The 72,089-nt window shown below is 32.7% G+C and overlaps 1 protein-coding gene and 2 long non-coding RNA genes across 9 annotated transcripts; 2 read left to right on the top strand and 1 right to left on the bottom strand.

The window, feature by feature from the left end:
- Positions 1-2,641: 2,641 nt before the first annotated feature.
- Positions 2,642-6,589, top strand: LOC128211151 (uncharacterized). Of its 2 annotated transcripts, none has more exons than XR_008257220.1 (7): positions 2,642-2,832; positions 2,951-3,101; positions 3,221-3,387; positions 3,552-3,728; positions 4,004-4,093; positions 4,823-4,865; positions 5,489-6,589. It is a non-coding gene; the product is annotated as an uncharacterized LOC128211151 (long non-coding RNA). The 2 variants fall into 2 exon arrangements; XR_008257221.1 differs by having other exon boundaries at positions 5,577-6,589.
- A 6,975-nt stretch (positions 6,590-13,564) lies between these two features.
- On the top strand, positions 13,565-44,809 carry LOC128211775 (scavenger receptor cysteine-rich domain superfamily protein-like). 4 transcript variants are annotated; one of them, XM_052916825.1, is made up of 15 exons: positions 13,565-14,254; positions 15,841-15,985; positions 16,178-16,374; positions 16,699-16,873; positions 18,148-18,338; positions 19,317-19,452; positions 19,583-19,752; positions 20,534-20,675; positions 21,737-21,927; positions 22,047-22,197; positions 22,317-22,483; positions 23,473-23,778; positions 24,339-24,458; positions 24,599-24,641; positions 43,994-44,809. In XM_052916825.1, the coding sequence occupies exons 1-15, from the start codon at positions 14,152-14,154 to the stop codon at positions 44,172-44,174; spliced, it is 2,418 nt and encodes an 805-aa protein (XP_052772785.1). In that variant the 5' UTR covers positions 13,565-14,151; the 3' UTR covers positions 44,175-44,809. The 4 variants fall into 4 exon arrangements, 3 of the variants coding, with proteins under 3 accessions (XP_052772785.1, XP_052772786.1, XP_052772787.1); XR_008257342.1 differs by lacking the exons at positions 24,599-24,641; positions 43,994-44,809 and adding an exon at positions 24,151-24,203 and having other exon boundaries at positions 23,473-23,826; positions 24,339-24,457; XM_052916826.1 differs by lacking the exon at positions 23,473-23,778.
- Positions 33,706-37,394, bottom strand: LOC128211776 (uncharacterized). Of its 3 annotated transcripts, XR_008257345.1 has the most exons (5): positions 36,321-37,394; positions 35,662-35,720; positions 35,242-35,393; positions 34,907-35,008; positions 33,706-34,664 (listed from the first exon to the last, which is right to left on the bottom strand). It is a non-coding gene; the product is annotated as an uncharacterized LOC128211776 (long non-coding RNA). The 3 variants fall into 3 exon arrangements; XR_008257343.1 differs by having other exon boundaries at positions 34,907-35,393; XR_008257344.1 differs by lacking the exon at positions 36,321-37,394 and adding an exon at positions 35,916-36,310 and having other exon boundaries at positions 34,907-35,393.
- Positions 44,810-72,089: the final 27,280 nt, after the last annotated feature.

The following is a 72,089-nucleotide window of genomic DNA, read 5'->3' on the forward strand; positions in this document are numbered from 1 at the left end:
AAAGTCTTTGTTGTTTGAATGTGTGTTTTTTCAATTTCCTTTACTTTCTTAACACAATATCGAATTGTTAACGTCTAATATTTTGATTCACGAGATTGAATTTTAAACATAGAAAATTTAAATAACAAATAACATTATAACGTGTTTTACATAAAAAGCCTTTAGTATGTTAGAATGAAAAACATTTCCACACCTTTTATAAAACATTACTAATCATTATTAATGTTAGGGCTGTTTTGGTATTGATTTAGTACTAAAGAATAAAAGAAATTATATTAGTTCTTTCTTCAGAGCATTTCAGTGGAAAGAAAATAAGAAATTTTTTGACGTTGCTATGGCAATTTTGGCTTCATAAGGGTACATGAAAAATAACATGAAATTGCTTGCAAAATTAAGGTTTAAACAAATTATCAATGATGTTTCGCATTTTATAGTCACTTATTTAAAAGCACATATACAATTTTGAAAGAAAAATATATTAAAGCAGTCAAGACAACAACAAAAAAAACATTCATCAATGAAAAAATGTTGCTGTGGCAACTGATTTATATAAACAACTAAACGTGTTTTGATTACAAAACTAGTGCATCAAAAACAGTGTTATTTTAGCGTATCATATAATCTAATGGTAAGACTGCGTCTACGACATAGTTTACGAAAAACTGTATCAAAAATGGTTTTTTACTACCTTGACTTACAACTTTTACAGCAAGATTCTTTTACAAAATCGAAAGAATTCTTATCAGAAATACAAAACTTGGAAATATGAAATTATATAATCATATGCAGCATAAATAAGAACAGTTGTTCGTTAAAAAATATTTAAATTTAAATAATTTATTGTGTGGTTCATTCTCAAATTAATTCAAAATATTAAAAATATTAAAAAAGGGTTAATACTTGTAAGTTAATGTGGTGTTACGCATTGTTTTGATGTTCTAGCATTCAGATACTATTTAAAAATAGAGCCTACTTTTTGAATTTATGTTTCAGTAGCTATATGTGTTAAAAAACACTTTTTTATCAAAAGGTTGTTAGGGGAAAAAGGGAAAATGTATCGGGCTATGAAAAACTTTAACATTTTGAATATAACAAGATATGTTATACCAAGAAATGGTGTTTAATTAATGGTGTGTGTGTCAAAACAATCAAGATACACTGATGCGGTCGCTAATTTATCAGATTTAGTATAACCATAAAATAGGATATTATTTTTTAACTGCATTGAAATGAAGAAACTTGCTTGATTGCACCTTCACATAATTACTCTCACCACAAATATAAAATCTCAGCAAAACAGAATAACTGATTGACGATTAAACTGTTTTTGATCGCGTTTAAATTGTTTTAAGTATTTAAACATGTATTTGTTAATTAGTAAACTTATTCCTGTGCCGTTCATCAAAGTAGTTAAATAGTAAAAAAGAAACATTAAATTTGCATGTCTTGACTTGTGACCTTTGACTGAAAATTACATGTAAACAAGGTAAGTATCTGTGAATTCTCAAACCATTGTTGTCCGGCACATTACGGAAATCAGAAAAACATGTAAAAAAAATTAAAATTGATATTAAACGGGTTCGTTCTTGACACCAACATCAAATTTTATTTAATTGATTAGAGGTACTTTATGTGCTTAGTTGTAAAGAGAAATTAGATGAAGCAACTTGATTGGCGCTTAGCTATTTTACACCAATGCAGGTGCTCGCTGCATACTATACATGTAATATGTTGTAATTCAATTTGGTCCGATCAGCGAGACACAATAGTCATGTCTCTCGGTTTATAGTCTTTTCATGTGACAAGAATAAAATTTAGCGAAAGATCATCTACATAGGTGAGCAGTTACTTTTCAGGTTATCAATAAAGTTTGTTTTCCAGGAGGTCCGATGAAAATAGAGCCTTTTGCAAATAAGCCATATGAAGGTGTTTTCACAACTTCACACAACGGTAAATGGTATCACTTCACCGGAAACATCAGTGATATAACAGCGAAGACACTCTGTAATTTGACTGGCTTTGGGCAAGTATTAAACTATGATGAATGTTATCACTTGGATATAACAGTATTATAACAGCGAAGACACCTGCAATATGACTTGCTTTGGACATGTATTTTAATACGTTATATGGTACCGGTAGTATCTTTGATAGTACAGCTAAGACGCTCTGCAATATGACTGGCTATAGACATGCATCTGACTGAGATAATCAGCATAACTTCGCTGTTAGCCTTAGTGATATAACAACTAAGATACTCTGTAATTCAACTGACGTCGGGATATAACTTACTCTGATATATAGTAACTTCAGTGTAATAACAGCAAATTACAGTAAGACTATCTTTAGCCCATAAATGCTTTCGATATATGGTATCACTTCACCGGTAGCATCAGTGATACAACAGCAAAGACACCCTGGACATTGGCAAGTATCTTACAACGATAAATGGTATCACAGGTAACATCAGTTATATAACAGCTAGGACACCTGCAATATGGCTAGTTTTGTGCAAGTTTGTTTTCGGTGCTTGAATCAGTGTTCATGTTAAATCGTGGAAATAAACTAGTGTATGTCCAATGCAGTTACTCAAAGTTTTGCTACTCAAAATAAAAAGACATGTCATAATTTTTTACTTCAGCTTCAAAGGATATGGAGTTAGTCTTCCTGAGGGATCTTCGGCTATACAAAGACAATCACTTCAATGCTTTGGAAACGAAACTAATGTTTCGGAATGCACATCGGAACCATTCGAATGTATACATCACGACTACAGTACACATGGGGGATGTGCGTACAATAAACATGGCGTTCTGGGCCTCTACTGTAATGGTAAATTACAATATACATTTGTCCAATAATACCAGAACATTCTGTCAAATGACTGGTTACATTATAGCATTAGTTCTTATTTCCAGGTATAGTTAACCATAATAATTATGCATTTCAGATTATCATATTGAGGATGTACGACTGAAAATATAATGGGCAACGTTTCATCAAATAGTATTTGAGGTGTTTGTCGACGGTGAATGGGGGATAACTTCTGCAAGACTTGGAACGATTGAAGCTCAAATCATTTGCAAACACTTCGGATATTTGTAAGTGAAAATTGTGAAGGAAGAACTGTTTATGTATTTAACCGTGATGAGAAACATCACATCAACTGTGTTTGAAACATGTTTTCAGAACAAGACAATGACGTTTTCTCCTTTTTCAGAAATGGTGAAAACACGTTTGAAGGATCATTCAAAAATTACAAATTCAAAGTAATTGGAGATCTGAAATGCACAGGAAATGAATCCTCTCCGTTTGAATGTGCGTTTAGGCACCGTGGTTACCTGGATGTGCCTGTATATACCTTTACTATGGTTAATTGTTCCAGAGGTAAGTTGGAAGGTTATTTTTTCTCAGATTGTATTTATTATAGTTTTACAGCTGGATTTACGGCAGAATGCATTTTATTTGTGTTTTTAAATCAATAATATGATCCTTTACAAGTACAATTATATCAACTCGAATATGTTGTCTTATATCATTATATGCATTAGAATGCCACAAAGACAGAAATGGACTTGGATGTGACCAATTCTGCACGTGCATATGGGCGAATACAGAACACTGTGATGTTAAGTGGGGTGGTAAATGTACATGTCTCTCAGGATGGACAGGGAGACACTGCGAAACAGATATCAACGAATGTCTTACTCAAAACATCTGTCCTGATGGTATGGATTGCGTTAATCAAAGTGGTTCCTTGTGCATTGATCATGGTTATCATTGGCGTATTAAAAAGTTTGTTAATTCTTCAAATGTATACTTGTTTTAGGCTAGTTATCGCAAAAGTATTTTGTATACATGTTTGATTATTCATGTTCAACGTATATGTATTTATCAAATATAACTGCTGCATATATATTTATAATGTTCATTGAATATTGGAAAATGTGTATTTTGGGCTTGAGGCCTTGTATAACGAAATAAATTATTCGTATTCGTATAGCTAACACGGAGTGCAGAAACATCGACGGAGGGTTTACGTGTGACTGCTTAGAAGGATATTCTCGAGGCACCAATCATACATGTTTTGCTTGTAAGCCATTCCAAAATTTTCAAACAAGTTTTTCTCATATTTAACAGAGGCAGGTTCTACACGCTAATTTTGTTTTTGGTATACTTTGTGTAATATTCTCAATTTGAAGAGTTCTAAGACTTTAAAAGGAATTTTTTTTTATAAAAATCACAATAAATAATTTATAATTTTTTAAATTGTGTTGAAGTAAGTATTTTGGCTAAATGCAATATAAATTAAGATTGATATATGCAGTAGATTGATCGAGAAATTACGGTCTCTACTTCATTTTAACATCAATTTACATTCTAAAAACCAATTAGTGGTGCGCAAATCACAAAGCTGTTTTTTGTATCATTTATATAGTTGTGAATTGATATATCATTTATAACAGCAGAGTTATAAAATATAATCAGTGTATTGTTATTATCCGATCATGGGAAGTACACTACTGCTGACATTAATATGTTTATACGTCTATTTGGTATTAAGTTCCATCCAGAAGTTTTGTTGTCTGGTTTACAAGTGCAATTTTATTCTATGAAGTTTCTGTTTGACGTTTAAGCCTATAAGTTCTTTATGACCATTTGAATAGATGTTTGAGGAGAAACCGACAGAATGGTGGAATACTCTTACAGTTGCGCAAATGTCTTAAGGTGTTATTGTTTTTGATAAAATGTTTTTAGAAACATAACCTTATATCAATGCTGGAAACGAATGTATCTAAATATTCCTCAATATTTTTTACAGGAAGGCCAAGTTCGTCGGCTTCGGAATAACCAACGGCTCAACGGTATGATAATTATACCATTTAACGTTATGTACGTTAAAGTAACTCATGTCCATACTGATAGAGTATCTTTCATTTCTTCCCAAATCAATATTTATCTACAAAGCAGATATTGCTTTCGGTAAGATTTAGTTCCAAGTTTTTTTAAGTATAATATAAAGGCGCATATATTATTGTTGTGAATGGGCATCTCTGCCAATCATGGGTATTAACCCCTTTAGAAATATTGTGTACAATCATATGAATTAGAATCTTTCCGGCTGTAACTTTTATTTAAATCACCATAGGGGTCAGGGTTAAGCAAAAAACGTTGTCAATCTTTTATCCAAGAATACTAGTCGAAATAAGTTATGAGTTTAAGGTACTGATTTGTATTTGTAGATACAATTATGTAAAATGATAAAGTATGTGATGGTAAATAATACTGAAACTGTAAACCTCTCTTTATTCCCATGTGACTATGTTGGCACTAGGAACACAATTAGTCTTACGAGGTTTTATCGGAATTTGCCTAATTCATTAATTTCTTTCAAAATAAAGACATTTCTATAAATGAATTTACATTGGTTAAAATATGTAACAAGTTCATCATTGTTTAATCTGTTCTTATTGTGTTTTTGTTTCAGTATGAAAGATTTGTACGAGTACAAAGTTAATCTAGATTGACAAATCGCTTAAAACGTTACTCATCTTATTATCCAATATTTGACACAGGAAATTACTAGTTGTTGCAGAAGACGTCAACATCCGGAAGAAAACTCTACACGGTAACACTGTGGAGACTGGCGGATATCTTAAGCCAAAGCTGGAAATCGTTCTGTATAAAAACATTATGACGAGTGGCGACTTTACTTATGATTGATATACCCAGCAAAATTCAAATTTAGTTTACGACTTGATTTTGTGAATAGTTGTATTACTTCATGCCGTTTAAGTTATTTTTTATTTGATATATATCTTTAAAGGGTATTTTCTATATTATTCTAATATTTGCTTTTGGATTTGACCAACAGGAAAAAAAAACCATGTTGCTCATGTTAGTTCGAAATTGACAGTGTGTTATTTTTTAATTCTGTGCCGTAAAACCCATGCTTATTTGCGTTTTGTGTTTTAAATTTGGCATAGAAATTAAATGCTTTATGTAGTTACATTGTTTGATACATCGTGTTTGAATATTATTCGTCGTAAGGTATGTTTATGTTTTGGCGAAACCTTTTAGCACATTATGTTTTGTATATACTTAATAATGTCCTCAAACGCATCCGCTTATGTTGTCGTCATTTAATAATTCATGTAATTCATATAATTCATTTCCAGTTCGTGGTAAAAGTATATACTTTTTATACGTGCAAACACATTTTACTGTAGTTTCCAGTTTTGCACTTCATCTGGTCTTCATTCAGACATATACCTTTGGTTTAAAAGAGTCGTTTATTTAAGCTCATTTATGTACTTGGTCACCCTCATAATTTGCTAAAGCTATTTCTGTGTTTGGGTGGTTTGTGCTATGTGGTTGATAATTAATCAAGTGTGAGGATGGGTGCTTCCCGGGTTTAAACCAAAGTTGACTCTTGATAAATGACCGTGCCAAGGTGGGACCCTTTTGTCAAAACAATATTTATTTGTGAAGTATATCCTTTCATTGTTATCTACTGTTTGGTAACGTCATATAATCCTTGTAAACCTGTGCCTAGACTTTATAACGTATATCATATCATGGTTATTTACGTTTTGTGTACGTGACTTACTCCTTGTAAACATGTGCCTAAACACAGAGAGAGTGAGAGATTTGCATGGTTTAATTTAAAAGTTTGAGTTTTTTTTCGAATTTCTTCATATACTTTATACGAAATAGTTTATATTCTTCACTGAACGTGTCTACTAATTATGTAGTTAACGAGTCTTTCGATGTTAATTTAATAGCCAATATACATCAAGTGTTAAATAACCGATGGTGCTTGTATAACGTCTATGTTCATAATAATTGGAATTACTACGAAGAACTTCCTTTCTATTGCAAACCGACAGGCTATTAAATTTGCGCAATATATCATACCTAAACATTCCAATTGAATTTGGTCAAGATGGGGTAATAATTGATTACGTTAAAGTAGCATAAATGATACGTTATAACTAAATGTCAAGTGCTCGTATGATGTCCAGACTAAGAATGTTCTTTTTTCAGACTGATATTTAATTCAGACTCATTTACAAACTGTACAGTTATTATACGTTGAATTCAGTTCAAAACCTGCAATCAGAGAGAAATATTGCTGCGTTCACAAAACAGCAACAGACGGGCATTGAAGCTCACTTTGTTGTTGCATTTACTTTTGTATAACAAGTTTCATGTTCTTGTCTTTACATGCTCAAAAACAAAGTAAGACTGGTTATAGTACATTAATCACGGATGGCCTCGATTGCTCAGTTGTAGAACGTCCGCTTTGAGTGCGGAAGGCCAAGAGTTCAATCCCCGACCGCATCATACCAAAATACGTTAACAGTAGCACCATAGCATGTCATTTGTCATTCGTGGGTAGTATAGGGAAATTGAAAGTACTCAGTACTGGTTTTCTCCCAGTAAAATTCTGGTTTGCAATAACGTATAGGGATCTTCTTGTATCTCACTCCCTTTCCGTCAATTGCATGCACTTCTATTTAATGGTACATATGGCAGTACGGCGTAGTGAAGCAACAATGCAGCAAATCGGCGAAGGAAGACCTTCATAAACATAACACGATTTCTCGCAGGTAACATCCATATTTTGTTACTTCCATAATTGCGATTATAGTAATACTCATTGCATACTTCAAAAAATCGATGAATATCAAGCAACGCTGTGAACGCTTTATGTTGAGATAATGTGCTCATCAGCAACGGCAAGTTATTCTCCTCGTTGTAGGAATAGAAAGAATCTCGGTTAATTATGCTACTTCTGACCCCATTTATTCAAAAGTGAATGAATAGTTAAAGAATTGCAGTTTGCGATTACACTTTCAATTAACAAGTTAGCTCCGTTAAAAGCGAACCTAGCTTATTAAACTGGTGTCAATGGCAACTTCCTTTCGTGATGTAGTGACTATCTTAGCAAACGTAGACAACGTGTAGTTCTTCCTGGCTCCAAGTCTGGTTGGGTCTTTCTTGAAGCTGGTGTACCGCAAGGCTCTATTCTAGGTCCCCTTTTTATATTTATAAATGGCATTGTTGTCAACATTGGAAGTAATGTTAGGCTATTTGCAGACGATACTAGTCTTTATATTCTCGTTGACGAGCCCTTTAGGGCCACTGAAATAATCCAGAGAGTCATTGATAGCATCAGTACAACGGCTGATAAATGGCTAGCCATCTATAAGCTATGCTTTCGTTCCAATCAATTTCAATATTATAGACAGCTTGTGGGTGTGCATATTCTGTGTAGTTTGTTTGTTTATGTTGAATAAAATATGTTTAAATCAAGTGAACTCATTATATTTTGAAGTCTGACAGCGCTATTATCACTATGCTGCATGCATAGTTTTAAGCAACTTATGGGATCTAGTTTCTAACATGTGTCATGGAGTGTAATAACATCAACTTATTTAAGTGAACATGACCCCATCGTATTTGTGACATATTTTTTCTGCTAACATTTATTTGCAACAGGTTACCAAATGCCTCTATGGAATAAACTGGATAATAATATTAATCAAATTTATTCCGAGATATATCAACATTCATGACAGGCAAAGTTTGTTCCAAGCGGTATTAAGTTGGCATTTTTTCACTTCATTGCTACATATGAATTAAAGGCAAACGATGTCAAGACAAACATCTTCATCAAAATTCATAATGTTGTTTTTTTTCAGTTTGTCTCAATCATATGATCATATCTCACATATTTTTGTCATTTACTATTCAATTAGAATTTTTTAACTGTTATACCATCCTTTTAAATACATTCCGAACATTGCTTATAATGAACACTTGAACACAATATGGACTAAATTAATTTTGTCAAAATAGCATTCATTTAAACTCTCATAACTCTCAATCTCTACGTATAAGTCATGTACATAATTAAAACGTGAATCAATGCCTTAAAGAATTTGAGGTTATTTTCTTAAATATTCAAACGAATCAAAATGTTTAAACATTTAGAAATCAGACTGTCTGTTGTGTAAACATATGCATCACATGTGGCAAATTAAATGATTCCATTCAATAATCAAGAACTTTGGACTGTGTAAATGCTGCATATTTTAAAAATAGAAACGATATGATAGTTATATTCATTCTTAATGTAAATATTTATTTCTGTCAGTTTCAGTGCTATGTCCATGGGATCCATATACAAACAGTCTGGTATTCAAAAATCTTATTTTTCTTTTGTCTTAAAAAGATCGTAATGGTTGTAACATGTGATAAAGCTGATAAGCTGTCTACGCAAATAAGTTGCATTAAATGGAAATGGAATTCATGACTATATTTCACGGAGCTAAGCGGAAAATAATTTTACGTATCTTTTTTTCTGATAAACATCTAACTAATCTAAAGTGTAATTGTGTTTGATATTTTTTTTAATTAATCCATTTTATAATCTTTCTTTTTCTGTGCCTAAAATAAAGTAACTAAGTTCTTTATAATCAGTTTTTGTTTAATTGGCTTGCATCCTGGTAAAATGCCGAAAATAAATATTGCCTTGTGTAAGATACAATTCCAGCAACGTAATATCTGCTAGTTTCCAGTGTTTAACATTTCATATTTCTTGCACGCCAAATGCATGAATTTGTATTGCATTACAACAATTGAATATGTAAGCGCTCGAATAATTCCATTTTGTTTTTGATTAAAATATACTCACGTCTTTATCTGTTCGAATTGGATTACTGATGTGTTTAATACAATTAAGACATATACATTGCTTTAATTTTTGATATTTCTATAAGTCACAGTTGAATGCAAGCTATGATCATACCGTTTCATTTTCTTAGGAAGACTGTGTTGGCTTTTTATAGTTTCAAACAGTAACTGCATCATAAGTTTTATTCCTAAGATTACTCAATTTAATGCACACTTTAATAAGATTTACCATTTAAGTTTTTGCTTAATTCGGGATTGTTGGGATACAAGTAATGTTGTGCACACACACTAGTTTAAATCCCCAGTAAATTTACATTTTACTGACCGTTCCAATGCGGTACTTAACAATCCCTGATAAACACTATATGTAGTGTGTTGTCTGTGGAGTTTTGTGATTTTGTTCAATGTTTTTGGTTTAAACATATTTTAATGAGCAAAATTTATCATCATTTCAATACAAATACATGATCAAATATCAGGACAGGAACGGTAGAAATAAGCTAAAAGAGTTCCTTTCCCTGTTATGATAAATTACAATTGGCATTTGAGGCGGATACTGGTGATGGAGTTATAATCATATTAATATACAAGCTCATATTATATAATGTTTAAAATTTAGGCAATTGAATTATAGACGTTAAATACAAAAACTTTTATTGTAGAAAAAACAAACTTTATTCTAAATTAATCAACTGTATTGAGGTAGAAAAAAAATATAGTATGAGAAAGAACGAAGAAGAAAAAAAGGAGAGGCAAAGATGTGTGAGTGTTGGTGGTTTGAGTCGATCACTGGCTTTCAAATTTATTTGACAAATAAATAAAACGATGAACTGCATCAAACAGAGTACTGTTTTGCTCTTCAGTCAGTGTGTCATCACCATATAGTAAGCAACTGAGGGTAACCTCAGTTAGAGATTGAACAGTATTAAACATATTTTGCCTTTGTTCAGTAAAGAGAGGACAAATAAAGAGATAGTGGTGTGTAGTCTCCTGTCTTCCACACATGCAAAATGGTAAGGGAACAATTTTTTTAACATAGAGATGGTGATTCAGGGAACTACAATCGTTGCGTAGGCGAGTGTGCAAGCCAGCGTTTCCCGTAATAAAATATTCTAAGTGTTTTGGGCTTATCAGAATAGAGGTATGATTTAAAACCAACGATATTGTTTATAGCCTTTGCGTCAGCTGGAAAAGAATTCCATGCAGATATTGTAGAAGGAAGGAATGAATTCATATACAAAGATGTGCGGGCTCGGAAACTTCAATGTTTTTGGTTTGTTCAATGTTTTTGGTTTGTGTTTTATGTCATTGGCGTGGTACCTGTGCCATTAATCGGGGGTTGTGTTTAAACGTTCGACTTTTGGACTTGTTTCTGTATTTTCATAAAGATATTAAACACATATCTGGCAGTGTGATCGTGTACGTACATGTCTCACACGTAGGAACAACACTGCTTCACTGTCGCTAGATGTTCTTTTAAAATTGATCGCAATTCTCTTAGGGTTAAAACTGCCACTGCAACAGTCATGCCGTAGGTGCTACCAGTGTATTTGCGCTTTATCAGAACAATTGCTTGATTTCTGTTGTTTAATACGTAGTTCATGAAGTGGTAAATAAAAAAGAAGGCGAACGGAGAGCGTTTTCATATAAACCTACTTAAGAAATATGAGAAAAAATGCCAGGAGAAAAGTAGGCAACTAATTATAGCAAGCATGGCTGTAATTGACCCTGCACTTCAAAATGAGGGACGTGTGGACTCAGACATGTTGAAGTCGATCGGCTGATGGATCACGTTCGAAACATTATTTTGGAAACAGGTTTGTCGAAGTGTTTGAGGGAACTTAAATTGTGAAGACAAGTATAGTGATTTTCATCTTTACGCTAAGCCTAATATTGACTACCGACGTAGCATTTATGACGTATTTTATCACGTTGTAACCACTCACTGCTACGGGCTTGAACCAACATCATTTTTGGGGAGAGGCGGAAACCTTAACCACCATACCACAAGTCCACTCTCACTGGCAAGCTAGTTATGATTTAAAGCCAATACACTTGTAAATAAATCAACGTAAAACTAGCAACTTTAATCGGAATAATAATATATGCCTTAATAGCAAAGGTAAAGTATCGTTAGGTACTTTAAAGGTTTGTATTAAATGTTATTACAAGCGTGTTAATTTCGAATTAATAAACAGTTGATGAAAGAAAGATTAGGAAAGTATGGTTAATGTGAAAGAAAGATTAGGACAATGGATATATTAAAATAGCTTAATATTATATGAAATGTTTTATTAAATAATAGTCAATCACAAAAGTTTGAGGGAGAGTTAATCATAGAACAGCAAAAGTTTCAGCATGTATGGAATTAAGACTATTAAAATAAATTTCAATGCATCATAAATAGTGTACCTACCCAAGAACGTAATCAACCCGAGCTCGTACAGTAAAGGGGGTTGAAAGATCCAACCAGCCGCGAAATTAGACCTTTAAACATACATATGTACATGTTCAACGCTGAACATTTTTTTTCAATACTTAAAAAAAATGATTTTGAAGATGAATGAAATAACTTTTTTAGCTGTTTTGGTAACAAATCGAAGCAAATAAGATAAGGTAAACAAGTTTAACAAACTTTTATTACTTTATTCGCAAACGTACAATTTCAAATAAATACTAATACGTATTTGGTTAACGTAGAGCTAAACTCAAAAACACATAATAAAGTGACAATGTTTAAAATTGCATTTTCTTATCTTTTGATCTCAAAATGGTCATGAACTTGATAACTCACATTACTTAAATCATTGAATAATTTCCCCCAGCATATTATATTTAAACTGTAAGGAAGAAATATGAACAGCAATACAGCAATATGAATCAATGATTTTCTGAAATGAAAGCCATATTGAATGATATCTTTATATATAATCTACAAACCTTGTGTTACATAAAACATGATTTGTATATCACAGGGATGCACAAAAAATATTTATATTTTTTCCCTGGTTATATCCTTATAAAACACAATATAAAGCAGTAAATATCTTGGCAGTTAATAAGAGTCAGAAAACACTACATTAACTTACATGAAAATGCATATTTGGGATGTTGATGAAATCCCATATACGCCAAAATATCTTGGGCTGACTACGAAAGAATTAAGCCTAGCGAAAGTGATGCTGAATGATGCCTTTAAGAATAAGAAAACATGTAACGGTGAAGACGTTGATAAAAACATGAAGTTACGAATTTCTTCTATCTGGATTAGCCATTTCAAATCGCTGTGAAGCAGTTTTTATCAGATTTTACAGCTGAATGAAATGATTCTGTAGTCTGTCTCACTTTTACGTATCTCTTGATCTCAAAAATGCACATTACATGTACATTACATGTATACCAGTGGTCGAAAGCAAAGAAAATGATACCGAATGAAAGCAAATAGCATTCACAACCATAACACAGACTATGACATGCTGTTCAAATCTTGATTTCCCATATACATAACACTCAAGAAACGAACACATAATCACGGAATGATTTCTTATTGTCTTTCAGGATCATTACATGCAGCTTTTGCTCACTTGAAAGAGTAGGTGATATGGGTCGTTGGTAAAAATGTAAATTCTGTAATTGAAATTTAGAATAAATAATTTAAAGAAAGGCCGATTTAAATAATAAATATATATATAACATAAATATAATGTTAGCTCTTGTATGTATACAAATGATATCAAACAACCTAAACACAATTTTACGCGGCCTAAAACCAATACAATTATTCTTCCTGATAGGTTATGACCGCCAATGAACACCCGGCTTTAATACTTCCTGAAACTTATCGTAATAAACATCGTAAAATAATAATAATTCGCAATTTACTTTTGCTGGTTGAGTTGTTATATAAAGGAATCATTTCGAGTAGAACATAATATGGATTTGTGAAGCAAAACAAACATAACTTGGTTACATTACAGTTAAGTGTGAATTGAACTTGTAAGCTAATGTAGTGCTTGTTATTTGAATTAAGCAGTTATTTGTAAATCACTGTATGATGAATATTGGTGTAACATCATTGTACACATGATCTATGTTTTTAAATAGTCTTACAACCGGTTGAACGAATGCTTTTGCAATACAAATATTGTAGTACTACATAATATGTAATATAAATGGACGTGTTCGTCTGAATTCCAGTTTGAAAACAAAACGATGTTTTCAACACAACCATGTTTTCTGTGCCGCTTAACACACCAAAAGCGTACCATCTGTACCCATTGAGTACGAACGAAGAATAAGGAAGTTTGTTTGTATTCATTGGTGCGTTTAACCGTACATTAACATTTTATATTATGCTTGACAAGAGGCGCGTTTAAACTATTAAAGCAGTTGATATTTTTCAACAAACTGTAACACATATATAAAGCGGTGTCGCACACATGGTATTATATGATTTACTGTTTAAAACAGGACATAATGTACAGTATGGCAATTAAAAATGTGGGATGTATCATCATTATGGCACTGTGTACCTTCAAATTGTGTTTAATGGGTAAGTAATATAAAATTACCATACTGACTTCAATTATATAATTGCTACATTGACCTTAATGCAAAATACTAACGACAAGTGACCAATCCATATACAATTTGAATCATTTAAAAGGATTTTCTTGTTGGTTGCTAACGAGTAAACAAGATAACACAAAGTACGTTTAACATTAAGTTTATGTAGTTGCTCTTTATTTCTACTGAAATCTGATGAAAATGACAAATGTTGCAATCCTCGAGAGCCAACTGGCCCAAGATTCTCGAAACAAAGAAAGACACTTATAGCAGGAAAAAGGTAATGTCACTATTTCTTCTTTATCTTTAATTCACGTAACATAAACTTCTTCAAGCGTTATAAGACCATGAAATAGGAATTACCTTCATGATTATCTCAATATACCAAATTTTATTTACCAAAATCACATATAAGTATGTGTTTTGACTAATTTAAATAAGTAAAATAAGCATGTTAAGATTTACACGTTTCAGGAAATTGGGGCCAGATGTATTTGTTGATATTTGTTTACCTTTTTGTGCACACACGAATGTTTAATTCACGTATAATACTTTTATTCATGAGACGTACTTTTAAACATAGAACATAACGCTATAAAGAACATAAAAAACTCATGAAAGAGTGTTTTACATCGAAACTCCTTCATTGTGTTTAACTCAAAAACATTAGATCACATAAATACCAACGGCATATTAACATTTCCGAAATATAAAAGTGCGTTATAAGTGATATTTTGACATCAAAATTCAACATTAGTCACTTTTTCAACTTGAGAATGTTCTCTCGAAAAACTGGTACGAAATTTTAAAATTTCCAAATGTTCCATCTTCAACCATTGTTTTCATGAAAAAATTGTGGTGTAGGTACATTTACTAACCTTAAAAGATGAAGGTTTCGAAAGCATTAATACTCAATAAAGTATATTTACTATGATACAATGATAACTGCAAGGACTTGCCCAATAGTCGAATTATCAAAAATAAAGCATGGCGAGGGCCGAATTACCAGTACTCTAGAAAACGTTTACAAGTACACCAACACAAACAGATTTAAAAGGCATAAAATAGGTAAACCGATAAAGGATGAAGTAAACGCGTTGGAATGTTCAGGTAAACACGAGTTCACTGGAACACGAGTCAACTACGAGCCCAAATTAGTTTATAAATTGACCTTAAACTTAAGAAAGTTAACAATTCCGTTCATAAATATGATGGCGTTTTCATATTTCATATCGCAACGAATATACGAAATAGTACTTAATTAATAGTATTATTGCTTTTAGCCACTAGAGAAATACTTACTTTTGGCATTCGCGATATTGTGTTCGTATATTTGAATATTAAAAAATAAAAATTTGTTTATTATCTGCCTTAAAAATATTTTTTGAAAAATGAATTGTATTTTTGCGAAAAAACGCGCTTAAAAGTATGCGACGTTTAATTCGTATTTAGAACACAGTGAACATTATCAAATTGCTATTTTATTGTTTCAGTTAAGTTTCGTTTTTCATTTCACTGATAAATCTCTATCACCGGACAGCATACAACAAAATTAGAAATTTACCTATTCAGATCCAGAATTACGTTTACATTCAATCAATGACCTGGAAACCGACAATATTCTTGAGATTTATTTGAACGGCATATGGCGTGCACTTGGAGGAAACCCATTTTCAGAAGTGACAGCACAAGTCATCTGCAACTATTTTGGATATGGGTATCGTATTGTTACCATTTTTCAACGTACGAACACACTTAAAATTCGTTTTACAATATCTAAAAAAACGGACAGGTTTACCGTGAATTGTAAGGATTCAGCTGCTCCTATAAAGCCTATCAGTCTAAAGTTTTAGATGGAGAACAATCAATTAAATCCACTTACCTAGTGTATATTTAATGTTTTGAACAGATATATAGGTTACAGTGCAGAGCTGACAAATGCAGAGTACAATTACACAGGAGGCGTATGGTCCTATGGTCAGAATGTTTTGAATTGCAAAGAAACTGCCACTGCCTTAGGAGAATGTGTTAATCCTGCGTATGTTAATATAACAACGGCAATAAGTCTGTTGGGTTATGAAAGGCTTCCCCGGATTAAGTGTTCAAGTATAAATGTTGTTTCCATACTACATATGATTTTAATTCATTTTGATCGGTGTTTGAAGTATGCAGTGAAATAGATAAAAACAGAAATGATTTATTGGACTGTATTTAAAATACATGCAACAGAAGACCTAATTTATCAATGCATTATAATGTTTGACCGCATTTATAACATGTAATTGTTTTAATCAGTCTAATTGTATAAGAAATATTCAGTGTACTTTTATGCTTTCAACTATATTAAATGTTAAATGGTTGCGACCGTTTAATATCAGCGTTCATCAGACTGTATCTATATCAATAGTTGTGTCGTATTTCATATTGTAGATTTTACAGTATCAGACATTCGCTTAACTGGAGGGGAAGTTCCCAGTGAAGGGCGCTTTGAAATATTGGTTGGCACACAATGGGGAACTGTTTGTACATATAGCCCTCCTACACCTGGAGGGTATCCTCTAGGCTTGGTCAATGAGGATAGTATATGCCAGATGCTAGGATATTTGTGAGTACCTAAACATATTTAACATTGTATGGTGACAGCGAAATATAACGTGTTTTAAGTATATAACATGTTTATTTAGGCATAAATTTTAAGATTAATAAATAAATTTGTTACATTTCATATTAAGGTTTAAAAGTGACCGTGGTTTTGAATCTGTAAATTGTTGCGTTGTCTTTAAAATATATTACATTAAATATGTTTTGTAAACGGTTTTAATTTATCGGTTATAAGTAATTTGAATATTATTTTGTAGCTGAAATAATGTATAATACCGCTTAAAGGTCTTTAAGTAGTGAGAGAGAGAGAGAGAGAGAGAGAGAGAGCGAGAGAGAGAGAGAGAGAGAGAGAGAGACAGAGAGAGAGAGTAAACGATATAATATAACAAGCTACAGATATAGTATCACAAGCCAGAAGGGTTTGTCGCAAAGCATGGTCAGTACTTTTACCAAAACATATGTTAATTGTCAGTTTGACAGACTTCACGTGAAATAATCTAGAATCTAGTGCGAGGAATAAACTTAACCTTGTGATATTCCTTTTCCAGTCTGTTTCGTTATAACTACACATAGTTCCATTATCAATGCTCTTCCTAGTTGTGACAACGAAGTAATTTTAATAAACTCGCAAGCAAAGCAATCTCTTTGGATGCATTTGCCGATAAGTTGTATATATCAATAGCGAACGTTCTGCCTCGCTTGGTCCAGATAAGATATAATTGTTAAAGTTGTATTTGCAAACATATGCCTCTTTGCAAAACAGTTGATTTAAGTTTTCTTACAGGGAAAAGCTTTCTATTGGCAAAACAATTTATTGTAGGACTATAATGAAGAAATAACTCTCTATATAATAGACTGTAAAAATCGGTTACAAAGGGCAATGCAATTGTAACTCCATTATTTACGTATCTTTTGCCTCAGAATAATTTGTCCTCACAGAATACAATTTGGTCTTATGCAATATTTGCAAACTTTATGATTAACTTACTAGCACAGATTACTAAATTGTATGGTGACGCCTTTGATTTTAATCCGAGCTTATTGGGAAAAAACGTTTAAATGTTAAGAAAAGAATTGTCTAAGGAAATACAATTTGTAATAAGATAAAGAAAGGTATTGCAAAAATGCAGTCACATACTAATGCGAACTAGGATCGAGTTTACAAGATGAGCTGTTGATAACAAACTAATTAGTCACTTCATAGTGCCTGTTCAATAATCGTATATTCAATGAATAAACATATAAAATACTTTATTTACATGTATTTATATTCTATAGTAACAGTACGATTCAACCAGGACGTTTTGACAAAAGCCAACTTACAAACAATGCGTCTTCTCCCGTCCTGATGACACTTGAAGGCTGCTCGGATTTAAACTCACTAGACTTTGAAACACATTGTAATGTCATAAAAGGTGAATTTATTTACTGCAATTTCCACGAACAGGATGCTCTTATTATGTGTGAAGGTATGTTTAAAGTGTTTTATTATAAAACATTGGTATTAACTAGTATTTATAGCGATACTTTATCTCGGAATATGTGTGAATTGTTGCAAAACATGATTTTTTTGGTGTCTTGTTGTTGTTGTAATTTAGGAGCATAATAATAATATTATATTATTACTCAAAAACTTCAAATTTACGCAGAAATTAAGCAATATGGTCTTGCGTTCTCTGTCGAAATACACTTATAAATGTTTGTATGAATAAACATTTGGGCAATAAAAACCGAAACCAGAAATACCGGATGCTAATCAGCGGATGTGAAAGAAAATTCATAATGAGAAATATTCTGGTAAAACGTGCCCTTTTACCAGTATCAACCGATTTCCAAAGCCGTCGGAAGTAACTATACAAAATGGCATACGCCGGAGCGATTGAACACATACACATGAACATGTAGTTCGTTTTGTAGAAACCGTGCGAATAGATTCGCTTTAATGCATTCGTTAACATCGAAAAGGCAAAGGATTAAGATGGAACCAAATATGTTTAAAACGTGGCGGACGATAAACAATATCATGGAGTTAATAATTTTTGCTGTTGTATTTTTATGTATTATGCTCACATTGCATCCATATCTCGATCTGTCATCTCAATGTTACTTAAAATGAACTCATTAGAAGATTGTTGTTTTAAACATTATAAACTCCGGCGTCCGGTATAGATTTTCGTGAAAAATATTCTAACTCCTACGCAATTTTCTTCCTTTACGTACATTTTTAAATCAGTAGTAAGGTCATTTAAATCGCAGTGTCATTTTTCTGTTTAAAACATATGTCATGAACATATTAAAGAATTACCCCTTACTACGAAAATGCATTAAAATACAATATTTTAAATTTCATTTAGATTTCAGAATCGAATTAAAATGTAACATGAGCAGTAATGAATCGCTTATTTGCAATATTTCTGAAAGGCAACAGTATTCAATGTTTATGCCAGCAATACGCCTAGTTGATGGACCAAACACGTACTCAGGACGAATAGAAACCTCGATAAGTGGACAATTGGTGACGCTATGCGACTATCTCTTTGACATCAAGACGGCAAACGTTGCCTGTAATATGCTCGGATACAGGTAACTAAACGAGTATGGGAAATTATCATGCATATACAAACATTTCATTGTTTTAATTCTATCGTTTTTGTAAACAACAGAAAACCTATATAATATTACTTTTTCATGTACTTACATTGCGGTATTTTAGTGGAGCAAAAGAAGTCATGTCATCAACTCGATATGGTGTTGGTCAAATGCCTTTGTATACTGGGAGAATATCCTGCAATGGCAACGAAAAGTCATTGGAACAATGCCACCACGATCCAATTGAAGATTCATTATGTAACAAACAACGAATTGTCGGCGTGGTATGCCAAGGTAATAATATTGCAATAGGAAACACACAAGGCAGTCATTGGGATGTAAACTAGTAATCGATAACAACTGTTAAGCTGTGCTTAAAGTTAGTCCATTGGCACCGTCTCAAAAATGTGTTGAGCCTCTTCACAAATTAATTTCGATTGTTCGGCAAATATGCTCGATATGGCCAGTATTTAAGCCTCTGAGGCCAAATGGTTTCGGCATCCGCCTATGGAACGGGAGGTCGAAAGATCCAGTCACACACGCTGCTTGGTATGACATTACCGGATTCTGACTTAGCAGCTAGTTAACTGGGTGGGTACCGATGGCCGTCCAGGAGTCCGATATAATAGAGGAATGAAACTTCATAAAAAAATTAACATCAAAACGATTTCCCAAAATAGAATCAAATATCTGCTGGTTCATCTCCGTAATGTTTTCCTCTTTTTATATTTATTATTTTGTATTAACTATGGTACCCATCAGGGTCCCAACAACAATTTTAGGTTGATAAAAGGGCAATGGCGGCAAATCTATTGGTAATTCGCTTTTAAAATAATGATGAAATATCGAAAGGTTATTTCACAAAAATGTTGTACTTCTGTTTTGAAACAGTCTAATATGAAATAAATTTCACTTAATAATCGCTATAAACCTCGGGGAAACATAAAATAAAACTTCTGTACTAGCAACACACATGCATTGCATAAATAAGGGCGATACTTTAGTTTTCAATCTACAAGGACATAGTAATAGTACAATTTACGTGTTAATGCACTCATTGAATTTCGTTTTACAGGTGGTCCGATGAAACTAGAGCCGTTTGCAAATAAGCCATATGAAGGTGTTTTTACAACTTCGCACGCCGGTAAATGGTATCACTTCACCGGTAACGTCAGTGATATAACAGCGAAGACACTCTGCAATATGACTGGCTTTGGGCAAGTATCTTACTATAATAAATGATTATTCTTCACCGGTAACATTAGTCATACTAAAGCTCTGCACTATGACTGGCTTTGGACACGTATCTTAATATGTCAAATATGTAACACCTAATCGGTAACATCGGTTATATAACAGATAAGACACCTGCACTTTGACTGATTTTGGGCAAGTATCTTACAGATATAATCATAACCACTTCACGGGTAACATCAGTGATATAGCAGCAAAGAAACTCCGCTATATGACTTGCTTTGGGCAAGTACCTTACTACGATGAATGTATCACTTCACCGATCATATTATTATTGTAACAGCTAAGATACCTGCCAAATGACTGGCTTCGGGCCAGTTTCTTCTAAACGATCAATTGTTTCACTTGACTGGCAGCATCAGTAATATAGAAGCCAAGTCACTCTACAATGTTTTAGAGCAATTATCTTGCTACAATTAATGGTATCAATTCACCAGTAACATCATTTATACAGAAACCAAGACACTCTGCATTCAGACTATGCAAGTTTATTACCAGTAAGACACTCTCCAATTTTCTATGACGATACATGGTATAATTTCTCTGGTAACATCAGTGATATAACAGCTAGGCACTTAACAATGTGAATGGCTTTGGGCAAGAAGCTAAATATTCTGTATTGGAATCAATGATTATGTTAAATCAGGGAAATCAACTTTAACACTAAAAAATAATATTAAATATAATAATGAGAGGAAGAAGAAGAAGAAGAAGAAGAAGAAGAAGAAGAAGAAGAATAAGAAGAAGAAGAAGAAGAAGAAGAAGAAAGAAGAAGAAGAAGAAGAAAAATAATGTAAATAAGTACAAATATTAATGATAATTATAAGAAGAAGAAGAAGAAGAATATATTTCCATCTCGATGGATTATTTAAAAATAAAAGATAAGTTGAAGTTTTCATACGTGATTTGCATATCAGATGTGAGAAAGTTGAAGTTCAATATATGTTTTGGGGCTGTTTCGAGATGCGAAATAAAATTTAAATGTAAGCTGTAAAACTAATTTTCTTTTTCATTTTAAATTTAGTTTCAAAGGATATGGAATTAGTCTTCCTGAGGGTTCATTGACTATACAAAGACAGTCACTCAAATGCTTTGGAAAAGAAACTAATGTTTTGGAATGCACATCGGAACCATTTGAATGTATACATAGAGACTACACTTCGCGTGGGGCATGTGTGTTCAAAAAACATGGCGTTCTGGGCCTCTACTGTAATGGTACGTTTCAATATACATTGGTCTGATAATTCCAGAACATTTGCTGTGAAATGAATTGCTACATTATAACATTAGTCATTAATTCCACGTTAAGTTACCACCATAATAATGTCTTTCAGATTATCATATTGAGGATGTAAGGCTGACACAAGTGTGGGCAGTTCCGTATCAAAAATTATTTGAGGTGTTTGTCGACGGTGAATGGGGGATAACTTCTGCAGAACTTGGAAAGATTGAAGCTCAAATCATATGCAAATACTTCGGATATTTGTAAGTGAAAAATATGAGGGAAGAACAATTTATGTAATTAACCGTGAGGAGAAACATCACATCAAACATATATGAAACAATATTTATAACAAGACATTGACGTTTTCTCCTTTTTTCAGAAATGGTGAAAACACGTTCGAAGGAACATTCAAAAATTACAAATTCAAAATAATTGGAGATCTGAAATGCAAAGGAAATGAATCATCTCCGTTTGAATGTGCCTTTGAGCACCGTGGCTACCTGGATGTACTTGAATATCACTTTACGATGGTTCATTGTACAAAAGGTAAGTTTAAAGGTTTTTTCTCATGTTATATTTATCATACGTTTACGGCTGGATTTACGTGTTGTGTGGCGGCTGTTAAAAGTCACCTCTAACATAGTCATATTGTAGTTTAAGTTTTGTTGTCCTGCTCTTTCAGAATGATTACGAGTAGCGTTTGCTTATGCCGATGCTGCGGTCTTAACACTATTTGTTCTAATATATAATACATAATAATACGTACAACTGGGCATTAACAGTGTTGCATTTCTCATTACCATCAATAAACACTATCAATCAATTGTGACTGCTTTTTCCTTCAATTACCACATGCCATTAGTGCTGCGTAAGATTCTTTGCACTCAGAAAACATTGGTTATTTTAAAAAAACATTTATTACGTATACTTCGTGTAATAATTCAACTTATGAGTCAAGTTTTTCAACGTCAATACATATTGCCACAGTTTTGGAATGAGTATATGCAATCACATCGATTTACATTAGTCGATCTGTATGCGTTGGTAAGTTCGTTGAATAGTATTTACGTTGTAGTTTTGTAAAGTCTGAATTGTTTTCACGAAAGTTTTGTTCACTGAAGCTTTGTTTGGAGATAAACTTGCTGGTCCTGCTGCCTTTTTATATAAAGTTCATTTTATATCATATATGCTCAGAATCCTGTTATTTATTTTATCTCTTTAAAGACGAAATGTAATACATGCTATACACTCCATTGTAACCTGAAATATTATTTTAACTTCAGTATGAAAATAACATTATCGGTATTAACACTCTGTTTTAACAGTAAAGACGTTTTCGCCCTTACAAATAATGCAAACAATAACTTAAACCTTAATAGACTAAATAAAGACTCACATAGAGGTAATAAACAATCGACCTTGAACCAACGGAACCTGCCAGGATGTACATTATCTTTGTATTTAAATCTATGCTTTGATCCTAAAAGTACAAGTACTTCAACTCGTATGCAGCATTATTTATCATTATACATTAGAATGCCACAAAGCCAGATATGGATATGAATGTGACAAAGACTGCATGTGTATTTCGGCGAATACAGAAGACTGTGATGACATGTCGGGTAAATGTACATGTATACCAGGATGGTCAGGGACATACTGTGAAACAGATATCAACGAATGTCTAACTACAAACATATGTCCGGGTGGAATGGAATGCGTTAATCAAAGCGGTTCTTTGTGCAGTGAAGCTAACACGGAGTGCACAAACATCGATGGAGGGTTCAAGTGTGACTGTGTAGAAGGATATGCTAGAGACAACAATGATACATGTTTTGCTTGTAAGCCATCCCCAAATTTCTCGAACAAGCTTTAATCACTTACAACAGGTGCAAGTAAAGCTCGTTATTTTTGTTTCGGTATTTTTTGTTTTATATTCTCATTTTCAGGAGTTCTAATACTTTAAAAGGAAAATATGTGAACGTAAATCACGCCCAATTGCATTTAATTTTTTTAAGAATGTTCAAGTTAGTGTTTTAGCTAAGTGCTATACGGAAATTAAGTTTTTTATGCTTATGATTGTTCGAGAAAAATGAGTATTTTCTGTAGATTAACATCACTACACAAAATAGCAATAAGGTTGTGTTGCGCAATTCACTCAGTTGTTGTTATAACACTTCTGTTTTTATGAAGTAATAAATCATTTATTACAGCGGGGCTGTGAATTGTAGCCAGTTTGTAGAAAAGCATTGTCCTCAGATAATGGGTATACATATTTACAAAGACTATCAGTATCACCTTCTATCCGTGATTTGTTGTCGTTAAAGCATGTCAGTTCAGTCTCACTATGAATATTTGAATATAGGAAGACCACTGACAACCATTTTCTCTTATCTTTCAGTAAAGGAGAATAATTTTTCAAACATCTTGCTCATAGTGATAAGTTCATCTCTGGTCGCTGTTTTATTGATTTGCGTGTTTGTTGGAGTATGCTGCTGTGTGAGCAGAAACAGACAGAATGGTAGGATACACTTACAATGGCGTACATGTCTCATAAGTGTTCCGTGTTATTTATGTAGATGAAATGGTTTTAATATATATCTGTAATTAATATCAATGCTGAGAACGATTAAATTATATATTTTTCTGTAATTATTTCAGGTAGGCCAAGCTCGCCGGCTGCGGAATTACCGACGGCTGTAGGGTAGGCTGCATTATTTATATGTTTGTATGTTAAAACAACTCGTGGATATTACTATATCATAGACAATGAGAGTATATGTCATTTTATCTCAAGCCAATATTGTCTTGCTCCCCGTTTGCTTCAATTAAAGCGGTTATAACGACCTCCAATTTGTGTTTGCAAATCCTAGATTTCGCAAACTCAAGTACCCTTTAAATACGGTGTAATCGAATACTGGCCTATTCTTTAGTTAGAAGGCTTCATTAAGGTATGATTTTGGTGTTTTTGTTTGCGAAATGTTTTTGGAAGTTTGTCTAATTGACCCGCCAACTTCGGGCCCCAGCGGGGTTTTCGCAGAAAAACACGGGGTTTTTCACTATCCCGCGGGATTTTTCTCCCGTTTTTCAAAAGCTGGGGAAAAATCCCGCGGGGTTTCAATAATACAAGATTCAAGTTATTTTAGCTCAAAACAGCATCTTATATCAGAAGGAGCATTATGCTTCGACACCGGAAGTGAAATAACGCGAAACAAAAAAAAACCGCTTTTCAGTACGGGGTTTTTCTCCTGCGGGATAAAACTCCAAGATTTTACCGATAATGCAAAATCCGTAAAAAAAAACACTTCTAAGCTATTATAATATTGTTATGATGTTAATTATCACCTGTTTAAGGATTTTGAAATACTTGCTTTTTATTTAAAGAACAACAGAAATTTTATGAATGTTTTTTACGGGAGAAAAACCCAACAAAACCTGTTTTGACTATTTATGATTTAAAACGCGATTTTGCACTTCATTTAAAGCAAAAACAAATGTTACTACATATGTATCTTATATGTTTAATATAACAACCATGTTAGTTATAATGTAAATGATATTATTAAAGGTAATTTAACTAATTTTGAAACTTATGAACTAGTGTAATGTAACCTTTTAAAAAAAAATCTTCCTTTTTTAACCGTCTTTAAAAATACTGCAGGAATGAAAATTATACGTGACGTTAAAGAGTTGTAACGTTAAAAAGATGATATTGCTTAAAATTGTTTAATTATTGGTACTTAAAATTGTTTAATTATTGGTACTTGAATCTGACTTTAAACCGGTTTAACACAAACATACAATTACAATAATCAATACCAGGGTACATGTATCAAGCTCGAAAATTACGGTCGGCCCAGTTGTCTATCCTTAATTATGATCGGACCTCCTTGAGGCCATCAGAATTATTAATGTCGTTCATCTTTGTCGTGATATTTTTTTTTTACTTTTATGTTATGAAAGGAAAGGCAATATTACTATATTATAGTATATTCCATACTTTTTTAGGAGTCTACCATGAATTATTTTGATGCAACATTTATAAACACGTTGAAAATGTTGTCTATCACAGATTATTTAGCTTGACGAATAGGCTTTTGAGCAAACAGATATATACAGAGAAATATTTTAATTGATATTTATGTATGTCATACAAAAATAACCCTATCATATATCATTTCTTTTATGGACATTTGAAGGTACATATGAACAAAATCAATTGATATATTTTAATTTTTGCATCAAATATATTCTTTGATAATATAAAGAAAAGTACATTGATCAAACAAGTGTAAGTGAGAAAGAAATAGAATTGGCTACAATTGCCAATCAATAATTTCTGTTCACAGTCTGCAGTCTATCACAGATCAATGAGCAATTGCAATGACCAACAGTTAACACAAACGGTTCCGTGGGAGGGGGGATGGCACACCCGGCACATGCCCCATCACTAAAGTCGTCAAAGTTTGCATTCTATCTCAAAGGAGTGGAAATTAATAAACTACACCTTTCAAATGCCATCATGTGCAGGCGACGTGAACTCGTAAAAACAACAAATTCAAACAGCGCAACTTCCTTTAATTATGTCCTCTTGATGTTTCTTCATCCGTATATAAACAACAGTTTCCTCGTCTTCCAACAATTTCCAATACTGGTGAAAATGTATCCATCATCCGTGTGATATTTGTTGAAAACAAGAAAAACATACATGCCATAAAACTGAGAAAAAAGTTATTTTCTCCAGTCTTGTAGCCGAACGCAATCCTTGAACATGTGCAAGATATGCCATGAAGTCAATATCACCACTACTTGAAGGCCACCGATGTGTTATGTTCACTTGTATGTCTTTCTGATTTCTTCACAAATTGCTTACGTCTAGCGGACCCTTGGGAGGGAGGGGTACGCCCCTTAGGTATGTCCTCTCTTGGTGAGTGGAGTACGCCCCTTAGGTATGCCCTTTCTTGGGAAGCGGAGTACGCCCCTTACGTATGCCCTCTCTAATGTCTAATCCTGAACTCTCCCCTGCTTTTAAGATAAACTTTCATAACCAGTATCACTTATTACCTTATTATTATAATAAAATTCGTTCAACTTATCTTGAAGCCATGTGATGGCAGATAAACAATGGTTAAAGTTAAATGAACAGTAATGTTCATTTCTATTTTTTTTATTGATAAGATTAATCCCAGTATGAAAGATTCATTTTATATTAGAAAATAAATAAAATATTTATGTTTAGGAAAGACAATTAAGAAAACCATGTTTTATGATAGACACTATTTTTTATGTAAATGATACATAAGAAAAAATATTCTTATTGTCTATCATGAAATATATATTTCTTATTGTCTATAATGAAAATATTTCTTACTGTCTATCAAGAATTGTTTTTATTATTGCCTATCATTAAATATTTTTCTAACTGTCTATCATAAATATTATCATATTTTATGATAGACAATAAGATTTTTTCTAAATATTTCTTATTGTCTATCTAGTCCAAATATTTGTATGTTGACGGATTTTTTTTAGATTTTTGATATGGCAAATCCTTCACGTACAAATTGTTTAGAATCAAAAGTGGGTAGTTGTTCCGATCAGGATTCCGGATTAAAGCATATAGCGTCTATAAAATATCATAAAAACAAGAAATATAACCAGATAATGTTATTTTATATTAGTTCCATGCGCACACAAAAAATATCCAACTTATACTTATGAGTTTGACGGCTTTTCTTCTTTTCATTCTGTCAAAACATAACGATATATACATGAAGGGCACATGCAAGGCTTCAGGGCACAGTTTTAAATCGCTCGGAACATTTCGGCCATGGCCGAGTTGTTACGATTGTATATCAAGGTCTATCTCGAAGCTTTGTCGGAGGAGGCCGAGTTATTACGATTGTATCGAGTTGTTCCCCTTCGCATAATTGTTATCTGTGTCAGTCAACTTTCGTTTTATTGGAAAGGTAAACAACTTGTTTTAATGCATTAAATGCTTGTTTAGTACACTTATACTTATGAGTTTGACGGCTTTTCTTCTTTTCATTCTGTCAAAACACAACGATATATACATGAAGGGCACATGCAAGGCTTCAGGGCACAGTTTTAAATCGCTCGGAACATTTCGGCCATGGCCGAGTTGTTACGATTGTATAACGAGGTCTATCTCGAAGCTTTGTCGGAGGAGGCCGAGTTATTACGATTGTATCGAGTTGTTCCCCTTCGCATAATTGTTATCTGTGTCAGTCAACTTTTGTTTTAATGGAAAGGTAAACAACTTGTTTTAATACATTAAATGCTTGTTTAGTGCAAAATAGCATTTCACTTACATGGTAAAATATGAATTTAACTCTTTATGATCAATTTCAACCATGAAATACTTCACTTAAAACAATTTTAATATTTTTAAAACACCCCCGTTTTTTGCACATTTCCGTTTAGACGTTAGGGATTGGAAGAATCCCGTATAACACGTCTATTATTTTAGACTAATTGTCTATCATGAAAAATATTTCTTACTGTCTATCATGAATTATTTTTATTATTGTTATCATGAAATATTTTTCTGTCTATCATAAATTTTAATACATATATTTAATTTAAAATATTTCTTATTGTCTATCATGAATTTTTTTCTTACTGTCTATCATGAATTATTTTTATTATTATCTATCATGAAATATTTTTCTTACTATCATAAATTTTAATAAATATATTTTATGATAGACAATACGAAAACAAATTATACATAATTACAGTAAAGCAAAAATCATGATAGACTGTAAGAAACTTACTACTTGTGTTTTCATGTAATTATAGGACAAATAAGAAAAATATAAATAATTCTTATTGTCTATCATAAATTTCCAACATTTCAAGAATAATATTTTACGATAGACAAGAGGAACTGCGTTGATCATGATAGATAATATGACAAATAAGACAACTTTTTTATGCTTCAACTACAAAATTTTCATAATTTGTTTTCAAGGTAGACACCAAAAATGTGTTTCTCCTTTGTTGACTTTCGTCTTTAAACTCGAAGTTAGAGCAATATTAAAACCATTACCAATTTCCAAATCCTTTAGGCGAAGACCATGACACAAAACGAGTTGTCGTTTCAATTTCATGTGTTCGAATCTCATCCAAAGCCTCCAATAAACTTTTTTGCATGGTCGCCGCCATGTTGTATCACCTAAAACGACCAATTTACGGTAGTCGAGCTACTTTACATTACTTTACAGTATATTAATAATTGTGATGCCCAATAAGAGGTCGTATAATAATCTGAGATAGACAATAGCATCGACGGAAAATTACGAATGTGTCAGACGAATTATTTTGTTTTTCATAGAAGATAAACAAAATCATCGAGATTTGCAGAACGATGAATCAGAATGACTGAATGACACTATGTTTTGCAAAATGGATATATCCCTAACTTCCATGGTAGGTCATATATATTTTATTCTATCGCATTTTTTGTGTGGCTTATTGAATATGTATCAGCTAAGAACACAGGTAGTCATTCTAAAATGCCGTCCAGGCTTTTTTTTAATGATGGTTAGCCTGGACCAGGCTAACCATCATTAAAAAAAACCTAGACGGCATTTTAGAATGACTAAGAACACAGGTAGATCTACTTGGCACAAACAATTTTAATAAGAATATCTTAATACACTTATCCCATATATAAGGCGATTATTGATTATGTGACTTGCACCTGTGGCTAAGAAGTAGGACAACTCTTGGTTATGCACCAGTCAGTTATAACCGCCCCCGCCCCCCCCCCACGGTCCAGGGAATGGCAGGGACTTTGACTTTCGGTCCAGCTGAGCCCGGGCAGAGGCCCATTTTCCCCAGCTATCCCCGGTATACACCCAGTCTCGGGTAATCACGGCCTTCCCAGTTCCGGAGAATAGAAGGGACTTTGACTTTCTGTCCAGCTAAGCCCGGGTAAAATCCTTGTCCTGCAGGGACGAACTGCCGGTAAAATCCCTGCCAAATGATCCCGTACCCCAAGGACCCTAGGTAAGGCCTCCGGTAATCACAGCCTTACCAGGTCCGGAGAAAAGCGGGGACTTTGGCTTTCTGTCAAGCCAAGCCCGGGTAAAATCCTTGTCCTGCGGGGACAAACTGCCGGTAAAATCCCTGCCAAATGATCCCGTACCCCAAGTAGTCCAAATAATTGTACGTTGACAGATTTTTTTATGATTTTTGATATGGCAAATCCTTAATGTACAAATTGTTTTGTACCAAAAGTGGGTAGTTGTTCCGGGTTAAAGCATATTGCGTCCATTAAATATCATAAAAACAAGTAATATTACCATATTATGTTATTTTATATAAGTCTCGTACACAAAAAATAAGTATCCAACGAATAATTATGAGTTTGATGGTCTATCTCGAAGCTTGTCGGAGGTGGCCGACTTATTACGATTGCGTCGAGTTGTTCCGTTTGGCATAATTGTTGTCTGTGTCAGTCAACTTTCATTTTATTGGAAAGGTAAATGTGTTTTAATGCATTAAATGCTTGTTTTGTGCAAAATAACTTCTTTTACATGTATGGTAAATTATGAAAACCTTTATGGTCAATTTCAACCATAAAATACTGCACTTAATACAATTTCAATATTTTTCAAACACCTCCGGTTTTTACACAAACCCGTTTAGACATTAGGGATAAGAAACCCATATAACACGTCTATTATTTTAGACTTGTACCCCAAGGACCCTAGGTAAGGCCCCCGGTATTCATGGCCTCCCCGCCCTGCTAAAAAAACGTCGAGAAAAAACAACATTATTATTAAAAGTATTTATTCTTTTCATGAAAGTATTTTGCCTGTAATTGCGCATTCAACATCCTAATGCAATATAAACTGTCATGATCTGCCCCCAGATTTCAGATTTAGTAAGCTTCTTATGACACAGACAACAGTTTTGCCTATATATGATCTGCAGGTTGGCGCATGATTATTATATATTAATGGCATATTTAGCTGACTGCAGTGGTCAAAATTGACACCAGCCCAAATTTTATTTAGCAGGGCTTGATAAAACAATTAATTACACCATGATAAATGATAATATATCATGAGTGGATGGTACTCTGAAATTGCAGACACTAATATTATTTTTTTTAGTTGAAAGATTTTACTATTGTTAAAGTGACTGGAATAAACAGAATTTATGATGAAATGGGTTTCATTTTCCTACATGCCTTTGCGAAACAAAATAATCCGCTGAGTTCTCTCCATTCCTTGAAGCTGTCAAATAAGTTCACATTTGGGTTATATATATCTTAAATATATATGTCTAATGTCTACACTCATGCACAATATTTTGCTAAGAATTGGGCGCAAGTCCGCTAACGCGTTCACAGGGGGTACTTTGAATGACTGGGGAATAGCACAGTAGCGCCCCTAGTGTGTCTTCTTCAGAGACTTCTGTTCAGGATTTCCACTCCTTTATTCTAAGAATAGTGTTCCTTTTAAATCAGCGATAACAAATAACACAATTGCAATTGCAAATCCAGTATGATTTAAGTCTATTTCATGTATAGTTATATGAGTTTTTCATATGTGGCAGGTCTATTTTAGAAATCTTTTGTTTATAATTGTCTCTGTGGCTGCATTTATGCCACTCTGATCCTGTTGTTGTTGAGATAATGAAGATAAAATTCTCTATTAACAAAAAGTCCACAATTAGAAAATAGTAGGAGAGAACATAATTAAACTTTTCCAATAAAAAAAATCTTAATCAAGATATGGAAAGGGCCCTTATAATAACCCAATTAAACTTAAAATTAAAAACAAAAAGTAAGACTTGTTAATAACTGTAAAATCTAGGTGTTAGATGACATTAAAGCTGCACTCTCACAGATATACCATTTTGACAACTTTTTTTTTGTTTGTCTTGGAAAGAGCAAATTTCTGCCTAGATATCTGCAAATAAATTTATGATTGCTGACAAAATCAGATCGTAGATTTTCACATTTTTCTGTTTGAAAAATTGATGTTTTTTTAAGGAAAATGCATATTATATCATTTTTGGATTTTTTGTTAGTAGTTTTATTTATATAACTGGTTCCATGGATTTTTGCAAAATTGGCTGGTTCCAAGGCAAACAATAAAAAGTTGTCAAAACGTTCAATCTGTGAGAGTGCAGCTTTAAGGGCACTGTACAAAGAAAGCTGGTAAAAATATTGAATAAACACTTAAAGCAAAATTATGTTTAAACTGGGACCAATAATATGTTATCTTACTCCCAGGTTTAAACAATTGCAAATAATAACAATAATTATAGTTTTGTCTGGCTTTTCTTACACAAAAACAAAAGACATTAAAACTGCATATCCAGAATATCCTTGAAATAATATCAAAATGCCAAGATAAAATGTACAAAAAAACACAAAAAACATCTGAATTAAATAACAATTAGCCACTTTAGCAAAATGGATAATTATACATTTAAGATATTCACATAAAATTCACCTCAATTTTTCCTTTCCATATGATTATATATTATATTTCTTATTTTTTTTCCCTCTTTGCTATTAGCCTATAAATCAACATGACCCTAAGCAATTATTTATATTTTAAGCATAATTAAGGAACATGTATTTTGATCAATTAAAGTGCATAACTGCAGATTATGTTTATTATCTTAAATAAATTATAAGCCTATTCATAATCATATTTATAGCACCATTTTCAGAATAATGATTGTCACATTAACCAGGCTTTCCCTGTATAAAACTTTCATTCATAAAGAAACATTAAAAGGCAATTTTAACTCAGCCAATCAGATGTCAAAAACAGTGAAAGGGGCAATGTCAAGCCCAGTGGAAGGGGCGGAGCTAAGATAAATACTGACATGAAATGTAGATGGATCTTACCAACCGAGGAACTATTTTGATTTTCCTCATTTGCTTGTAATAAAAATTAAACTTTTACATTGATACAAATTTATCAATATATGTGACCAGTCACGGGATTTTTTGCCCGAAACCACTTTTTAGGCGAAAATGAGATATGAGTAATTTCTGACAGTCCTATTCTTTAGGATAAAATAACTGAAGAGAAAATTCAAAAATTCCTATTTTTAACGAAATAATGACAAAAACTAGAAGGGCACTTGTTTAAGAAACAGCTGGAAATTCGGTGAAGTTCAAGAATTTATTGAAACATTTGTATTCACAGATGCAATAAAAATACATTACTACTATATACACAATTCCCACATTATAACGACAACAACATATTTTCAAAACCATTCTCAATTATTATTGAAAAAATAAATTAAAATTTATTGGTTACAATGGCAACCATTATTGAAAAAAGGCGTTTTGGGGTTAAATTTGCATGTAAATATACAATAAATGTCATCTGAAGCATTTAGTAATAATTGACTTGTTAATTGATATCCTCAAACCTTATTGTACCTGGTGTATGTATCTGACAAATGTCAGAATAAATAAAAACTGTTCGCCAAGTACCGTAGTTTATTGGAAATTTTTCACAATAAATTTACATTAGGTTGTAACTTGCACCTTATACAAACCAATGTATATCTGGAGGTTAAAGGATGTAACCACTGATATTTACTATACTTTATCTTATTTGAATGGTCTTAAAGGGTTTGTTTTTATCCTGGTTACCATGGCAACAGGCACAAACATGATTATAATCACACCAACTTTACCAATTTACCTCAAATGTGATCATTGTATAGTTATTCATTGCTCATAAAACATGAAATGGTGGTTAATATACTCTTAATTTAATAAACATAACAATACTGCATAATTTACACTATTGTATAAAAAGATCAGTTAATAAATGGGCACATTTACAAAATGAAAACAATTAATTTAACATACTAACTACTTAGCATGTACACATCATTATGTAGTTTCAAGAAGTGCAATTGGTCACATAGTACATGACAAATGGTATTCTTGATGCTTATTCATAGGGTAAAAGTTAAAGCTAAAATGTTTATAGGGTTCATAAAAGGTTTTAAAAATGAAGATATTAAAGAAAAACTGAAAGGTTGCTAAGGTACAGACTGTGAAGTAACTATTAATTTTGACAAACAATATTATAAATGTCTTTAACTCAAGCATTTATAGGCTTCAACTGCCAGCTTTTTTAAAGTTTGTATTAATAATTAATAATCATATAGTGGTCTCTATTATGGCAGAAGAGTTCTACAAACAAAAGACTGGGTGCAGCACCCTTCCATCACTCATTTGCTAAAACCACAGTTTATCACTCGAAATCACTGGTAGCCTTATTTCACATAAACATGTTTCTATTGAATAAATAATTGTCAATAAAAATTGATACACGTTTTCATCAGCTCAGTAACGGATCATTCTCAAATCTTAGATTTAGTTTATAAAGATCACATATCAGTATACTGAAAAGTTTTTGTACAATACTTAGTGTTTGGAATAAATTATGCAAATTAACTTGAACATCAAAACTCACATCTGAATATGTGGAAATAATGACTAAAAATATTTTTGACTTCTGTTCATAGAATTACATAACAGGCAGTGATACTGTCTGTAATACTTTTGTTATACCTGAAGTGATGATATTTCCTCAAGTTTGGAATGGACTTCAGGGGTCTCTTGGTGTACTCCAACCAGTCAAAGAATATAACCAGTTTGCCAAGGTCATCAATCCACAAAGGATGTGTGCTGCCTCCATTTGGTCTAAATAAATAAACATGTTGTTTATATTATGATATAATACCTATTGTTTTAACACAAGCTTTCTTTTAGTTTTACATAATAAGGTATTATAACCAACTTAAGTGTTTAAATAAAGTACCAAACTTCAATATTTTTATATATACAAAATCCTTTAATATGGCTTTAAATTAACATTTAAAGCACCAAAATTAAAATTAAAAAAAAAAAAAAAAAAAAAAAAAAAAAAAATTCTTACAACTTACCTTCCACAGACCAAATCTCAGACAGGACTGAACTTTATTTCACCTGCTTCCATTTAAGTTAATGCTATTTCTCTATGTAGCCCCTTCAGAATACATCAGACCCTTAAACATAGAATTACATACAATTTATTGAACTGATTGCCTTTAATCCATGACATTTAGAGAAGTAAGTGAACAGATTTAAGCCAGAACTATTTCTATAAGACTAATGAGAATTCTGATTACTTGTATTGAAAAAATAATAAAAGTTACATTGTCTTGTTATTCTAATATTCTCATGTGTCAATATGCAGTGCATAAGTGATGTACTTCAACCCTGTTTTTGTAAATCATACCCAATGACTGCATTGTTTTTACTCTGCCCAACACAGTTGTCAACGTGCAGGTATGCAGATTCTTCTCCATTTGGATGATGTTGAAAATGAGATACCACACCATTGGCCAAATAATAGCTAAACCCTTATCACTGAGATAAATATCTGAGAACCTGAAAAAAACAAAAACACTTTGAAATAGAAAAGCTATTATTTTATGTTCAAGTAAGAATTTTGAATTAAGGTGATATAAAATATTTTAACAAGGGCGCTGCAGAGCATATGTGAGCGCTTCTCTGTTTTTTCAGTGAATCTACAAAATATACAGGTTTTCCATTAACCCTATAATAATTTAGTCAGATGGCAAAACTGTATTTACCACTCAATCTATAAATAAAATTTACCAGGGCCCTCTTGCTGTGCCTAGTATGGGTAGAATACCTGCTCTGCATAGTCAAAGCTGTAATGGGTTGTTGTTCTATGTACAGCAGGTGCTTGACCTGAAATTTCACATTAGAGCATGATGTTCTAAAAATATGTATTTACAGAAATACAAATCTTTAACTGTTTATAGTTGGGGTAATGCCCTGGCAGATCAACATGTACACAATATTGCATGCCAAAGAAAGTTCCTGGCAGTCTGAATGTAATGCATACTCAAAAAGCAGTTCTCTAATTATATAAAAACATTTCACCTGAACCTCATGAGATGGTTTGTTATGCACATAAATCAACATTGCTAAAAAAAGTTCATCTACAAATTTAAATTCATCTTCAACATTGCTAAAAAGACAGTTACACTGCAACTCAAAATTAATTCGTAAAATCCATCAATAATTGTATTGAAAGTTGGCTGCGGTGAGATGATGAAAAATTGCTTATTTCCTTTTTTAGTCATCATAAGTATGCAAAAAGAAAATATCTGCTGGATTTTGTTTCTGTTTACATTTTCAATGTCAGACTGTCAAATTTCACTTCCGCTTTCTTTTCCTTCGATTAATTTCCTTCCATTTGACCGAATTTAGAATACATTGTAATAAATTAAAGATGTACACATTCGTAAAATTATATGCTTAAACAATGAAAACAATTCTACTTACCTACAAATTCCTAATTGGATGTAAATGTCTTTGGTTCAGCTCGACTTACATCCTCTAATTTAGGTTAAAAAATAGCGCATGACAACTACGGGAGATGACACCGAAAGTAATAAACAATACGAAAGAAAGTGGTTAAAAACACTATTTCTATGAACATTACATTTTAAAGAATATATTTGACTGAACAATCTAGGGTGACAAAATGTTTAATGGTTCTTTTTACGATAAATACTTCGTTTATTTATTATTCTTTACGCTTCAACTTTGCGCACGTTTTTCTAGAAATCGAGGCTATGGGTTTCGGGCCAAAAGTCTCATGACGCGTCACATTTTATTAAATATAGAAGTGAATTATAAAAGCAAAATAATGACACCAAACATGACACATCTTGCATAAAGATTAGCATTTTGATAAACTTCCTGGAATTGTTATAATCAAAATACCTTGCACCAATATATCAAATCCTACTCCCACACAATGCAATGTAATAAAGTAAAAATATATACAGTATGCAGCAAAACTGTCTTCAAATTAAATCCTTGATTAGGCGAAACAAATATTCTTAGTTTCTACTAACATCCCCCCAAAAAAGGGTAGATAGGTAGGCATTACTTTTTTTTGGACGAACATAATTCTTCAGCAAACTGACCTGTATCAGGGTATTATTTTAGGTCTCTGAAAAAACGCATTTTGATCAAAACGCAAAAAAAAAAAAAAAAAAAATAGGAAGAAAAAAATAAATTCAAATGGGTGTAAACAAAGATTTGTATAGGCCTTATTATGTCAGACAGACAGACAGACAGACAGACAGACAGACAGACAGACAGACAATTTATTTTGACTTGTACAATGTACATCGTCAACAACACATAATGATATAACATATAATGTCAACGTGTATGTGTATGTGTTTGAAGCAAAATACTAGTTTAAAAATATTGGCTTTAAAGGTCTCCATAGTAACACTTCTAAACCTAACAAATGGAGTGAATTAGGGGGTTAATTGGGGGTAATAAAACACATCTTGATAGTGACAATTTAAGTTTTAATCTTTCAAGTGGTGGTTCAACTAAGGAGGGATATATATATATATATATATATATATATATATATATATATATATATATATATATATATATATATATATATATATATATATATTCTGTGACATTCTAAACTTTAGCATAAAATGTTAACTTAAATTTAATAAGAAAAAATGTAATTAATATGTGAAACTTTTTTGTCATTTTAAAAAACTTGTCACAGCTTCACATTCTCTTATTTTTAAGGCCTTCGACATATTTGAGTGGGATCCTGAAACAACCCCTGACACAACAACTTAATTTACAAGAACAACCCTGCGTATAAGAACTACAATACTTCTGACAAAAACAAACAAAAGCAACTCCAGATTTATGAACAACTCTGATTACTAGAACATGAACACCAACCCCATCTTCAAGAACAACAACTTCAACCCCAGAACATCAACACTTCCTGCAGGGACAACTACAAAAACATCGGCTTCAAGAACAAATTCATCCTAAACTCAAACATCAGCAACAACAGCTACCCGAATAAAACTACTCGAACTACAAGAACACCAGCAACACACTCTTTAAGAACACCAGCATCATCATCTTCTTCTAGACTTGCAAATGCAACAAACACCAAAGACAAAGTTGAATGGTATGTATATATGAATGCAAAGTTTTGACATACACATGTATAAGATATAGTTATTTGTCTTATTCCATAAATATGACCTACTCATTAGAACGTCATTGATTAAATTATGTAATTAAATAAAACTAAACAATCAATTTGTTCTCATGGATTCTTTAAGTCAATGAGCATATGACTTTTTTTATGGTCTTTTTATTATGTTAATGTCTCAAATAGAATGACTAACTCAAGTTGGCTGATTTCCATTAGATTTGAAACATTATTGAAGTATTCAACAATATATTTTGAATAGGCTTTTTTTATTGAAGATTATGTTCATGCAACATACCTACTTTATTTGTGTGCAATGTAGCCATAAACTTAAAGGGACTAGACACCAGGTTGGCAAGTACAGTATTTCTTCAAAATAAGCCTAGAACTGTCGATGTGATCATTTAGAAGGCTGATAATACAAAAGGGTTATTAGTACTGTGTTTTGATCCGGGAGGTTGTATTTAACTTGAGTGGATTTTTGCAGATTCGGATTTCACAAGGCACAAGCCTCCCGGATCAAAACGCCATACTAATAACCCTTTTATTATATATACATTACTAATTTACTTGTTACATCACTTAAAAGCCACATGTTTTCATAATAAATGTCATTTTAAAGGGTCTGTCTCACAGATGATGAAATAGCGAAAAAAACAAATTGTCGAAAAATGACATAAACTTGGCATCGATGTGTACAATGCATTGAAACGTACTAATTGAAGTACCACATAGTTTACAATTTATTTAAGTTTAGCAGTTACTTAGTATTTTTCCATTAAAAAAGATAACTGGGTATGTGTTCAAGGTAGAATTCATTCAATCATGCGTGATTGGCTAGAAGGTGTTATCACGTGAAGTTGGACTTCAATTTTTGCGACGCGGGTTTGACCCGGTCTCCGACACAATCTTTTTTTTTTACATTTTGGTACTTTTTTACAATTATGACATCAAAGCGTAACACATTCTATTAGATAATTGTCCTGAGATTCGTTACAGAAAAAACTTTTTTTGGTGCAAATCTGTGACACAGTCCCTTTAAGGACACATTTTTTTGTTTTATGACATCATTTTAACATCACGCAATGACACTTGTAAAGTTGTTATGACGTGACGTCACAAGAGTTGAAAACGGCTGTAGTGCACTAGAGTGGAAGACAGCCTACCGTATTTTGCGATATGTATTACGTGTGGATAAATGATGGGTATATATATAATAAATAATTTTACATGATTAAAATAAACAGAGCAACCATTTGACTATCTCATTTGGGTTTCATTGTGTAAAAATAGTGAATTAAGTTTTCCAAGTTTATATTATATCCATTTATGAATACAGATAAATAAACTGATGCTTTTTTAAACTTACTGGGATATTATATGTGGTAAACACACCCCAGAAAGTTTGATATCGACAATATGTGCAAAAGCTGTGAAATTATGTGTCTTAAGCAATGTTATATAGCTATTAAAGTAAGATTAAAAGTTATACACTAGTATCAATTGTATGTAAGTTTTTGACAGTTATCTATTTTTTTGCAATTGTATCATCTGGTGTCTAGTCCCTTTAATAAACACTGTTAAATTCATACATTATTGAAAAAAAAATGACAAGCAGCAATTGTCATCACTTGATTGTTATCCTTGCCTTGGGGTTAAGTTTTGCGTTGTCACTTTGAAACTTGGGGAACTTGTACATCTTATACTCTTCTTCACATTATACCCTAACGATATTGAGTCTCACCTGTTTTTAGGGTAAAAAAACGTGAATTTTGGTTGATTTTGAGAAATGGACACTAAGCTTCTTCATAGAAAATGAAAGGATTATGCTTTAAATATATCAAACTCATTTGGAAGGGAATGGGGAGGATGGGGGATATTTTAGTATTTGTGGACTATAGTCTAATTTTTTTAAGTTTAATAAAATAATGTGCTTAGAGGCGGCTTACAAGCAAACTATCAGAGCTATCACTTTTAAACATTGGAATATTCACTTTCAAATGTACAATATGAAATAAATTTACAATAAAAGGATATAATCAGACGAGCGTTCAGAACCCGCAGGTGGTGCTCTTGTCATATGCCAAATGTGCTGGTATAAACAAGTGCCATTTTTGTGTGAAATTTAAATTTTCCTTTCTTAAATTGCAAGCGAACTTCAATGGAGAGGACAGAGTAATGGCAAAAAGAGGAACAATTTTCGAGAATTATTGACATACATGTGTACAAATATATATATATCATTGTAGGAACTGTTTTCCTTGTCAACTGTGACTTAAATATTTAGTTCTTGTGTCAGCCTGTGCTTATCTCAAATATTTAATGACATTTTTTTGGTTTGTTTGATAGACATGATAATTCTATAACTATTAAATATAAATGGCAACAATTATAGATAAAACATTGGAACTCAGGTTAACTTTATAATAGATAATTAATTGTTTATATGCAATATATATTTAAGGATGCATATTTCTTTTATTCTTGAATCTATTTTTTGTGGGTTTTTTTTTTCATATATCGAAAATATTTTTCATGAATGTGGGTTTTTAATTCTTTGTCAGTCTCAGAAGAATTAAACAACTTGTGTTGAATTTATTTGCTAGACTGAAACTAGGCTGTTAATATTGGTCAGACTAATTGAATCAGAGAATAATATACATGTACAGCTAATCGGATTACTGATAAATAGAGTGAATTTAGTCAATGATGTATGACCCTAAGATTAAGATTGACTTAAAGCTGCGATCTCACAGATTGAAGTGAACTTCTTTATTTTTTGGCTTGGAAAGAGCCAATTTATGCGAAAATGCATGAAAAATAGTGTCATAAGACTGCATACTTTCTTATTTAAGTTCAAGAGGTGATGTTGAATGCCATTACACATTAATTTTCGAACAGAAATCTATAAATCTGCGATCTGATCTTTTGTCAGCAGTCTGATTTGCAAAAAAGAATGTAGAAATTTGCTCATTTAAGACAAAAAAATAGAACAGCTGTCAAAACCGTAAATCTGTGAGTGTGCAGCTTCATTTGCATATTTTGAACTTATGTTTCTTCATTCGTTTTTTTCATTTTTAAAGTTATTATCAATTTAGGTCTTAGAATATTGTTTTTATATTGATTTATAAATATATAACAGTATTATACTAATATCAAAGTAAATTTGTACTGGACAATTTTAAATGGACAGTTAAAGCTGCACACTCACAGATATACATATTTTACAACTCTTATTTTTTTGTCTTGGGAAGAGCACATTTTTGCGTAAATATCGGTAAACCAGTGATAAAAGATTGCTGCCAAAATATCAAATTGCGGACTTTCATATTTATGTTTGAAAATTAATGTTTTATTGCATAAGACATCAATTTTTGAACTGAAATATAAAGATCTACAATCTAATTTTTCAGCAGTCTTATTTAACTGTTTTCTATGGAATTTCGAAAACTATGGCTCCAAGACAAAAAATAAAAAATTTGTCAAACGTTCAATCTGTGAGAGTGCAGCTTTAATAAATGGTTAAATGTTGTTGTTTTTTAATTCTGATTTTTATAATAAGTTGATGATCGCCATGTATCATTGATAAAACATGTAAAAAAATAATCTTGTTTATTTTCCAACGCTGTTTTGCATTTAAATTTGCTGACATAATGCTCTCCAAAAACTTCTGATATGTGGTTTTAAAATGTGTGTTCATCCTTTATTCAGCTAGTGGATGGAATTCATTAAACTACTGTATTCAGTACACCATGCAGCTCTTCCAATTGTTTGAAAGCAATTATTTCACAGAATCTGATAATAGAGGGACCGGACTCAAGATTCTACATTGCAAGAAAAAGTGAAAATTGTCAAAATTCATCATCAAACTGTTATGTTTCAACAGTGTACAGTGCACTGAATCTTACTTATGTAATCATATAAGTCGAAATTAACTCACTTTGTCTACCATGTAAATCGAAGTAAATTTAGAAATAGCAATCATGTATTTATCTGTATATATGTTTATGTGACCTTTACATCTTTACATGCTTAAAGTAGATATGATAAAACTAATAAACGGGAAAATCATTATGTGCTATTTTTACAGATTACTTGTCTCAGAGAGAGAGAGACAGTGATGAAATCTTTTAAACACATTAAATGATGTAATATCAGTCTCATAATAATTGGTATTGATTCGGCTAGGCTTGTTTTGAGGTAATATTGAATATCTTGTTTTTGGATCATCTGATGTCCAAGTCCCTTTAATGTATGTCTGGGTGGGAATCAGCCACCGGGGTCAGCCACCGGGGCTGAGTAGGAGACAATGCTAGTGCATTGTCTATCATGGGTTTAATCCCCATAACTATATATCACTTGGTAGTTCTTAAATGAAATTTTAAAGCCTTGAATGAAAGTGATCATGTAGACAATAAATAAACTGGAATATCTGATGGCTATAACGGCTGTATATCGACGATGCCGACGGTTACAAACAACTAATTATTAAAATCTGATATTTTTTTTTTTAAAAACACATGTTAACTTAATATTATTGACTCAATATAAATACGTAAAACAACTTCACTTCCTTAACAACATCCAACCGCCGGAAATTGAAATGGCTTTTGTCGGTGTTTTTTTTTTCGTTAAATAGCATTCCTGATTTTTGCTGGTTTTTTCTCCCGTAAAATATGCATTAAATTAATAGATTTCTCAAATGAAAGAAATGACTAGAATAGTCATTCAAATTAGTATTTACATTAAAGTAATGTATAAAATCTCAAAAACATAAAGCTTGAATTGTTTTTTTTTTCTTTTGTTAAAATGTAGGAATTTTATCCCGCATGAGAAAAACCTCGTACTGAAAAGCGGTTTTTTTTTTGTTTCGCGTTATTTCACTTCCGGTGTCGAAGCATAATGTTTCTTTTGATATAAGATGTTGTTTTGAGTTAAAATAATTTGAATCGTGCATTATTGAAAACCCGCGGGATTTTCCCCCAGCTCTTGAAAAACGGGAGAAAAATCCCGCGGGAGTGTGAAAAAACCCTTGTTTTTCTGCTAAAAACCCGCTGGGGCCCGAAGTTGGTGGGTCAATTAGACAAACTTTCAAAAACATTTCGCAAACAAAAAACACCAAAATCACACCTTAATGAAGCCTTCTAACTAAATTATAGGTCAGTATTCGGTTACAGCGTATTTAAAGGGACTTGAGTTTGCGAAATCTAGGATTTGCAAACACAAATTGGAGGTCGTTTTATACAGTTCTACTCCACGATTTTTGTTTTTGTTATTTTAAGAATCAATGGTGCATTCTTTTGTATTTTTCTCATATTTTTATCAAGGAGGTATTGCACAACGCTGGGGAAACATGTAATAACCAAAAGTTTTACAAATCAATGGAATATAAAATAAATTGTACGAAAACGTTTTCCCAAAGCAGAGAGTATTCCCGGAGTTTTTTTGTTGAAAACATTCCATCGCATTATGGGCTTTACTACAAAGTAGCATGGTCATAGCTCATTAACGAAAATGTTCGCACAATCAAACGAATCAAAATCTTTCAGACGAATATTTTGATTTTTTTCACCATGGAGGGCAGTGTTTAACTGGTTGTTGATATTTTATCTAAGACTATGCTTTACTAAATAAGTTCTAAATTACGTCTTATAATTTGGAAAAGTGTAAGGTATTGTTGAGTATTTATAAATAAGATTGTGTTGAATAATAAAGTACATGATTATGAAAACATACTTAAACGGTAAACTTGTTTCTCCTCCAACGCCACATCGTTGTCACAAGGAATAAAGTTTATTATCATGTCTAAACGTATTTCTTTTTGCATTTTCCCAAAATAATTGAGCATAAAATAAAGTCATTCTTATAATAGGAAGAAACATTGCAATTTTGCTGATTTAAATGTAAATCATAAATAAATCATTGTTAAACAGTTCTTATTGTTCTATCGTTTAAGAATGAAAGATGTTGTTCAAAGCTCATTAGAAACTCGCTCAGATAATCAAGAGTCATCCTATTACACAATACAAGACGCAGGAAACTACGAGTTGTTGAATAAGACGCCAACATCTGAAGCTGACTACAAAACACTTCAGTGTTACGATGTTGACACTGACGGATCTCTGAAGCCAAAATAAGGATTCTGTGTAAAATAAAATCACTACGAGTTATAACTTTATTTTATGATTGATTTTCCTTGCAAACTTCACATGAAACATATGGCTTGATTTTGTAAAAACCTGTTTGTTTTATGTCGTTAATATGTAATATCATAATAGTATGTGTGTGTGTGTGTGTGTGTGTGTGTGTGTGTGTGTGCGTGCGTGCGCGCGTGTGTGTGTGTGTGCGTGTGTGTGTGTGTGTGTTTATTGCCTTGTACAAAAATGTGCATCCATCTACATATAGTATTCATGCTTGCTCTAAAATGAAACTGGTAATGGTCCATAACCCATGCCGTAAGATCCATGTGTGTTGATTGTTAAACTAATCATAAGAATTCAATACATTGCCTGTGCTTTTCAAACTTATCATTGATTGATACAGTTTGCGTAAAAGCTATTTGTAAGATGTGTCGATTATGTAGAAAAAAACGTTTTAGCTCATTATGTTAATGTACCTTCATGTGTCCGCATTTCGCTATGTGGGTGACATTTTATAATTAATGTAAATTAGTTAGTAAACATTTCACTAAAACGAATTCAACTGCACTGACCTTTTATATATTTTCTTTATGCAAAAATATACCATTGGCTTAATAAAATAGCTTTTATGATCTACGTTATTATTTATTGTCCTATAGATAGTCATACTTTGCTGAAATTATTTCACTGATTGTGTGGTTTGCATTGTGCTACAAGCTTATAGCATTAACGCAATTATAAGGTTCCCAGAACCGGGTTTAGACCTAAATTGTGTCTTGAAAACTGACCGGCTTATGACGAAATACGTTTTGTTAATCGTATGTTTCTTAGTGAGGTCTATCCTACTACTGTTATTTACATTTTGTGTATGTGATATACATCTTGTAACGATTCGCCTAGACATCTGGCAATTGTCTTGTATGTTTCAATTATCATTTTTTTATTTCGTTTTTTTTATTAATCATTTGATATGTGATCTGTGGCAATAATTTGTTGTTCAATCAGTTAACTCGTGGTTGTTTTTATCTTAACTAGCCGAAATGAATCACACGTAGCTCATCATATTTCGGGTTCTCATTTGAAAATATACAGTCCTATATTGTTTGATTTAACGAACTACTGTTTGAAAACATATGAGATAAATAGTTTCTTACACCTTATTTGGGGTGTGAGTTGCATGTCTTCCACAACGGACGTGCAATTCTGTATTTTAACTGGGCCTTAAATATTTGTCCTTCCAGCACTCAACAACACATCGTCTCTGAATGATTAGTTAACAAATAAAAATACGAGACTGAATGTATGACGTTTTATAAGGGCATAGTCCAAGAAGACATTATTTATGAACAAATGTTATAATAATATTTTAAAAGTCAACGGTGACGTTTGTTGTCAATATTTCAACCACGACAACAAATTACTGCGGGTCATGACGTTCCGGTCAGTTAATCCACGAAGCGGATGCGAGGCGGTCTCAACTTTCCAGTCTTGGTCACGCTGCCTGGTCATAAACTAATCCAGGCATATACTCAATTGCGTTGTAGAACAATGATAGAACAGAACAGAACAGAACATTTATTTCCAAGAAGGTCATAGACCTATCTGGCAAACATGTACATATACAATGGCGACAAAAACAACAATAACACAATAAACACAAATTTATGAAATAGAATTCATATAAATAAATAATATAAATAAATACATAATTATACACGTATAGAGAGGTACACTAACACTGTGTACTTCTTAACAAACAAATAGACGACAATTACAACAAATCTTTACACATTACATGGAATACAACGTAGTGTTTCTTAATTCAAATGTTTTAAAAATATAAACACTTACATTTTTCAAAATAGCTTCATTTTCGATATTAAAGAGTTCCATTAATTTAAACATACTGGGACGTTGTCTATAATACCTAGGAAGATATCTAACTCTGAGTTCAGTATACAATGTGCACTCTAAAACAAAATGATACTCGTCTTCTAATAAATTACAAATGGTACATATACGTTCGTTTAATGGTGTTGACTGCGGTCTATTCCATCTACCTGTTTCAATGCTTAATCTGTGTGAAGATAGCCGCAATTTAGACATAGACTTACGGAACTTTGTAACATTTAATATTTTGAGGTATGGCTGAAGTCTAAAACTTGATACATTAATATAAAATCGAGAGCTCTACTCGATGCATTAAGTCTACCATGCCAATCCTGGATGTAATTGTCTTTTAGCCGCTGTTTCACTAATGACAAAAATAATTCAACATTGCCTATTTCTTGATAAAACCATGCATCAAATAAACCTAAACTACAAAGAAGGTCTTTAGTAAGTGAACACCAATTCGGCTTGTTTGCATTTCAATCCATGCCATTTTCAAGCATAATATAAACCTTTTTATGTATTTATTATTATCTGTATACAATAGTTTTACCCAGTATTTAATTATATTCATATATCTAATTGTTTTAAAACTTAACCTTCATAATTCTCCGTAAATAAAATCATTTTGGGTTGTCTTTTTGACACCGAGTATACGTTTACAGAACTGTAGATGATCTCTTTCAACTGCATTACCTTGGACAAAACCCCAAACTTCTCCTGCATAATTTAAATTGGGGCAATAAGTTAGTCAAATAGATCAAGTCAATGCTTTACTGACAGACAAGTAAACTTATAAAGATATTTATTCATTTGGAAAATGGCTTTAAGCGCTTGGTCTGCTAATGAAGTTTGGGCATCCGAAAAAGATCCTCCTTTACTAAACACAACACCAAAATATTAAATCATTTCTCAATCTTCCTGCCTTACTAAATATCATAATTTTTGTTTGAACGCTATTTACAATACGCAATTTACAATATGCTAGCAGAGCATCTAAACTTAACTGAAGCTCATTTGCTGAGTTGGCAAATATAACAATATCATCAGCATATAAAATAAGGAATATCTTAAACATATCGACATCAATCCCATCTAAACCTTTATGTATAAAAATACCGTCTATGTCATTCAGAAACATCGAGAAAAGAAAAGGAGACAAACTTTCTCCTTGTCTCACACCAAGAGTACAATTAAATCCATCGCCTAATACATTATTATGTTTAACCTTTGATTTGACCAATTCGTACATGGATTTAATTATATTCAACATATTACCCCTTATTCCAGGCTTTATCAATTTATACCATAGATTGTCTCTCACTATATAATCAAAGGCTTTTGTATAATCTATAAAAGCGCAGTATAAGCGTTTGCTTTGATTCAACATATGAGTTATAATGCCATGCAGGACGAAAATATTATCAACAGTTCCCATACGTGATCTAAATCCCGCCTGAGCTTCTATATATACATTATTTGTTTCTGCCAAATCAGTCAATTTATTATATAATAGTCTCGTAAAAAGTTTACCAACAGTACTCAGCAATGTGATTCCTCGGTAGTTATTCTCATCATTGATATTACCCTTTTTATGCAAAGGTATAACAAAAACCCTCAGACCATGCCGGTGGAAAATACCCTATTTCAAAAAGCTTATTAAACAAAGTAAGAAGATGTAGCAACAAGACGGATTTCCCATGAATGAACAATTCCTTTATATGCATATCTGGGCCCCCACTTTTGTTAGTATTCAATTGTGTTAAAGCAGTCAGTAAACAATCAGAGCTGATGGGCGTATTCAATTCTGCAAACATAACATCAAACTCATTTTTCTCATATCTATCTATAAAATCAACAACATCCTCGTCCACGCAGAAAAAGGGATGAGTAGGATTATTCACACTTTTAAAATAGCGTTCAAATGTATCTATTAAAATTTTAGTACTCTTGATATTAGCACAACCTTTTAACATATTCCAGTATGTTTTTGCATTTTTAAATCTTGACTCGTTTAATCTCTTTGTTTGTAATTTATCATGATTTAACTTGTTTTGACGAACACATATTTTATATTGAGATCTAGCAAATACCATATTTTTTCGATTTCCCTCTGATTTATCTAAGCTATACAGACTTAACATGCCATAGAAACTCCTTCTTTTTATATAACAATCCTCATCAAACCATGGCTTGTCAGAAGTAATAGTGGCATATTCATTATGACTAGTATCTGAATGCACGTAACATTTGCGCTTAAAAGGTTTTGCTGAATCATATAAAATTGACGAAAAGTCAGAAATACATTAATCAATTTCATTTGCCGCGTTAGCCTCTTGTATCCTTTGATTACACGATTGTAATTTATCTAGTGTGTCCTGGTTTGATAAATTTTGCAAGAATGCATCTTTTTTATCACAATCCCAAACGAATTTACTATTAAATGAGCTACGAGTTCTATCTTCAATGATGTTAACTGAGATAGGTTTGTTAAATAACAAAGAAAATTTAACAGCACAATGATCAGAGAGTATATTCGGTGATTCAACTACAAAACTCGATTCATGCTTAAATAAATTATGTGTAGTCATAACATAGTCTACAACACTTGAACCCCGACTTCCAACGTGCGTAAAATTGCCCTCTTTATCTCTATCAAATCGACCAATCAAAATACGTAATCCGGTTTTTTTTTACATAAATCTAACAGCATTAATCCATAATTATTTAGCCTCCCTTTATCTTTTGAACATCGTGTTAACGGTACATCAGTTATATAATTATTTGGTAACAAATCATTAAAGTGCATATAATTATCGCCTGTTACAAAATCCGGCCTATCTGAAGTATGAGCATTTAAATCACCACAAAGCACAAAATAAAAAGAGTTGACATTCTTAGCTTCAAGATCCGTTATAAATGAAAGTAACCGATCGAATGTGTGAGTTTCAATCAAACTCTGGCGACTACTATTTTCTGGTACAACATATGATAAACAGAAATATAGATCCTTATCTAAACCCAACGACACACTACTGATTTTTATACATAAAATATCGTCAATACTCGTAAATATTAATGTTTCATTTGTAACATAAGTGTTTATACTATTATACATTGCTATATTAATCTTGAAGCCCAGCGTTATGTAACAACATTGGCCGTTGATTTAAACACAAAGCTGTTGTGTTTTATATTGTCATTTTGTACAATTAGTGTATCACTTTTTCAGTAAGTTGGCTACTCTGTAACTGCTTATTGTCACGAAACGCTAAGATATTTACCGCCTATCAGATAACAACTTGTCTCTAGTATGAGAAAAACAGGAATCGGAAGACCACTACTGTATTAATACAACAGTACAGTAGAACAAGTACAGTTAACACATACCCTTAAAATATACGACCTGTTACTGTTACAAAGACAAAAACTATGTTGATGAATATTTACAAGGTTTATATTGGTTTCTTACGCACTGGGTTGAGCTATTTTAACTCATCGGTCTTAGACAGGGTTTTATCTGGATTGTTTTGTTTTTGCAGTAAGAACATATGATTGATGGAAAAATCAGCAGAATACAAGAGAAAGTTTGAAATAAAAGGTAGCAATTACAATAGCTAATATTTCGCTCGAAAGATTGAGTATCTACCAATGAATCTTTATGAGGCTGCATATAGCACTAAATAAGGTTAAGTTTAAAAAGGACAACACCTGCGACTACTTTGGGTAGTGTATAATTATTTTATGGCGTTTAAGGTACTCCCTTGTACGCAAAGTACAACGTTTTTGACGACCTGATGCTGAATCTTGGGGTTTGTTGCACAGTGAGTGAAGCTGCATTTAGCAACACTGGTATGTGCTATATAGGGCAACTCAGTCGACTACTAGATACATAACACAATGTGGGATTTGCTGGTCATTTAAGCGAAGTAAAATCCTATTAGTTCTAACTTTACTTAATAGAATAACTTAGTTTTGTCAATGAAACAAATCATTTGATAATTTTAGTTTGAAAGTTCTTGTATTGATACTTATGTGAAAAACTACAGAAACAAGCTCGGTAGCAAACAATTTTAACATTAACCCGGTTTAATAGCACTAGGTAACGCGAAAGACATAGCCCACAACAACACACAGACGAGAAACATGGAAGAACAGCACAAAACTCCACAAAAATGCATAGTGCATACATACTATATATATAAAAAACACAAGGTATGTTTATCAAGGATTGTTAGATACCGCCTTGGAACAGTCAGTCAAATGTAAATTTACTCGGGGTTTAAACCATTTATCGTGCACAAACCTCACTCTTATCCCAACAATCCTTAATAAAGAAAAAAATGTAAAAGTTAAATCTTATCAAAGAATACATTAACTTGAGGAAACTTAATAGTAAAACAAATAATAATAAACTGATAGATAAACCCCAAGTACTTCATTTATAAGAGATCCCAACTCTATCTGCAGACGGAGGAATACAATTCAGAGCACCTAATGCATTAACTTTTCAACGATACGATGCAGTCATTGTTTGAAACTATGAGCATCACACACAGTTTGCCTTATAAAACAAAAGGTTTAAAAATGTGTGATAATAAAAAGCTGCCTATTTATCGCCTCGGCTTCATATACACAATTGTGGACAATCATACTACATTACATTCCTATGGTTCGATTAATTTCTTCGTAGTATTGTTTTAAACAATTGTATGTTCAAATTACTTTCAGCGATATCTTACAGCTGTTTGCTGTCCAAGGTGGTAACCACGTTAGATATTGACAGACGATTTGATCACAAGGATAGTTGTTTGTGTTTAAGCTGTATTTCGACGATTTAATAATGGCAATGTAGATAGAGGCTTGTGTTTGTAGACGATATGATAAAATCTATGCTTATAGTTTTTTTGTTTAGATTTTCTTCTCGACTGTATTATGTAATACTTGTTTCAATAATGTAGATCGCGCACATTGTTGGCTTCTTGTAGTTTTCATTGTAGTCTACCATGACATACATACATAAAATATTGTTTTAGATAAATGTTATTTTAATAATCATTTAAATAATATTATAAAACAAGTATTGGCCCTTAAACTGTGCAGCATCATGTGAAACTGCATGGAAAAATACATTTTGAATGAGGCTTTAGAAATCTTCTGTGCAGTATCCCATCATATAACACAGCTTAACAGTCCATATCTGTATAGCCCTAAATAGAAGCAAGTGATTTTTCGAACAAAAGCACAGACGTATCATCTAATATCATGCTGTTAAGTTCCTGGTCCATCTACATAACTCTTAAATGACGAACAAAATATTGCGTTGTGAAATTCGCTAAACGCCGCCCTGTATCAGCAAGTATATCCAATAAACACCCGGCTTCAAAACATCCTGAAACCTAATGTTATAAACATCTTAAGTAAAACATAACAGCAATCCTGTGTTACCGATTGCATAGAGATATGAGCTCGTAAGGAGTGGAAAATATACGGTTTGGGCTATGCAACTCCAACTTTTTTAAAGAATTTTCGAATAAAGTTCTGCTTATATTTTCCACCAAGAAGTGATTTGTTAGACAGTGTTATTTATGCAACCTTATCAATAGCCAGAATGACAATCAAACATATTGGATATATTATAGTGATGGCACTGTGTAACATAAGACGTTGTGCAATGGGTAAGTCTGATTTTTGAGTCGTAATCAGAAAATTAAATACATTGCGTGATATGTTTTTAGACACATTCATCAATATACTAAGCTTAAGATACACCTTTTCATAGTATTAAAAATGAACTACTTAATTATATATTATCTATTTATGCAACAAACAAAAAGTGTAAGAACAGCGCCCTACAATTGTGATAATATTAATTCAATACAGTTTCTTCAAAACATGTACATTTTATAAACCCCAATCTTCAAATTATAGTGATGAGATTATAAATAAGGCATCCATACTATCAAAAAGCATTTGCCACCTGATGGTCACTAAGGCTATGGCCTTCTATATTTAAAACTGAAAACATAATTGTACTGGTATTGACTATGACCAATATCCAAAGTGGTGTAAGGCAACCATTGTTAGTTTTTGACAATTTATAAATGTATTCGACAGCGTCTTCATAGAAACAAATATCAATATAAACAGCAGATAGTGAGTGCGGAATTATGGTTAAGTCGTCCGTCTCTCATCCGAGTGGATGTGTTCTCTAGGCCAACTAGGAGTACTTTCTTAGTGCCTGCTAAAATGGAAACCAATACTGGTTTTTACCCATGGCAAGAGAGTAATCACATCATAAATAGGCTTTAGTCTCGATCGAGATAAAACGAGATTTGATATAAACTAAACTGAATTGGATATTCTTTCGGAAACCATATTCTTTCAAGAACCGATCGAAAATCGATTCGAATAAAGGTCATTGTGACCTTGACTTTAAATATATAGACATGAAAATAAATATGGATCACCTACTGACCGCGACGTCTAGCTTGATGGTAGTTAGTATAATCCTTCTTCAGTCATAGATTTAAATCAAACCGTTAACGGACGGACAGCGCCTCGACGTTCTTCAGACAGGAGCATAACTGGAGGACTATATGGCATGTGCTCTACTAGTTGACCTAACATGGTCAGTTGAGGCCCCTTATTCTAACCAGTAGTAGAAAAAAAGGTAAGAGAGGGAATCGTGTTTACGATGATTTACTCATTTTGCGAAAATTTGCTGATTTTGCAAGATTTTGCCGTCTGGAGGGACAGGACTCATTCTTGTCTATGATCCTTAGCGCGATTTGCCTTTTTGGTATAACTGAATAAAACCGCTGTATGATGGATCCTATACATTCCTAATGTATGCATTGTTGAATCTCTACGTATGCAGTTAGGTTAGATTTAAATGTTTTAGTTATTAAAAATCTATACATTCGTATATTGGTACAAAACATTTGATTTAAATCACTTAATGTAGTATTTGTAATATATTATAATTACAAACAAATCCGAATAAAACTTTTTGGAAAAAAAACAGGTTTTATTTCCACTTGAATGATGATCATGAATGACTTCGAAATGTGTCAGGAACTATACTCATTTCATATACCGGTATTATTATGTTGATTTGTCTTGTTTGCGCATAATTACATTAGTGTAACTTAGACACAAGTTATAACTAGAGCTGTCACAGGAGTGCCGAATACCCCCAAATGCCGCCTGGACACAGGAATGGCAAACCAGTCCTTTGAAAAGAGGCCATAACTCCAAGGTTACTTCCCACTGCATCTTCTTTTATCATGCATGTATTGTTTTATTTAAATCTGTTGAGTAATTTAGAAGTTACACTGCTAACAAGAAAAGCTAGCTGATGCTCTAGCTGATCTCGTCTGTAATAAGACAAAACCGTTTTTTCTATTTTCGTAAAAAGTGCACAAAAACCTTTACTCCACTGGCCCCATTTTCAATAACAAGCATTGTCTTCACAGAGGCTGCCTATACAGCAAGTTTCATCACAATATCTCATGCCCAATTAAAGTTATGAAGCAGAAACAATTTTTCTATTTTTAGTAACAGTGACCTTGACCTTGGCCCCACCAGCCCCAATATCGACCTTGACCTGTATCTTCTGATGTTACACCTGTGTACCAAAAAATGTTCAAATCTGTCAAGCCTTTCATGAGTTATCGTCCGGAAACCATTTTTATATTTTTAGTAACAGTGACCTTGACCCCACCAGCCCCAATATCGAACTGGATCTGTATCTTCTGATGTTACACCTGTGTACCAAAAATTGTTCAAATCTGTTAAGCCTTTCATGAGTTATCGTCCGGAAACCGTTTTTCTATTTTTAGTAACAGTGACCTTGACTTTGGCCCCACCAGCCCCAATATCGAACTTGACCTGTATCTTCTGATGTTACACCTGTGTACCAATTTTTTTTTAATCTGTCTAGCCTTTCATGAGTTATCGTCCGGAAACCATGAAAACCGACCGACCGACAGACCGACCGACCGACCGACAAGCTCACTAACTTGATCTGTATCTTCTGATGTTACACCTGTGTACCAAAAAATTGTTCAAATCCGTCTAGCCTTTCATGAGTTATCGTCCGGAAACCGTTTTTCTTTTTTTAATAACAGTGACCTTGACCTTGGCCCCACCAGTCCCAATATCAAACTTGACATGTATCTTCTGATGTTACACCTGTGTACCAAAAATTGTTCAAATCTGTCAAGCATTTCATGAGTTATCGTCCGGAAACCGTTTTTCTATTTTTAGTAACAGTGACCTTGACCTTGGCCCCACCAGCCCCAATATCGAACTTGACCTGTATCTTCTGATGTTACACCTGTGTACCAAAAAAATTTCAAATCTAGCCTTTCATGAGTTATAAGTTCATGAAAACCGATAGACCGACCGACCGACCGACAGACAGACAGACAAGCTCACTCCTATATACCCCCTCAAACTTCGTTTGTGGGGGTATAAATATAGTGACGTGTCCACGTCTGACAGATATGGTTAAATTTTGGAAACATATTTGAATCTTATAATCCGAAACAAATCTATAGATGCAATGTACATTAATATCTTCAAACATATTGTAATCCAGTACAAATTTGATCTAAAAGAATTTCTTCATAACACTTGTATATAGAAATCCCTCTTCCAGAATGCTGATTAAGTGTATGAGTCTGACCAAATCTCAAATGTAACTGTTAAATAACCATAAATATATCTGGCATATATATAATATATATATATATATATATATATATATATATATATATATAAGTGGCAAGGTTGAAAAATATAATGAATGATATATATCAGTTTGTGTAGGTTCGTACATTTACAAATCTTTATTTCAGTGTTGATTTAAACAGTTGATGACGTTTTAAATGCTTCCCAACGATTAAAGAGGTAATAAATGATATGAAATATGAATTTACTTCTGCAGACCCAGATCCCTTTCGTGTACATCCAATCAACGACGTGGAAACAGACTTTATTCTTGAACTGTATTTGCACGGCATATGGCACGCGATTGCAGGGTTTCAATTTTCGGAAGTGACTGCCAAAGTCGTCTGCAATCATTTTGGATACGGGTACATTGTTACAATAATTTTCCAAGTCGCATATTTTAACGACGGTTTTTTAATACCCCCAGTTTATTTACATTTTACTGACCGTTCCATGGCGGTACCTAACAATCCTTGATAAACATAACGTTTTTTTTATTTATATAAAGTATGTTATGACTGTGCTGTTTGTGGAGTTTGTGCTGTTCTTCCATGTTTCGTGTTTGGGATTGTTTGTGTTCAATATCTATGGCGTTTACCCAGTGCCATTGAACCGGGTTTATGTTTAAACTTTTTGCTACCAAGCTAGTTTCTGTAGTAGTTCACATAAGTTTTGAACAACAATTTTAACTTCAACATTTTGACAACTTCTCGACCTACAATTACTTTCATCATGTTCTCATAATGAGCATTGTCAAGACATAAAATAACCGCTAATAAACACCTTCTTTTTGAGTTATCACGTTTAAGCGAGAAGTAAACTGTAAATTGATATCGATACGTTGTTGAATTCTTTGTAAGCACAGTAGACATTTCACGTTCTTGTTTCTTTCTGATCAGTTGTTTCCATGGACCAAAGAACTTCAGTATATTGCGATTGCAATGTACATGAATGCCTAATGTACTTTTCTATTTACATATTTACCTCGGCAAACACTGCTCTGTGAAAGACAAATCCCGTTTAAGTGTTAAAATGAAATGGTTACATTTGTGCGTTTTGTAATTTGTTTCGTTGAGAACCATTGGAACGAAACATGTGTCAGTGAAATATACCTTGGTAATAATTTCTTTGTGTCGCGTGGCTGCCGACTATGTTCCTTGTTACAGGATTTACAACTACAAACTTAGCAGCTTCTTTAACAGTTTTACTGAAATGTCATCTGTAATTCATTATCAATTAACAATATAGTTCAGCACAATAGTAAGATTTATATGTACAAAATGTGCTTAACTTATTTCGACCATTCCTGGAATTACCATTATACCAGCTATATTTAGTGATGCCATTCTATAACATATACAATTACACATGATATGTTTACATGTATTGTCAACAAGTGGACATTTGGTTGTAGTATTTCACGTCTTAGGCCTCTTAGTTTACAGTAAATATACAGTAAACATAGATCTACCAAGTTTTACAAGTATTGTCATGCAATCCTAATTGCACTAGTATTACAAATGCGCGCACACATTGCAAAGATTGCAGTCCATTGACGAAAAATAAGGTGGCAGTCAACGGATTTCACAATATAATGCCACAACTGGTGTACATATACAACCTTTAACTCAGCCACGGAGTACATTTATGTAAGAAAATGACTTGCAATTCAATATTGGTGTGCCAAATCTCCAGACAGATTTAACAACGTTGTCATTGAGTTTATTAAAAACATAATACGAGACACCATCAACAGCTTTACAATATCCAATCCAAACACTCAGCTTGCAATCTGAGCTACACATGTATAAGTTATACTAAAGCCTAAACGTCCATTCAGAATTAGACCTAGATATTTGTATCTATCAGTATCTACACATTTACCATTCAAACATATAGATTTAACAAGGACAACTTTACTTTTATTGTGGTTTAAAAAACGTCAATATCATTTTATCACATGCTTACCCTTGTTTTCCGTGTAATATACCCAGTTCGAATATTTTTATCTATATAGGGCAACTCAGTCGACTACTAGATACATAACACAATGTGGGATTTGCTGGTCATTTAAGCGAAGTAAAATCCTATTAGTTCTAACTTTACTTAATAGAATAACTTAGTTTTGTCAATGAAACAAATCATTTGATAATTTTAGTTTGAAAGTTCTTGTATTGATACTTATGTGAAAAACTACAGAAACAAGCTCGGTAGCAAACAATTTTAACATTAACCCGGTTTAATAGCACTAGGTAACGCGAAAGACATAGCCCACAACAACACACAGACGAGAAACATGGAAGAACAGCACAAAACTCCACAAAAATGCATAGTGCATACATACTATATATATAAAAAACACAAGGTATGTTTATCAAGGATTGTTAGATACCGCCTTGGAACAGTCAGTCAAATGTAAATTTACTCGGGGTTTAAACCATTTATCGTGCACAAACCTCACTCTTATCCCAACAATCCTTAATAAAGAAAAAAATGTAAAAGTTAAATCTTATCAAAGAATACATTAACTTGAGGAAACTTAATAGTAAAACAAATAATAATAAACTGATAGATAAACCCCAAGTACTTCATTTATAAGAGATCCCAACTCTATCTGCAGACGGAGGAATACAATTCAGAGCACCTAATGCATTAACTTTTCAACGATACGATGCAGTCATTGTTTGAAACTATGAGCATCACACACAGTTTGCCTTATAAAACAAAAGGTTTAAAAATGTGTGATAATAAAAAGCTGCCTATTTATCGCCTCGGCTTCATATACACAATTGTGGACAATCATACTACATTACATTCCTATGGTTCGATTAATTTCTTCGTAGTATTGTTTTAAACAATTGTATGTTCAAATTACTTTCAGCGATATCTTACAGCTGTTTGCTGTCCAAGGTGGTAACCACGTTAGATATTGACAGACGATTTGATCACAAGGATAGTTGTTTGTGTTTAAGCTGTATTTCGACGATTTAATAATGGCAATGTAGATAGAGGCTTGTGTTTGTAGACGATATGATAAAATCTATGCTTATAGTTTTTTTGTTTAGATTTTCTTCTCGACTGTATTATGTAATACTTGTTTCAATAATGTAGATCGCGCACATTGTTGGCTTCTTGTAGTTTTCATTGTAGTCTACCATGACATACATACATAAAATATTGTTTTAGATAAATGTTATTTTAATAATCATTTTAAATAATATTATAAAACAAGTATTGGCCCTTAAACTGTGCAGCATCATGTGAAACTGCATGAAAAAATACATTTTGAATGAGGCTTTAGAAATCTTCTGTGCAGTATCCCATCATATAACACAGCTTAACAGTCCATATCTGTATAGCCCTAAATAGAAGCAAGTGATTTTTCGAACAAAAGCACAGACGTATCATCTAATATCATGCTGTTAAGTTCCTGGTCCATCTACATAACTCTTAAATGACGAACAAAATATTGCGTTGTGAAATTCGCTAAACGCCGTCCTGTATCAGCAAGTATATCCAATAAACACCCGGCTTCAAAACATCCTGAAACCTAATGTTATAAACATCTTAAGTAAAACATAACAGCAATCCTGTGTTACCGATTGCATAGAGATATGAGCTCGTAAGGAGTGGAAAATATACGGTTTGGGCTATGCAACTCCAACTTTTTTAAAGAATTTTCGAATAAAGTTCTGCTTATATTTTCCACCAAGAAGTGATTTGTTAGACAGTGTTATTTATGCAACCTTATCAATAGCCAGAATGACAATCAAACATATTGGATATATTATAGTGATGGCACTGTGTAACATAAGACGTTGTGCAATGGGTAAGTCTGATTTTTGAGTCGTAATCAGAAAATTAAATACATTGCGTGATATGTTTTTAGACACATTCATCAATATACTAAGCTTAAGATACACCTTTTCATAGTATTAAAAATGAACTACTTAATTATATATTATCTATTTATGCAACAAACAAAAAGTGTAAGAACAGCGCCCTACAATTGTGATAATATTAATTCAATACAGTTTCTTCAAAACATGTACATTTTATAAACCCCAATCTTCAAATTATAGTGATGAGATTATAAATAAGGCATCCATACTATCAAAAAGCATTTGCCACCTGATGGTCACTAAGGCTATGGCCTTCTATATTTAAAACTGAAAACATAATTGTACTGGTATTGACTATGACCAATATCCAAAGTGGTGTAAGGCAACCATTGTTAGTTTTTGACAATTTATAAATGTATTCGACAGCGTCTTCATAGAAACAAATATCAATATAAACAGCAGATAGTGAGTGCGGAATTATGGTTAAGTCGTCCGTCTCTCATCCGAGTGGATGTGTTCTCTAGGCCAACTAGGAGTACTTTCTTAGTGCCTGCTAAAATGGAAACCAATACTGGTTTTTACCCATGGCAAGAGAGTAATCACATCATAAATAGGCTTTAGTCTCGATCGAGATAAAACGAGATTTGATATAAACTAAACTGAATTGGATATTCTTTCGGAAACCATATTCTTTCAAGAACCGATCGAAAATCGATTCGAATAAAGGTCATTGTGACCTTGACTTTAAATATATAGACATGAAAATAAATATGGATCACCTACTGACCGCGACGTCTAGCTTGATGGTAGTTAGTATAATCCTTCTTCAGTCATAGATTTAAATCAAACCGTTAACGGACGGACAGCGCCTCGACGTTCTTCAGACAGGAGCATAACTGGAGGACCATATGGCATGTGCTCTACTAGTTGACCTAACATGGTCAGTTGAGGCCCCTTATTCTAACCAGTAGTAGAAAAAAAGGTAAGAGAGGGAATCGTGTTTACGATGATTTACTCATTTTGCGAAAATTTGCTGATTTTGCAAGATTTTGCCGTCTGGAGGGACAGGACTCATTCTTGTCTATGATCCTTAGCGCGATTTGCCTTTTTGGTATAACTGAATAAAACCGCTGTATGATGGATCCTATACATTCCTAATGTATGCATTGTTGAATCTCTACGTATGCAGTTAGGTTAGATTTAAATGTTTTAGTTATTAAAAATCTATACATTCGTATATTGGTACAAAACATTTGATTTAAATCACTTAATGTAGTATTTGTAATATATTATAATTACAAACAAATCCGAATAAAACTTTTTGGAAAAAAAAACAGGTTTTATTTCCACTTGAATGATGATCATGAATGACTTCGAAATGTGTCAGGAACTATACTCATTTCATATACCGGTATTATTATGTTGATTTGTCTTGTTTGCGCATAATTACATTAGTGTAACTTAGACACAAGTTATAACTAGAGCTGTCACAGGAGTGCCGAATACCCCCAAATGCCGCCTGGACACAGGAATGGCAAACCAGTCCTTTGAAAAGAGGCCATAACTCCAAGGTTACTTCCCACTGCATCTTCTTTTATCATGCATGTATTGTTTTATTTAAATCTGTTGAGTAATTTAGAAGTTACACTGCTAACAAGAAAAGCTAGCTGATGCTCTAGCTGATCTCGTCTGTAATAAGACAAAACCGTTTTTCTATTTTCGTAAAAAGTGCACAAAAACCTTTACTCCACTGGCCCCATTTTCAATAACAAGCATTGTCTTCACAGAGGCTGCCTATACAGCAAGTTTCATCACAATATCTCATGCCCAATTAAAGTTATGAAGCAGAAACAATTTTTCTATTTTTAGTAACAGTGACCTTGACCTTGGCCCCACCAGCCCCAATATCGACCTTGACCTGTATCTTCTGATGTTACACCTGTGTACCAAAAAATGTTCAAATCTGTCAAGCCTTTCATGAGTTATCGTCCGGAAACCATTTTTCTATTTTTAGTTACAGTGACCTTGACCCCACCAGCCCCAATATCGAACTGGATCTGTATCTTCTGATGTTACACCTGTGTACCAAAAATTGTTCAAATCTGTTAAGCCTTTCATGAGTTATCGTCCGGAAACCGTTTTTCTATTTTTAGTAACAGTGACCTTGACTTTGGCCCCACCAGCCCCAATATCGAACTTGACCTGTATCTTCTGATGTTACACCTGTGTACCAATTTTTTTTTAATCTGTCTAGCCTTTCATGAGTTATCGTCCGGAAACCATGAAAACCGACCGACCGACAGACCGACCGACCGACCGACAAGCTCACTAACTTGATCTGTATCTTCTGATGTTACACCTGTGTACCAAAAAATTGTTCAAATCCGTCTAGCCTTTCATGAGTTATCGTCCGGAAACCGTTTTTCTTTTTTTAATAACAGTGACCTTAACCTTGGCCCCACCAGTCCCAATATCAAACTTGACATGTATCTTCTGATGTTACACCTGTGTACCAAAAATTGTTCAAATCTGTCAAGCATTTCATGAGTTATCGTCCGGAAACCGTTTTTCTATTTTTAGTAACAGTGACCTTGACCTTGGCCCCACCAGCCCCAATATCGAACTTGACCTGTATCTTCTGATGTTACACCTGTGTACCAAAAAATTTTCAAATCTAGCCTTTCATGAGTTATAAGTTCATGAAAACCGATAGACCGACCGACCGACCGACAGACAGACAGACAAGCTCACTCCTATATACCCCCTCAAACTTCGTTTGTGGGGGTATAAATATAGTGACGTGTCCACGTCTGACAGATATGGTTAAATTTTGGAAACATATTTGAATCTTATAATCCGAAACAAATCTATAGATGCAATGTACATTAATATCTTCAAACATATTGTAATCCAGTACAAATTTGATCTAAAAGAATTTCTTCATAACACTTGTATATAGAAATCCCTCTTCCAGAATGCTGATTAAGTGTATGAGTCTGACCAAATCTCAAATGTAACTGTTAAATAACCATAAATATATATGGCATATATATAATATATATATATATATATATATATATATATATATATATATATATATATATAAGTGGCAAGGTTGAAAAATATAATGAATAATATATATCAGTTTGTGTAGGTTCGTACATTTACAAATCTTTATTTCAGTGTTGATTTAAACAGTTGATGACGTTTTAAATGCTTCCCAACGATTAAAGAGGTAATAAATGATATGAAATATGAATTTACTTCTGCAGACCCAGATCCCTTTCGTGTACATCCAATCAACGACGTGGAAACAGACTTTATTCTTGAACTGTATTTGCACGGCATATGGCACGCGATTGCAGGGTTTCAATTTTCAGAAGTGACTGCCAAAGTCGTCTGCAATCATTTTGGATACGGGTACATTGTTACAATAATTTTCCAAGTCGCATATTTTAACGACGGTTTTTTAATACCCCCAGTTTATTTACATTTTACTGACCGTTCCATGGCGGTACCTAACAATCCTTGATAAACATAACGTTTTTTTTATTTATATAAAGTATGTTATGACTGTGCTGTTTGTGGAGTTTGTGCTGTTCTTCCATGTTTCGTGTTTGGGATTGTTTGTGTTCAATATCTATGGCGTTTACCCAGTGCCATTGAACCGGGTTTATGTTTAAACTTTTTGCTACCAAGCTAGTTTCTGTAGTAGTTCACATAAGTTTTGAACAACAATTTTAACTTCAACATTTTGACAACTTCTCGACCTACAATTACTTTCATCATGTTCTCATAATGAGCATTGTCAAGACATAAAATAACCGCTAATAAACACCTTCATTTTGAGTTATCACGTTTGAGCGAGAAGTAAACTGTAAATTGATATCGATACGTTGTTGAATTCTTTGTAAGCACAGTAGACATTTCACGTTCTTGTTTCTTTCTGATCAGTTGTTTCCATGGACCAAAGAACTTCAGTATATTGCGATTGCAATGTACATGAATGCCTAATGTACTTTTCTATTTACATATTTACCTCGGCAAACACTGCTCTGTGAAAGACAAATCCCGTTTAAGTGTTAAAATGAAATGGTTACATTTGTGCGTTTTGTAATTTGTTTCGTTGAGAACCATTGGAACGAAACATGTGTCAGTGAAATATACCTTGGTAATAATTTCTTTGTGTCGCGTGGCTGCCGACTATGTTCCTTGTTACAGGATTTACAACTACAAACTTAGCAGCTTCTTTAACAGTTTTACTGAAATGTCATCTGTAATTCATTATCAATTAACAATATAGTTCAGCACAATAGTAAGATTTATATGTACAAAATGTGCTTAACTTATTTCGACCATTCCTGGAATTACCATTATACCAGCTATATTTAGTGATGCCATTCTATAACATATACAATTACACATGATATGTTTACATGTATTGTCAACAAGTGGACATTTGGTTGTAGTATTTCACGTCTTAGGCCTCTTAGTTTACAGTAAATATACAGTAAACATAGATCTACCAAGTTTTACAAGTATTGTCATGCAATCCTAATTGCACTAGTATTACAAATGCGCGCACACATTGCAAAGATTGCAGTCCATTGACGAAAAATAAGGTGGCAGTCAACGGATTTCACAATATAATGCCACAACTGGTGTACATATACAACCTTTAACTCAGCCACGGAGTACATTTATGTAAGAAAATGACTTGCAATTCAATATTGGTGTGCCAAATCTCCAGACAGATTTAACAACGTTGTCATTGAGTTTATTAAAAACATAATACGAGACACCATCAACAGCTTTACAATATCCAATCCAAACACTCAGCTTGCAATCTGAGCTACACATGTATAAGTTATACTAAAGCCTAAACGTCCATTCAGAATTAGACCTAGATATTTGTATCTATCAGTATCTACACATTTACCATTCAAACATATAGATTTAACAAGGACAACTTTACTTTTATTGTGGTTTAAAAAACGTCAATATCATTTTATCACATGCTTACCCTTGTTTTCCGTATAATATACCCAGTTCGAATATTTTTATCTTACACATGTGTAAGATAACCTATCAGACATTTCTATTTGCTAGACTAATCACACGCGACCTAGAAATCCCTCCGCATTGTTTGTAAACAAAATGGTTTTTAAAACGCCAACAAAACTTACCTCAATTATGAAGCTGTAGGACTTCCGGGAGACAAAAGGCTAACGAATCATAGTGTCAGAAAGCATCTTGTTCAAAAACTTTCTGATAACAATGTTCCGCCAACCAGATAATGCAAAGCATTAGTCATAGAAATATCCAGTCAGTCAACAAATACAGCCACATTTCAAACATTTCCATCTTCACCAACACAAGCAATATGCAATCAATGTCATTTGCTTGCCAGTTTCATCAGCTGTCGGTTACCGAATACACAAAAACGAATTCCGCAGCACATACATCTCCTTACACATCCCATGGCGGCTAGAACATCATGTTCTCTGGAAACATTCTTGTTGGAGCTTTTTCAACATCAACATCCATGCAGTACATAGTAAGGCTTCGCCGTAATCATCTGCATATTGTGATACTCCATGTACACTAAGAAAACGCTGCAAAATCATCGTAGAAAGCGAACTTTTAAATCCATGCTCACAGTAAAACTTGACAGACCGATGTAGGTCACATAAACCGCGTAAATGCATGTACTCTGAGTGTGTCGTCATCAAAAGTGTGTACTTATTAGGTTTTTTGGGGTTAAAATCGTTCGTTATTCATGTTGTTGGATATTTTACTACACATTTTTTTTATATTTGTGACTTGTTTAGATTTTTATCAGAATTCAAATTTGATAACTGCTAGCTATTTTTGTCATTTTAATTTGGAACTATTTATATGGCGCATCGTTGACATTCTTCTCTGAGTACTTTGGCTGTCAAACAATCGGTTCAGAAAGTGGAACTAAATTGGTAATAAAAACACCGTTTTAAGCATGTGATAAAAAAGATCTGACACTCGTTGTCATTTAATGCAATAATTTTATTAAACTCGTCCATTAAAGTTGTTAGTAAGCGAGCCTCTGGCCAAATTTCATGAACTCGTTTAATAAAATCATGTATTAAATGACAACGAGTGTCAGATCCTATATATACCAAATTACTAATTCCGCATTGATTAATTGGTACTGTTCAAACAATTTAAACATGAATTCCTCCTTGTCATACATTCACCATTGCAACTGCTACTCAAAGTTAACGAAGACAAATTGAATATCAATCTTTATGATAAACGTGATGATTTTAATTTCAAATAAGTAATTAACCTTCTTCAGATAGAGATAGTTCACCATCATATGGTGTTTTTATCGCACAGCTGATAAGATTCGCTAGAATATGCACAGCTGTCAACAATTTCAGCTCTCGCAGTAAACTTATGACGGGAACATTTCTGAAACAGGGTTTCAGAATCATAAATTACTGAAACCTTTCTCAAAAATTGTCAATGGTCATTACTGTATAATATCTAAGTAAAATATCAGTCTTTAATCACTGATTGCTAACAGTATTGTACATTCCGATTAATATGGTGAATTTAAAGACAATTCGTGAAAATTAAATTGTTTTCAAGCAGTTAGTTTAGCAGATAGACTCAATGAATTGCTTGGATCTAATTTAATTTGATTTAAAATTTGCAGATTCGTGTTATCTTTAAAATATTTTTTGTCATTTGTTTGAAGCACTCACACTGTTTTAGCGTGTGACGTCACTATTTTTAAACTAACTTAGGGCAATCATTTGGTAAAAGATTTTAGCAGATATATATTGTATTTTTTTCTAATAATGTTTTCTTTGTTTGTTCCTAAATTTAGTACAATGACGCTTTATATTATGAAACTTTATGGTCACACAATTTTTAACATTTTATGCTAAGGCAGACTTTGTGAGATTTTTATAGTTTCGAGTAATAACTGCATCATAACTTTGAAAAGTTATTGCATTATGTACTCTGTATTGTATTTCTTCGTCTGCAGAGCCGGGATCCCTCATCAAAGAATTTATTGGGGTTTACCTATTAATTAATTATTATTTGTTTAATTATTAGGTTTCCTCAGGTTAATGCATAATTTGATAAGATTTAGCATTTACGTTTTTACTTCATTCGGATATGTTAGGATAAAAGTGAGGTTGTCCACACACAAGTTTAAACCCCTAGTAAATTGATATTTTTCTGACCATTCCAAGGCGGTACCCTATAATCTTTGATAAACACCCCTAGTTTTTTTATATCGTATATATGTAGTGTGCTGTTTGTGGAGTTTCGGCTGTTGTCCCATCTTTCTGTTTCGTGATTGTTTCATTTTGTGTTATATGTCTTTGGCGTTAACCCTGTGCCATTAGACAGAGTTTATGTTTAAGCATTCGACCGACCACTATACTTGTTTCTATAGTTTTTCAGTTTTGAATATAAATATTAGTTTAAATTCAGTTTAAAATATTGAAAGAGTATTACAATATCGGAAAATAACGGGGTTTTTTCCAGAATAGTACTGATCGAACTTTCTCTTCAATATATATGCAAAAAGCTACAGAAACATGCCCAGTAGCAAAAAGTTTAAACATAAACCCAACTTCACAGTTGGAGTGGAAATACATTTGAATTTACATATCTAATTAACCTTTGATCGTTTTAAACAGATATATAGGTTACAGTGCATCGTTGACATATGAGGAGTACAAGTACAGAGGAGGCATATGGTCTTATGATAAGGATTTATTGAAATGCAAAGGAACTCAATCAGAATTAAGCGACTGTATTAATCCAGAGTATGTAAGCATAACAACGTCTATAGAGTTTATGGCTGATAAACTGCTTCCGAGGATAAAGTGTTCAGGTATGACTGTTGTTAATTATAACAATAATAATAATAATAACAATAATAATAATAATAATAATAATAATAATAATAATAATAATAACAATAATAATAATAATAATAATAATAATAATAATAATAGCAATAATAGTTATCTATCGCAAAGTAAAGAAATAAAAAAAGTAATGGGGAAACAAAATGTCCTTAAGTGCTCTTTGGTTGCTGTACTTTATATAGAGGTTGATTATATAGGCTATTGCTTGTTGGGTCCTGTATTATTTGTTTCGAATATAGAGTACTGTTTAAACATGCTCTAGATGTTGCATGCTTTGTATTATAAAAACGAACGATTTCAATGAAACGACATTTGTACATGGCGTTCTGATGTTTCATTTAACTCATTTTTGCAAAGTTGTCTGCTTTAACTAAGTCTACAATTAAAAGTGCATTGATTCCTGAGCGTACAAAATCGACTATATACGTATGTATCGAAGGATTTACTGCAAACCATATGCTGATATATGTGCTACTTGTGCTATAAGTATTAATGTTTTGTAATGATTGCTTTATTATTTTGTATTGATTCATTTGATGCATTGTAAAATCGTTTTTTATTACTCTGGTATTAAAACAAATATAGTTTTTTCTATGATCACGAGTAAAATAATCGTACACATTTTGTAAACAATTATCAATAAACTTTGATTCATGCATGTTCAAAATGTTAAAGGCAATTTAAAAACACAAACTAAATTAAAATTAATTTTAAAGCGCATTATTAACTATAACCAAATTACACAGGTCGCCATTTCTTGAACGAATTATTCTAATGGTAAAAATGATGACGATAACAAAAGTTTGATTAATAGTGTTTAAAAAGCAGCTTTCCATGTACTAGATATTTGTTCATAGTATTAAATACATTCTCACTGTCGGAGATCAGTCTGTTTCTCTTCTAGACGGGTCGTTTTCTTTCCGATGTTTGAAAATCACGCTTAGATGTTGACATTTGACGTTTTTCATATTATGATAATTCATTTAGACTTGAATAAGGTACATTGTCTTTTGCAATATAATATATCAAAACACAATTTTGAATACACAGTAATACAAAATAGTAAATAGAATATAGTTTCTTAGTTTCATAGTTTATTCAAATGTGTCCTTATTTATTCTATCAAGGAACTAAGGAACCACAAACTGAACATATACAACACACATAATATGATCATTGTGAGGAAACAGTGGTTAAAAATACCATTTAAATATGTTATATAATATCATCATAAATAGAAATTTTAAGATCAAAAGCCTTGTTGATAAACATTGCTAGAATTTAAAAATTTCCTTTGAATATTCTTATTTATATTTTTTAAAAAGCAGTTATAGGAAAAGGTCTGTGCCATCTACCGGCCTCAATTTCAAATCCTTGTGACGAAAGTCTAAGTTTCGTTAATGCTTTCCTAAATTTTACTATATTAACATCACACAAATATTTTGAAATAAGCATGCATCATAATATCCTAGTGATTGTAATATATCTCTATACAGATTCTAGAAATATTGATATGATCGAGTTAAATGAAGATGAAAAAAAAAATTCTCTTTTAATATTCCGAATAGTTTGTCTTAGACACTAAGCTTCTGTAATTTATAAAGTTTGTTGTATATGTATTTGTCTATTTTGTAGTAAATAAATCTAGAATTTTAATCACAAAGGAACGAATATAATAACGTCCTTTAGTCTATTTTTAACGATTAAATCTACCCATTTGAACTCTTAAATTGAACTCTTTAATAGTGAACAGAAAGACTAAGTGTATAAAAAAGGCGTAAACTTTAAGGTAAAACATCTAAAGTAGCCTTTACATTCAAATGTTGTTTTAAGGTCACTTATACAAATGAAGAATATTATGAATTAGCTAATTGGTGTTTGAAATTTCCCGGAACTTAGTAACAAAGTCAGACAGTTTAAAAATATATCAAAAAGATGAATTTCACCTATACGTTTGCAGTGAATATATCAAATTATGATATCAACTGTTGCTATTCCACTGATTAAATCAATGTTTTACCGATAAGCATGAACGAACAAAAGGTTATCGTAGTGTTATTGTGTTTATCGTAAACAACAAAGAATACTTACGCAAGTTGGCAGTTTACATAGATAAAGGTAAAACTAAATGGATAAAGCTATCTAGTTCATGCTTTTCGATGAAATAAGAAGTTTTATTAGTGGAATAACAACAATGAATACCAATTTGATATATTCGCTGCAAACTAATGAATGTTTTCAATAAAAAGCAATACAACATGCTTGTTTGATAAAAACGCATAATCGAGCTCATTTTTGAAAATTACGCTTTCATAGAAGGCATTAGATACAATCGCCAAAAATGGCTTTTAAGCATCTGTTCACTCCATCAATTCTGCTGAATACAGGACGAAAGTGCCTATCACAAATGCCGGCAAACTTTGAACCTTCGGTCTCAGCATCTCCCACTTCGGTATTAAAAGTGTACTTTAATAAAGGGCATAGATGTACTAGTACTTTCTCCCACCTCAGATAAGTAGATCCAATAATTTAACCATGCTAGAAATTCTTATCTTGCCCACGGGCGAAGATAAGATGCCCGTATGGAACTCCTTTTTAATGGTCACCACATTGAAGTTATCTCCCTTGTTAAAGACAGTCGTCTGTAGCATCATAGAAACATTGTCTTGTGGCAATATTAAGAATGCTAATTAACTATTTCTCGCTTCAAATGTCACCATAAAAAAAGTTTTTACGCACTTTTCAAGAAATAATGCTCCACTCCGATCAGGACTATTGAAAGACTGATGGACTATTAACATAATCTGAATCAATGCGCGCATATCCATGACAACAACGAATTATCAAATATCCATACGCATTATTTTCACTACGCACGAAAGAGTTCCAGCAACAAAAATACATTTTTACTTAATTTTGTTTAATTGAGGTGGGAGAAAAAGCATCTACTATAGCCACTCGTGTAAGATAGGTTCATCCCGACCCTCGCACAGGGTGTTTTGCGGAAACTCGGTAAACCTCGTTTCCATCATACGCTCGGGTCGGAATGAACCTATCTTACACGCGGCCATGGAAGATACTTATAATCTCTGTCACTGTCGCTGTAGATTAAAAACGTTCATGTTCATATCGTTGAGAATGGCATTGTCATTATTCACTACGTATATTACTCTGCAAGGAAGTACAACTGTTTGATAGAACTGCATCAATTCATTACCACTTAAGTAAATCTCATGTAGTTTTGTGTTGTGATCAAATATTATCTTTGGAATGTACGATAGCTTATTGTATGAAATATCCATCACTTGTAGATTGCGCAAAAATTTAAACATTTCAGTAAACTGATCTGGATTTGTTTTAAGCATAATATGCTGATGTGAGAAAAATGTTTATATCCTATTATTATATCCGCATTTGTTTTCCTACCACTTTCGCCCTTAAAATTGTATTCAATTAAGGCGGCGTTCTACTTTTGTCATGTATTCATACCCTGTTTAATTTACACAGTGAATCAACTGTTATTATTTTGAACATAGATACATTAATTAGTGTTTTTTGTTTTTTTTTCATAAAATGTTTGCATTAAAAAAAATATCGAAGAATATATTCACCATGAACCGGAGATAGAAAATTGACAGCTACTCCATCTTCATCAGTTATAATTTTGCGTGAGGGGCGTCTCACGGGATGCGGCATAGAAAACATTCTTTTAAAAAACGAAATATTTAGAAAAAATAAATGAACTAATAAAACTCCAAAACTAAGCATAAAAGAAACAGAAACTTTGTTGATCTCAGTGTAAGATCGTATTCAATTTCACTCATGATAAGTAAAATTATATATGTTTTTCCTGAAAATATGTTTTTCCATGACACTCGTGAAATAAAACACGATCTTATATTAAGATCAACATATATCCGCTATATAATAGAAAACAAAATACTACACGAACATAAAAAGTATTGTTAATGTTCCTGACTTATTAATGGAACGTGTTTGAATCACACACTAACATAAATGATAGAATTCAACGGAAGTCTTAGTTTCCCCCAATGCCTGCTAGTGTTTTAACATCAATTGTTGTGTCGTATTTTTATATTGTAGATTTTACAGTATCAGACATTCGCTTAACTGGAGGCGACGTTCCCAGTAAGGGGCGCCTTGAAATATTGGTCGGAACACAATGGGGAACAATTTGTACATATAACCCTCCTACACCAGGGGGATATTACCTAGGAAGGAATGAGGATAGTGTATGCAAGATGCTAGGATATTTGTGAGTAACTGGACTTAAATATCTTTTGAAATGTATGGTGACAGCGAAATATACCACTGACGTCAATATATGTTTCTTAAGTATGATTTATTATTACAATAATTATGTAAAAAGCTACAGAAACAAGCTCAGTAGCATAAAGCCGATTTTTTTATGGCACTGGGTAAACGCCAAAGACATATAACATAAAATTACAAACAAGAAACATGAAAAAACAGCACAAAACTCCACAAACAGCACAGTGCATTCATACTATATATAAAAAACTAGCTATGTTTATCAAGAATTGTTAGGTACCGCCTTGGCACGGTCAGTAAAATGTAAATTTACTGGCGGTTAAAACCAGTTTATGTGCACAAACCTCACTCTTATCCCAACAATCCTTAATGAAGATAAAACGCAAAAGGTAAATCTTATCAAAGTATGCATTAACTTGAGGAATTTTAACAATAAAACAAATAATAATAATCTTACAGATAAACCCCAAGTACTTCTATGATTAGAGATCCCAACTCTATCTGCAGACGGAGGAATACAATTCAGAGCACCTAACGCAAACACTTTTCAAAGATACCATGCAGTCATTGTTTTAAACTATTAACATCACACACAGTCTGCCTTATACAATAAAAGGTTTAAAACTGTGTGCTCGTAGAGTTTCATACAAGCAAACGTTGGGTTTAGAATACATGTCAAGGCGTTACCTGTCATATTCAGCTTTAAAACTGGCCCAGGTTTCGATTCGGTAAAAAAACGTTGTATATTTTACCTCGAATTTCAATGATAAGAGTTTGTTTTTAGTGGCTTATTGGGTATTTTTTCCAACTGAATGGATGTATGCTCATTTAACTCCAAAATGTATTTTCATTTGATAAATAAGTCTATTATACGTATGCATAATGACAGAATAACTGTCGGTTCTTAGGTCTGAAAGTAGTGTTCTAACATATATATACAGTAGAAAACGATGTGCCAGAACAGACTTCAACTCTAGTGTCAGATATGTATATTTTACAAACATCTTTAACTTGGCTTTTACAATCAAAAGCCAAAGGAATTTATGGTTTCACAATGAATAAGTCAGGCACATAACTCATAAAAATATAGTTACAATATGCATAGTCAGTTCTCGACCTCACATGAAACGGCCTATTGCACAAGGCCTTTTTCTAGTTGTGACAAAAGGCATATTTGAACAACGTCTACGACGTCAGCAAAAAATCACTTTACTCGTGTA

Source organism: Mya arenaria, chromosome 12 (genome assembly GCF_026914265.1).
Source record: "Mya arenaria isolate MELC-2E11 chromosome 12, ASM2691426v1".
In the NCBI taxonomy this organism is placed as follows: Eukaryota; Metazoa; Mollusca; class Bivalvia; order Myida; family Myidae; genus Mya; species Mya arenaria.

Coding starts and splice junctions, on each gene's coding strand:
- LOC128211775 (XM_052916825.1), top strand. CDS start 14,152: ATGATTTACTGTTTAAAACAGGACATAATGTACAGTATGGCAATTAAA. Junction 16,874..18,147: donor TGCCAGATGCTAGGATATTT/GTGAGTACCTAA, acceptor TATATTCTATAG/TAACAGTACGATTCAACCAG. Junction 19,753..20,533: donor TGTCGGCGTGGTATGCCAAG/GTAATAATATTG, acceptor TTCGTTTTACAG/GTGGTCCGATGAAACTAGAG.